General features: G+C 47.1%; 2 protein-coding genes and 1 long non-coding RNA gene across 4 annotated transcripts; 1 reads left to right on the forward strand and 2 right to left on the reverse strand.

Annotated features, from left to right (window-relative positions):
* Positions 1-2438: 2438 nt before the first annotated feature.
* LOC144722473 (S-modulin-like) lies at positions 2439-10028 on the forward strand. The gene is made up of 3 exons (XM_078600725.1): positions 2439-4153; positions 6125-6236; positions 8041-10028. The coding sequence occupies exons 1-3, from the start codon at positions 3773-3775 to the stop codon at positions 8133-8135; spliced, it is 588 nt and encodes a 195-aa protein (XP_078456851.1). The 5' UTR covers positions 2439-3772; the 3' UTR covers positions 8136-10028.
* LOC144722449 (glucagon-like peptide 1 receptor) lies at positions 8396-35055 on the reverse strand. Of its 2 annotated transcripts, none has more exons than XM_078600719.1 (14): positions 34799-35055; positions 31594-31657; positions 29772-29865; positions 29005-29112; positions 27637-27761; positions 27416-27522; positions 26707-26863; positions 26096-26255; positions 25621-25681; positions 15679-15748; positions 15030-15118; positions 13958-14096; positions 13157-13198; positions 8396-9096 (listed from the first exon to the last, which is right to left on the reverse strand). In XM_078600719.1, the coding sequence occupies exons 2-14, from the start codon at positions 31648-31650 to the stop codon at positions 8815-8817; spliced, it is 1491 nt and encodes a 496-aa protein (XP_078456845.1). In that variant the 5' UTR covers positions 31651-31657; positions 34799-35055; the 3' UTR covers positions 8396-8814. The 2 variants fall into 2 exon arrangements, with proteins under 2 accessions (XP_078456845.1, XP_078456849.1); XM_078600723.1 differs by having other exon boundaries at positions 8907-9096; positions 13162-13198.
* A 2872-nt stretch (positions 35056-37927) lies between these two features.
* Positions 37928-41810, reverse strand: LOC144719132 (uncharacterized). Its single transcript, XR_013585537.1, has 3 exons — positions 41716-41810; positions 41046-41192; positions 37928-38695 (listed from the first exon to the last, which is right to left on the reverse strand). It is a non-coding gene; the product is annotated as an uncharacterized LOC144719132 (long non-coding RNA).
* Positions 41811-72089: the final 30279 nt, after the last annotated feature.

Raw genomic sequence — 72089 nt, forward strand, 5'->3', positions numbered from 1 at the left:
TGCCAAGCACGTGCAAGCAACGGCACGTCGCCTCGGTAAAGAAAATATACGGAGGAGACTCGATTTAAAAAAAAAACCGCATCCCACTCACCATGGCATTTCCAGAAGCGCCTCTGGAAATGCCGCTTGGTGTGCATCGAAAACCCAAACATGGGACCCTGCTGCAGTAAATATAACACGGTGGCAACTTGGTCGTGATAATGCATTGGCCTCCGGGCGTACTGTTCCTTTGCAGCAATTCCTATTATCCTCGGCGAGATAGGGGTGCGCCATAATTCTTCCTCTTAGCCACATTTCGCACATAAAAAAACCCTTTAAATATTGACCATAATTGAAGCGTCCGTGCTTTCTGTGCATTCCACACACGCACGCAACGCAGCACTGCTTCCGCGGAGTTATTATTATTATTTTTAAGTCAACATCTTTGGCCCGTTAATAGTCAGCACGATGGTGAGGGAATGGCAATGCTACTACTACTAATAATGTAATTTCATATAGCATCCCACAACGCTGCACGTCAATTAGCCAGACCCCTGCACAGATGATGCAAAAACAAAACCCCACTACTTAGTAATAGCGTGGCAAATCAGTGCTCGGACACTTTCTTTTAAAATTACACTTTACAGAAAGGTTTGCATGTTGATTCTGAGTGCCACACCATTATTTTGCCTCGACAAGTTGAATGAAACAAACGTGGAAATGGTTCAGAAATGATATAATCATAGTAGTCCTTTGTGATTCCACTGTTAAGTGAAGGATTCCCCACACCACGTAGAGCCATTGGGTTTGACCATACTTCACCACTACTGACCAGTGCGGGTTAGTGAAGGGGAGAAGGGGGGCAAGACTGGCTCAGCTGTTACTCGTCACTGACATGAGCCACGGTTGCAATGCGAACTTATGTTGATGGCTGTACAGCAGGGTGCGCTATTCACTGCACCACCCACCACTCCACACACATTATCGTGTGTGGAGTCGTGGGTGGTTGAAAGTGGAGCCGGGGTTATACAAATAAGTGCTTTTCTACCACGTCTAAATGCCACCACATCTCGCGATGTAGAGAAACAGCGGGCTAATGTGTTGTGTATGTGCCTATTAAATCAAAACGCTGAGCTTACTTGCACCAGTACCAAACTTATTTTGGAATTGTTTTCTCTCCCGCTATGTTGCATTGGCAATTTTTTTCCAAATCGTTTATGTTTATGTCAGCCACCGTTTTGGAAAGGGCCCGGGGAATTAAGCACAAAAAAAACACCAAGTAAAATGTTTAGTTCATTAATCCACTTGACTGACTAAACAGCCTTGTTATAAATCAGAATGTTTAAACATGGGGATTGCTTTAATGCGTTTTATATGCATTAAGGTGTCGTTCAAATTATGTTTTGGTTGACCAGCATCATTTGATTTGCTTTTAATCTTGCTTTAATCAAAATATCATCCCGCTATTCACACCTCTTATCAGAGTACTGTGTCTGTGCTGCTTGATGTCTACATGTACGTGCATGCAGTCTACATTTGCACATGTAAGTCACGTCATTTGTTCATGGTAACAAAACATATACGGATGTGGCTAAAGCTGGAGAAGAATCTGACTACACAGCACACCTGGCACATGCATAGGTAAAAGTACAGCCCTGCAATTGCCTTAACAGATGACTGGTACGCAGAAAGTCACTATTAGGAGGGGACTGCAGTTTAAAAAAAGACCAGATCACACACACGTTCTTCGAGCTGTGTTACCATGGCGCTTGTTTGCCTGGGTTCATCACAACCAGGCTCAGACCTCGCCGTGCGATCTCAGTTTGCGCGACGGTGACCCAACCGCGCGAGACGTACGAGCCTTGCTCGTGTTTAAATGTTGGGCAGTGTTTTTGGCCTGAACTACCCAATGTGCCACCACAAAGCAATTCTCTATTGACACTCACACGTAGGGTTTTGTCGCATTCCGCATGCGGCTCTCTCCGATGCGTTCACGCTGACCAACACAGCCTGGAAAGATACCGGGCAGCTGACTCTCTTAAACCGTCGCAGAGTGAGCGAGCATTCCCCATCGCAAATCGTGGACAAGTAGAGACGCAATGCAAAGCTTGGAACTAAAACCACTGCCTCGATACCCTGCCTCGAACTTCTTGACCTACTTGCTCATTAATCATCGGCTCACACTCCCCCGGATTGACTCTTCTCCGTGCATTCCCGATAGCAAAAGAGCCGTCACGTTGACCAACGCTGGCGATATCCGTGGTTGACTGCAGGCGGTTGGTTGCCTGTGGGTTTGTTGAGATTATACTTGGGGCGCCATCCACGATTGCGATGGGGAAGAGTGGTGGCTGTGAAGGTGTGGGGCGGGGGGGGGGGGGTTTGGTGAATCGTAGAGTTTTAAGATGCCTGCGGTGGAATTGAAAATGTATTTTTAAAAGTTAAACATTGTCACTGAAAAACAATGCGTTAATGAGTCAATGCGTCAATGAGTCAATGCGTCAATGCATTTTCGGAAAATTGATAAATTATAAAAACAAATGTTCCCAGCAATTTTATAAACCGATAGAAAGTGTTCATGCATTGTACCATCTTTTTTTTATATAAGTGAGTGATGGTGCAGTGGCCAGCACATTGCACTCTGAACCACGTTCAATTGTGGATCATGGTTAACATCAGCGGTGAGTGCTATCGCAACCACGAACCCGCACTTACCAGCATGGCGAAGTATGGTTACATAACCTCCACGGCGGACATTGCATGGAGATGCCTTCATCCAGCAGTGGATTGACAAAAGGTTGACATTCATTAAATTACCTGTTGTACACCGTACAGGGCTTTGTGGACAGCGGAGGTCACTATAGCAGAGTGCTGCGTTCCTACCCTCCCGCATCTCTCCTCCCCTCCTCCTTCAGCCACACCAACCAGCACAGAGAACTCTGCTTCAATAACCACCGCAACCTGCACGGCATGGGGAGATGCCCCCTCAACCAGCGGTGGATTGACAAAGTGGCCGTACGTGTATGCACGAAACATCAGACGGGCCATGCGCACTTAACAGTCGCGACGGCAATTGCTTCTGTCGCACTTTGCGTTCGATCAAATCACCCAGGGTGCGCCAGATGCCGCCGCGCCTCGGAAGCTCATCGGGGTTGAGCCTGGACAGCGCCTCGACGGGCAATCACCGCGGTATTGAAGAGGCGAAGTGACCATTGTAGACAGTAGATGGGCAGCGCGAATAAAAAAACTAACTCCACAACGGTATCCTGTACACCCCCCCCCCACCGTCACCAAGCTGCACTGACCAGTGACCTCTGCTCGGGTGACCCTTAACCCGCATCCTCTAGCGGTGGATTAACAACCGCCCTGTGCGTGCTCCCATTATACGTATCGTACACAATGTGTCGCTGATGATGCTTACGCAGCACGGTCTCGTTGGCTGGCAAGCTGGGCCCTCTTTGCCGCTTGCCCGTGGTGGCCCAGCCGCGTGGTCACTTACCCAAATGAAAATCGCAATGCTATTATACTCCACACGGTTAATTACCTGAACGGAATAGAGCGACAAACCGCTGATTCATCTCCGGCAATCCTAATCGGATCGACCTGCGGTATAAAATCCACCAAATCCAGGCGCAGCACTGGAGACAGAGCGTGTGTCTGGCAGCAGCTGACCTCGAGTGGCCGCACACACTCAAGGGGGTAGCAGTCACCCGACAATCATAACACTGCAACATTTTCAAGGGGTGAAAAATTATATAGATTTGAACAACAACAACAATAAAAATCCCCTCTTAAAATGGGAAATAACAGGAGCTCGGCAATTTCGAAGGAGCTGCTCGACGACCTGAAGCTCAACACTGCCTACTCGGAGCAGGAGCTCGCCGACTGGTACAGCACCTTCCTCAAAGAGTCTCCGGACAGCCGGATCTCCAGGGAGCGCTTCGAGCAGATCTACTCCAAGTTCTTCCCAAACGCAGACGCGACCAAGTACGCCCAGCACGTCTTCCGCTCCTTCGACGCCAACGGTGACGGGACGCTCGACTTCCGCGAGTACGTGGTGGCCCTGCATCTCACCGCCTCGGGCGAGATCGACCTCAAGCTCGAGTGGGCATTCTCTCTGTACGACATCGACGGAAACGGAACCATCAACAAAGCCGAGGTGCTGGAGATAGTCACGGTAAGTTCCTTATTTCGCCTAGGGCACTTATAATTTTTTTTTTAAATAACGAACATTTAAAATTTCGATTTAAAGCTTTCGTGACTGCAGGGATTCATCTTCTTGGTTCTTTCGGTAAAGTCACGTAGAATGGAAATAATGAAATGATAAAAATAAAACATAATAAAATAATTCTCACGACGTTTCGGCCACAACGCAAGCAGCCGTCCTCAGGTGGAGAACAGGTCTGTCTTCTCGACAGGTCTGTCTTCTCGACAGACCTGTTCTCCACCTGAGGATGGCTGCTTGCGTTGTGGCCGAAACGTCGTGAGAATTATTTTATTATGTTTTATTTGTATTATTTTATTATTTCCATTCTACGTGACTTTACCGAAAGAACCAAAAAAACGAAAACATTTTTTATGCTCAATAAAATTCAAGGATAAGCTTATGCAACCAAATATGTTTTTGTTGTTTTACAAGTGAGGCTGCCTGTATTCTTGACGTGACTCGGGATGGAGTTCTGAGTTCCTGAGACAAGGAACAACCTAATGGCCCTTGCCCATCCTGATTTTTAAACGACTTCTCAGAGCCGCCGACACTTCAGCATTCGCCCATCTGAAAGTGCGACTGAGGAGCGCAATGCACCAATAGTTTCCTGTAAATAATAACGCCACAACATCGCAAAGGATTTCGATGTAAAGCTTTCGTGACTGCAGGGATTCATTTTCTTGGTTCTTTCGGTAAAGTCACGTAGAAGGGAAATAATAAAAATAAAACAATAACATTCTCACGACGTTTCGATTGCAACACAAGCAATCGTCATCAGGTGTGAAAACCACATCAAGAAAAAAGAAACCGCTTTTTTCAAATTGTCTTGCCATGGTTTTCACACCTGATGATGATTGCTTGTGTTGCAATCGAAACGTCGTGAGAATTTTAATGTTTTATTTTTATTATTTTATTATTTCCCTTTCGACGTGACTTAACCGAAAGAACCAAGAATATAATATCGCAAATGATATTTGAACAAAAACATCCGAAATTCTGTTCCCAGTGAATATTGTAACGATTAATTTGGCCACCGGGTCTCCAACCTCCTTAGCTTCCAATATTTGACACGATTTGGTACATGTTGGGTGATACAATCGTGGGTATGTTTAACGTATGTGTAACATATAGAGGCACATGTAGGCATAGTCAATTGACAAATGGCAGCACATTTTTACTATTTATTATGATATGGAACATACAGATACGTAACAGAGTGTAGCCGTCATATATATGTGTATTTTAAAAATTATACCAGTGATTTTAAGACAAAACTAGAATACAGCAAAATACTTTTAAAAAATCTATAATACAGGGTTATTTTTGGGTGAGATCGCAATATATAAGTGTGTCGTTAAACCCGCCACCACCCGACACAGCAAATTAGTAATGTTTGTCGCGTAAACAGAACATGCCAATTCGTCACTAGTACAGCACACCGGTGTGTTGGAGGGAAAATCCACAAAATTTACAATCCGAGTACAACGTTTAGCCAGTAATTGCAACTAGCTTCATCAGGCAGACAGACAGATTTGTGGAGTATTTGTGGAGTATTTTTTTTCATACTGCCCACAATAATAGCACGGTTGGATACATACGGTGCAAAAGCAGTTCAACATTCATAAACACAAAGAAGTTCAACATATTTTTCGATTTAAAGCTTTCGTGACTACAGGGATTCATCTTCTTGGTTATTTCGGTAAAATATAAAATAAATTATTTTATTATGTTTTATTATTTTATTATTTCCCTTCTACGTGACTTTACCGAAAGAACCAAGAAGAAGGTCAACATACATGAATACTAAAATACACAATGATACAATGTGCACCAAAATTCGCACATATTTTTCATCAATCTTACTGTGGCTGCTTTGGTCCAGCCACCTACTGTGGTAGAGTAAAGTATTTCTACTTTAAAATGTGTGTGTGTATTTTTCAGGCGATATTTAAGATGATTCCACTGCAAGAGCAAAAGACCTTGCCGGAAGACGAAAACTCTCCTGAAAAACGAACAGAGAAGCTGTGGAACTTTTTTGGCAAAAAGGAAAACGGTGAGCAACACTTAACGATACTCAGCGCTCAACTAAAATATAAAATGTTCTTTAAATCGCCATTACTATTCCCGTAAGAGTGATGTTTCACCGAAAATTACTTCAGGGTAACGGACATTTTTTCCCCAATTAGATTCCATACAATCACACCGCCGTAGATGACTGCACAACCACTATAGATGTTATAGAGTCACACTTTTCTAGATTACTTAGTCGCATTACTATACATTTTATATATGCACATCAGATTCACATCGCTGTAGATTCTATAGATTCACATCGCTGTAGATTCTGATATTTCTAAATCCATACACCTTGTCATCTAATACATATAGCTGGACATAAGTGAGTGCTGACTGATGTAAATTGTGTTCTAGAAGGGATGGGACGCTGAAACTCGACGAAATAGTCACATCTGTGCTTATCGTTAAAACCAATATTTTGTTTGGGAGAGGACATAACTTTTTGTTATCACGATTTTGCTCTTAAAACCTACACCTACAAAAGTTTGGTAGCTGGAGATTTTAATTGGGCTGAATCTAAATACGTACAATATTGTATTCGATTTTACAAACTACAATTGAGATTGAGGCCCTCGAATTTGGAGGGCAGTGATTTCTTCCTGCAATTTGGTTTTTGAGACTCTGGGGTGAATGCAAGTACACCAGCTCTTCCAATGCCATTCTCATTTCCAGGAACTGTAGGAAGACTGTGACAATAAAGATACTAGAAAGTGTGCAAAGCCTGCTCCCAGTTACTAACAAGTCAAATTTCAGGCGTTTTGGGCCCTGTATTGTCATGAGAAGCAAGTAAGTATCAAGAGGCTGGTCAGCGTGAAATTGTATCCATAAAGTAGTTTTTTTTAAGTAAAGTGGCATTATGTTTTTTTTTATGGAAACTATACATTTTGAGGTATGCTCGCCAGTCAGAGAGTCTAAGCATCGAATGAGAATACCGGATACAATCATTATTACACAAAACGCGTGTCAAGACAACAAGACAGGACACATACACGTTTTGCATGCTATGATGTTGACATGACCATTCATGCACGCAATCGGCACACAGCCTTAAAATAGCCACCAGCTCAAAAGGGCTGAAGCTTTGCCTTTTATTATTATTATATATATTTAGAATCATAAGGCAACTCAACAGTGCTAGGTTTTGTCCCCACTGTGTGGAAGCAGGATTTGGATAAAACCTACCCCACACACAAACGGTGGAGGTAGGAAATAATGGTGGATGTACTGCACTGGTGAATTCAAACAAGGATGAAACCCGTGTCCAATTGCCTCGTCATTTCTGTTGCCGATGTATAACAACAACAAGAAACACTGATACCACAATCTCACACCTTTTTGAGACTGGGAGCTGTCACAAAGCTGTGTGCAGAATATGTCGAACAAATGTGTTGTCATCCTGTCAGGCAAAGTATGCCAATATCCTTGCCATGCTCAGGCTGTTTGAGAGAAGGTTTCACACACATATTTTCAAGAAAACCCTTAAGGGCTAACATATGGCAAAACAAAAAAAATCACCAGAGCCACCAAAAAGCCAAATCTCGCTAAAAAGAAAATGTGAAATCCCCAACCCTGGCAATTCAACTTGTAATAAAGCTTTAAAATAATAATGCAGTGGCGCTGGCTGTTGTTACTGCTCGTGTATATTTCAGCAGGAGTGCGTCGTGTGTGTTGGTCCTGAGTTGACCCTGCACCACAGTTAACATCACGTGGTGGTGGGGGCTCAAGGAGATCGTCTCGAAACGCCTTTTACACACACACACACACACAAATCTCGTTTGCAGATAAAATCACCGAGGGAGAATTTGTGGAAGGGGTTAAAAACAACATCGAGATACTGCGGCTCATCCAATATGAAAAACTGCACAGCCACAAGTAGAGTGCGCGGTGGAGGAGCGGCGAGGCTGAGGGTAACGTTACCACCGGTCTTTGTTTCACCTCCACACACCTCACGGACGCGACGAACACGAGCAACGGACGCAATGGGAATTTGGACGTCTGTCTCATGCGGTTTGACTCCGACGGTGACGCACCATTGGCCCAATCCTGAGTCGCATCGGCGAGGACTGTCGCTTATATTTCACGGCAAATGGTACACTTTGGTATTTGATGACAAAATATAATGGGCATCTGCAGGGAACCCAACGTCAATGCAAATAAACCCAGCTCAGTAGCGAGTGTGACGATCACACATATTTAGATACACACAGCTTATTTTAACTGTAATTGAACAACATCATTAATGTGATTAAGTAATTAAAAGCAATTTACATTTGAGTTCAAACATTTACCGCTTAAGTGCAAAAGTAGAATTAAGACTTTAAATAAGCAATACATCACACGAAATTTAATAATTGGTCATCTGAGCAAAACTAAAAAAAACCCTTAAATTTTCATATGAATATTTACACACTCTTAAACATCCAATGCCACATTTCCGGGATATGTTTTTGTATATTCCAACAAATTGGAACCCCCCCCCCCCCCCCCATATCATCCAGCACGATGTAGCTTAACGGAACCCTTTTCATATGGGCTGAAGTGGTATGATCTACATCTCACACTGTGTCTTCGATGACTGCTTGACTGTCACTCAGGTTACTGTGGGTGGTGGTGCTACCCATGCCTTCACGACGCTTTGCTTCCTTGCTGTGCAAGAGCTCTGCCCTGGACGGGCGCTTCTTACCAACGTACAGCCCACTCCGATCAAACAACAATTGGCCACCTTCCATTGAGAAGTTCTTCATGGAGGTGAAGGAACTTTGGGAGCACTTCAGCTCATTTACCTTCCTTGACTTCACGTGCCAGAGATGCAACTTTTTCTTGAACTCGCTTTGGACCTGCCAAGATAGAGGTTGTTTTGGCTTTTGGGTGTCATTAACTGTTTGCTTTGATATATTCCCCATGCATCCTAGTGTTTCACCAGAGCACACTTCATTTGGATGTGACCTAAATGGTGATGGCCTACATACGCATGACATCAAATGCGATAAGCTTAAATGTGGATGTAATCATATCGGTGAGTTAAGGCATCATTAGGAGAGGCGACTTATCCTAGTTCAGCAAAATACACCATAAGTAGCTCACGGGGAATGTATTAGCCCTGAATTGGGATGGCTCTATCTGCATAATCTCTTTATCATTTTGTCAATCATATTATTAACACATCCACGGGCTAACCAAATGCATCGAATACTCAGCAAAAAGAATCCATATTGTGTAAGTGCTTACAATCCATACATTTTGAAATATTACTGATACATGGCAACATCAAGCTGGCATTAACACAATTAAAATGTAGGTTAACACAATTAAGCTGGTATTTTTGGCTATGTTTATCAGATTATCTGATCTCAAGGAGAAAATCACCTCAGGTTAATGCAAACATTACAGAGGTGGTTGGGGGGGGACGCTGACATTTTAGTGGAAAAACTGCAGAATCCAATTTCTGCAGAATATTTTGTTACATCACAGCAACGGTTGAGGCTGATAAAACTCACGTTTGTCCCTTAATTTACAGCCTACACAGACTTAAATGTTTAACAACAACAAAATACCGTCTCTGTTACAGTTAATCGGTTGTCTAGCCATAATGAAAATTGTAGTTTTATGATATATCTTAAACAATGGCATTGTGCATTTGTAGAACTTTTATCTAGTGTAATTGCTGTGAAATAGTATATTATTTTTTAACTTAATAGTACGTTTGTGCAATTGTAAGCGTACGGCAAAGTGCGTTGGCTGTGCGGTACAATAAAGCATTGACATTGTCTGATCGTTCGTGATTCTCTTTGCAGTAATACCAAGATTCTGCACACACTGCCTCCTACAGTTGCGTGCTGTGTTGAAATTATGCAGAATTAAAGATTTGTTGTACAATGAAGGTGATAATCACGGTAAATGACATTGCAGAAATTAATTTAATTTGATGTTATTTTAAATATAAAAAAGTTACATCTGTATGCGAATTGCATACAAGGAATACTCAAAATGATCAAATCAAATTTGGTTCTGCACTTAATTTGGCTGAATTCCAGATCTGCCAATATAAATATCGGTTCGACTGCCTTGCAATGAACCGATCACAGGCAGAGTGAATGGGAAGGCGCTGCCCTCTGTTGTATGGACCAGAAGTCATTTGAAGGGATTTCAGAGGTAGCTTTGTGATATTTGCTTCCGTGGGCCACTTTAATACAAAGGTTTTCACTGCTCTGCAGCAAATATAAAATATATACGTCATATCTGGACATGATGCTGATAACATAATCGGGATATTGTTGGGGAAATTTTAAGACAAAATTATTGACGTTCATTCACGGAAACATAATTACGACAAAGTGCCGAAGACCAAATCACTCCACACGTGCTCAATCTCATCAGATCTCGGAAGGTAAGCAGGATTAGAGCCTGGGCTGAAGATGACCACGACTTACCAGTGTTGTAAGCAGGGCCGTATTATCCAATAGGCACAGGAGGCGCTGTGCATAGGGCCTACGAAAACTAAAGGACTTCCGAAAAAAAATTGACCCGTGTTTTTGTATGTATGTATGTGTAGTGGTATAGCGCTGACTGCTGGCGGAAAATGGTAACTGCGGTGTACGGCAGTACTCGCGTTAGCAGACACGAGAGGGGGACTTCTAGGGGAAAGGTCACAGAAGGGGCCCATCGTGAAGCCGGGGAACCCGCTAGCAGGTTCCAGTGGCCGGGGCGGAGCGAGGCCACGCTGGGAGTGTAAGAAGGGGCCCTGAGCGGGAGCTCGGGGCTGTCGTGCTGCTCAAGATCGTCGTCGTCACCTTCTCGTCCTCGTCACCATCTCCTCGTCGCCGTCTCAGTCTTCACCATCCCGGGGCGCTGCTAGTCAGACAGCCTACCAACTGTTCTAAGTAGTGCCGCCCACAGTAGACGGTCTTCATAATGATAGTGTGCACCCACGTAGGGTGTGTGTGTGTTATCCCGATGGTGCTTGTTCAATAAAATCAGTGCCTCCAAGCATTACTGCCTCCGAGCTGCGTCACTACACATGTATGTATGATAAAAATGTAACCAAGATATCTTCTTGAATAAATGTATTTATATAGCAAGGATCGGCAGTGTATATACAAAGAGTCATGTCAACGTCAATCATCAGGTGAGAGAAATTCACGCCAGAGATGAACTTTTCCAGATTTTCTTTCATTCAAAAATTTGCAAGAATATCTTCAAATGGTCTTTTTCGCACCATCTTATGCTCAATAGAGAGCAGTGCAAGGGAAGAACAGGGCGGCGTTGTTGTCCGATGTTTGATCGGAGACAGTCTTTTGTTTGTTATCAAGCTTTAGCAAGTGACAGTGGCGGTAGTCGTAGTGACGTGACATAGAATTGGTCACTACATAGCATAGCGTTGGCTGCTGGCAGGGAAGGGGATCTGCAGAGTGAAGCAGCCTTGACTGACAGCAGGCCACGTGACAGACCCGAGAGGGGTCTAGGGTAAAGGTTATGGAGGGGACAAGTCGAGATCCCGCTCGGAGGTTCCAGAAGGGGGGCGTGGCCGAGGCGGAGTGAGGCCACGCTAAAAGGATAAAAGGGGACCCCGAGCGGGGGATCGGGGCTGTCGTTTGGAGTGGGATCCCCTCGTCGTCGTTGCTGCTGTTGCCTTCGTCGCTGTCATCGTCCACTGGATAATTGCGCTGCTAGCAGTAGTTGGCTGTCTTAGTTCAGCGCCGTCAGTGTCGGACGGCTAGAGTTGTGTTGTCGGCTAGCAATCAGTGTAGAGTTGCGTTTAAGCGAGAGACGGAGCGTTGTGTAACAGCAGTGAGTGTGTAACAGTGTGCTCGGTGTTTAATTAAAGAATTGCCTCTAAGAAGTTACGTCTCCAAGTCAGTCACTACAGTAGCGACGTGGGGCAGCAGCAGTATCAACTGTCGAGAGTAATCGCTGAAGGCTCAACGAAACTCAAGTGCATTGGGCCTACAAGAAACCTTAATCCGGGCCTGGTTGTTAAGCATCGGCTACGAGGTGGAAACGAGATGCCAATGGTGTCATCCCCTTGTCGAGTCTAACACGTAGGAGACTTTCTCGACCAATATCATCCAGAATAGAGTTTTTTTGGGTCAGATTGTATGTTTGATGGATGTTTCTCTGGGGTTGCCAGTTTCCCCATCACATGAAGCCAAACTCTCATTGAAGGAATTTGCCAAACCATTCCAATTGGAGGACCGCACTGAAAATGTCTCGAGGCTCACCAAGCCCTTTGGGTAAATAACTGGCATCATTACTCTGAGAGCAAGCATTAGATTACGTTAGTTTCCTATCACTTTTTAAAGTTGGAGAATATACACATGGTAATGACACCATTTAAACTCGGGAAAAGCACGTGGGCAGGAAAAGAATATGCCTCTTGATGGAATGATGGCCGATTGTCAACAACAATAACAAAAGAGGGAGTTTACCGAGGATACGAAGCAATGAAGTCATCTCGAGTGCAGGCGCTGGGTTTGGTGTATTATTACATCCCAGGATCGTGAGGCGGTAGCGGCTTGGGAAAGCCTTCATCTAGCAGCGGATTGACCCTGAGTGCTGCTGATGATGATCACTTGTAAATTAGTGTAACGACGTTTTTGGGTAATAATGTTTGACTTGTCAAGGTCTGTAGTTAACAACCCTGTATTTTAGAGTGTTGGGTTTTTTGTATGAGGCAATGTGTAAGTCGATGTGTTTGTGTGTGTGTGGGTCGATGTGTGTGTATCTTTTTCACTCGGGCAACGCCGGGTACTTCCCCCTGGTGAGTCAATATAACACTGAACCACAAGTGGCTTTTGTAACCACATTTGTTTAAAAATAGGTGTACACAGAACTCTCGACTATTGCAAGTATTTTATATTGCTTTTTGTACATTTAACAACACTGTATTTTATCACTTACCTCACCATTAGAGAAGCAATACAGGAGCGCTACAAAAAAGCCCTAAAAAAGACAAACACGTTCACAATATTATTAACTGTGTGTTTTTTAACCTCTTGTTCACAATGTGAAGTAGTTGGCAAGCTTTTTACGTTGGAGACAATTTATTTTTCCTGCATTTGATTTTAGGGATAGAAATGTCACAGTCCCCAAAAGGTGTCCTTATTTTAGCATGAAATGAGTATTTCACCAAGGTGAAAATCAGTCGCATGTATCCTTGCAGAGTAAACATTACACACTCTAACATTTATTCTTACTACTATCTATTAAATATATGTCTTGCACACCTCATCAAGCTATAATCTTCTGCCCCATCTGTAATTAAACAGAGCAGTTTCAGGTCCAGCATGCCAAGCCACTTCCGCACGACAAAATCAATATTTTGGGTAAAATTATAACCCGATGATAGGATTACAAAATAACATAAAATACATTCCAGCCATTCTCAATCCACCAATGGATGAAGGCCTCTTGCACGCCATTATCGTCACGGTCTTTTGTTGTTGCGCACTTCACCGCGCTGGTCAACGCCGGTGGGTCACTACGAGTGGAAGGGCAGAACCTATTCTGGTTTCACTGGCCACTGATGGTAGCCGTGATCGGGAGGGTGGAATGGCGCAGCGCGCTAACCACTGTGCCGCCACTCTGACCCTGAGAGGCACATGACGTTTGCGCGGTTTTTCGCGAATGTTATTTTTTTTTTCTCCAGAAATAATTTGGTGTCTATGTCTAGATCAGCGTCAGCACCTTGACAACACCCACCTGAATGGAGCTGAAGGAGAGCTGAATGAACAGACGGACGTAGCGCGTTCTCCCCGTGGCATGCTCATCCGCGAGGAAGATGAACACAACTTCGTGGATGCCCAGAAGCGGAATCAGGGTGAGCGTCGACCGGGCAAGTCTGCAACACGCGACGGTTTGAAATAAAGGCGCAGCACTGTAAGTTGCTTTCTCTCCGCCACTGCTGCTGGAAGGGTCTCCACTAAAAGGAGCTCTACAAAGCCCCCCAAACCGCCCCACTAGAGGGTGTTTTGGCCTACTCTTCCACGCTGCTGATACATCCTGGAAGAGGTGGGAGTGCTCACACTTGACCCCCCCCCGTACGTGACCTGACGACCGACGAGCTGCGGTGAATCCTTTTATACCCCTGGGTGGACAGAAGTTGGGGGCGAGGGGGCAGCAGAGGATTTGAGAAACTTGCCCTCCCCCCCCCCCCACATTATTTCAGCAGCTGCCACGCCGGGAGCTTGAACCGGCGCGGCCCCCCTGGATCGCAAGTCCAGTGAGCCGACGGTTGCAGCAAGACATCATGTTCTTCTTCAAACCCAATTTGTTCCCGGCAGAGAGGGTCTGTTTTGGATCATGACCCCACAGGAAGGCTGGATAGCCAAGACGGGCATCTCCTAACATGTTGTAAGCCGCGACGATGCCTGCCTTGTAATCGGGGTGAAACTCCTCGCATTCACGATTCCCATTATCCACGGCACCCAGTCAGTGCACACATTAATACTATTTTACGTGGACGTAATGAATCCTGGAAATGAGGCACCATGCTGCATTGTAATCAAGTGAAACCGTGAACAGAGAGAACATTTAAAAAAGCTCCAATTACACATTTAGCTAATCATAACATTGAAATTATAATCAAGTAGTTGGGTAAACAAAATGTGCACATTTGTGCTATGCTATAGAGCACACATCGTATATTTACACATACACAGCAGTCGTAGATTCACACATCTACAGCAGGTGTACCATTTACATATCTACAGAAGTAGATTCACACATCTACAGAAGTAGTACATACACACATACACAGCAGTCGTAGATTTACCTGCTCTTGTAATTTGAAAACTTTGACTGCTGTGCCTTCAACTTGGAGAGTAAGATTTTGATGATCTTTACAAAGAGGATAAAATTCACCTGCAAAGACACTAATGTATGTTTGATGTTTTTTTTTGTTACAATTGTATACACAGTGGCACATCTCTCCACCCCCCCCCCCCCCCGTTTAAACGTTTGTCATTTCAAATATTACCACAACAACAACAAAAGTAACTGCGGTACAATGTCGCATATCGGCCTCGCTGGGGACTGAGGTCCAGGCGGATATGTGAAAATAGTTGGGTATGTGAACGTTGACACGTGTCAACAAATAAAGCGCAAACTGCGTGAACAATTGGAACATGCTTCGCTCGAGAGGACTTTAGCAGTGAGCGAATGCACGCGAGATTAAGAGAACATCACTGAGTATGAAAAAGTCGGATCCGTGAATGTGTCCAGCAAATGGCAGTGGTTGGTGAGAGTGGGAATGTGGCAGTCGGGAACATGCGACCGACTGCACACGTTACAATTCAGTGTAGAACGCACGTTGATGAAATGGTAAAACATTTTTTTATCATATTTTGCTACTGGAAAAGGAGGTTCCAATGGTGCACGTTGTATAATTTGGTGAATGAATGCAAACAGCACGTGGTAGTTACCACAATGGAGAACAGGATCGGTCCTCGTATTATCCACCAAATGCCCATCCACGTGTTAATTCCCCAACACCTTTGAGATGAAAATGAGAAAAGCGTTGTAATGTGCGAATGCCGATTCAAAAGCAACAACCACCCTTTTATACGGCAATTGTCTGTATAAACACAATTACCATGCACCGCATGTTTGATGCATGGCGACCGTTATTCATTTCACGGATATTAATTGGCACAAATAAAACAAGACATCATTTACATTCTCTTTGGTTCTTTCGGTAAAGGCACGTAGATAGAAAATTAATAGATCACGACGTTTCGATCGCAACAAAAGCGACCGTCTTCAGGTGAGAGAGAGAAAGCTACTGATAATTCCAAGCACATCACCTTAAATCATAATCAGTCATCATATATGTGTTTCCATAACATGACAATTGCTTGAAGTAAAAATGCAGTTCTCATCCTGGATATAAGGTGATGACTTTGTATGTATGTACGTATGTTGAACTTCTTTCGCACCATACGTGGGCCAACCGTGTTAATCCCGATGGACATCCACTCCTTTGGCCGCCACTCCATTTTTGGTCTCGACCACGAGGCATTCAAATCTCCTACCCAATCCAACTTCTTTGTTTTGTTTACAGTCAATGGGATGTGTGTATGGGGGGACAGCGTGAGAAATGAAGACGCGAGTGGAAATCTAACGGTGGTAGAAATCACAGAGCAGGTGAGAGAGAGAGAGAGGGCTCTGGGTGTGGTTCGGTCATGCGGAGAGACAGCAGGAAAATGATGTGCGTCAGAAGGTGGCGAGTGATGCAAGTGGAAGGAAAGAGATGCAGTGGAAGTCAGAAGAGGAGGTGGGGGGGGCGATGCGGTGCGAGATGGCGCAGGACAGGGCAGCGTGGAGAAGTTTGGCAAGGACAGGAGAACACCCCAACGTGAGTGGGACAAACGCGTGGAAGGAGGAGGAGGATATGTGTGTCGCTTGCATATGCCGTTTAATCCACGTATTTGTTTTTTCTGTCTCTCAATATAATTCCAAGCACATATCTCGCCACGCTTATTCGCACACTTGTCTGCATTTGTTCCATTTTCTTTGTCCGTGTGCACGTGTTGGAGCCATGCGTCACAACATGTACCATGCACCAGTTAAACATTTACTGGGGTTGGAACATCAATGCCTTTCCAGGGAGGCCAACACACCATTATTACAAATTTTCACTATTATGGCAAAACACAACCATTATAGCCAACTGGAAAGAGCCATGCTCCCACGCAAATACTCGAGGAATGGGCCAATAAATTGTCAAAAATTGCCCCTCCGGAGCATCTAAGTGCCAAACTAAGGAGCAGGAAGGAAGCTTACCACCAACACGGAACCCCTTCACCCCTCTCCTCCAGCGGGCATTGATTCTTAAGAGCATTCACGAGGGCATTTTGGCATTTTCACTTCCCTTTTTTCCTTTCTCCTACAGGACTATCCGAGCTTAGGCAGACACCAGCGGTTTGTAGAGATTATTGAAACAGTTTATTGAAACGTGCGGTTTAAGACAGGTTTCCACTGCACTGTAAATCCGTAATGTGTTTGTGCTGGTGTCAACACCTTTTCATATCCTCTGTGTTGTGTACCTGATATCGTTTCGTTCATATTAAAATACTTTTGGGGAGGAAACGAAAACTGTTCGAATTCAGGCATCGTTGCTGCGTTGCCTTTCATTATTAAGTTCACTCGTCCGCCTTGTCAATTCATGCGAATTATCACGGTCCGTGTCCAACCAACAAACGTTTCGGAAATTTGCCGTGACTTGCTACACATATGTATCTTGAGCGGCACTCTGCAGCCTTCTTTGTAAAGTTCTTCTCGCGTTTGTTGTGGTTCATCCCCTCTTCCCCCCCCCTATTGAAATGTACAATGATTGTCATCAGCAAATCTGAGGTTAACATTTTTTTGCCATCTATATTTAGGAGCTCTTCAAGCCAATTTGTATCACCCTTTTTAAATCGAAAAATTATTGAGGCTTTATTCAATGATGTCTTTCATATATGCATAATTATGTAGTAAATGGTTCTCCTAATTGGTTTCAACAACTGGTTCTTTGATGGTGATGATGGTGATGCCTCTGTAGTGGTGGTATTGACGTGCGCCGACTGTGACAGTGATGGATCACGGGGCGGCGCGGGGTGCGGGGTTGGGCACGCGTTGTGGGCGTGGTGTGGACGCGCGCGCCGGGAGTGACAGATGACGGGGCGGCGCGGCGTGGGTGGTGAGGCACGATGAGATGTGGGAAAAGAGGATCGTAGCCAGCGCCCGGCGATTGGTCGAATAAGTGGGTGCTCGCAGCGACGTCCGCAGGTGGGGTATAAAGGGGGACGCGCGAGAGCACTCGGGGAGAGTTACCCAGTTGAAGACCCGAAGACGGAGCTGAAGACCTAGTGCCCCGAGACCCCTAGTCCCGCCGTCCTTGTGGGGACCGGGGCCCTGTGTGGCTCGGAGGCGAGGCTGTGGGACCCGGGGTCCGACGCCCCCGTGGGTCGGGCTGGGGACCCACAGTCGAGACGGATACCCCGGGCAGGGAGTGTCCCGAGTAGCTCAGTGGCGTTAGTCGCCGAGTAGCTAAGTGGATGTTGGTCATCCGAGTAGCTCAGTGGGCGTTAGTCGCCGAGTAGCTAAGTGGGTGTTTGTCACCCGAGATACTAAGTGGATGTTGGTCATCCGAGTAGCTCAGTGGGCGTTAGTCGCCAAGTAGCTAAGTGGGTGTTTGTCACCCGAGATACTAAGTGGGTGTTTGTCACCCGAGATACTAAGTGGGTGTTTGTCACCCGAGATACAAAGTAGGTGTTAGTCACCTGTAAACGAGTTTGATAAAATAAAGAGTGTGTTACCCGTGAAGTCGTCTCCCGCTGAGTTACTACATTACAACTGGCGTCAGAAGTAAACCTGTCTTCAAGGAGTATGGACACGAGGAAGACTACCCGTACCCACGAGCGAGGTCGGGACGACGACGGCGTACCGGGGACACCGACCTCGGGAGTAGAGGACGAGGAGTTGCCGCCGATGCAGCACTTCGCGGTGATGGCCGACGCTCCGCTTGCCTCCGACACCAGCCTCCAGGACGCGCACGCCCGGTTGGCGGAGTTGCTACTCGCCGCCGCCGCTGTCTTGGCCGACATCTCTGTTCCGGCGAGCGGAAAAACGGCTGCGGGGTCGTGGAGGAAGCGACGGTGGAGGATTCCCGCCAAAAGGCGCTTTGCGCCAAAAGTCTGGAAGTTGCCGCCGTTTTTGGGGGGCCGCCACTGATTGGCGGGAAAGACGGACGCCACGTGGCCGGACACCTCCGCGCAGCGCAGCCCACGTCATCAGCGCGCGCCGGAGCCCTCCATTTTGCGCCTGACAACCGAGCCGACATTTTACACAACTACAGCGGAGCGCGGGAAAATCTCTCCGACGTCGACGACGATCGGGTCCTCCAGCAAAGATTGCCCGCGCTGTCGGCGTTCAAGGCGGATGGGGGCGACTGGGGAGCCTTCCAACGAAGGTTCCTCGCTCATCAGGAGATGTCGGGGTGGTCCGACACCACTGCCCTGCGTGCGTTGCCAGCGATGCTTGACGACGACGCGCTTGCAGCCTTCACATCTGCTGCAAGGTCGTCCCGCTCTACGCTCCAGGCCGCACTACACCTGATGGCGAAGGTGTTCGGGCCGCCCTCCACGTGTCGCCACCAGTTCTACGATCGGCGGAAGGTGGCTGGAGAAACGACGCTCGCCTATCGCACGGCACTACTCGCCTTGGCGGACGCAGCTTTTCCCCGCATGGATAAGGAGGGGAAGGACGCCATGGTGACGGAGCAGCTGCTGGTGTTGGCCCACGAGTTGGGGGTCCCCATCAACGTGGCGGACGAGATGGATATATGCTCCCTGGCGATCGCCACGAGCATTCACGCGTAGGAGGTCCTCAAACGCAAGCCGGGGGTCGTCTGCAAATGGGCGGGGAACGCGGCACTGGCCGCCACGATCGCCGAACCTCAGCCAGCTGCGGTGCAGGAGCAGGCCTTCGCTGCATCACGTCCGGGGGAGTGGAGAACGGGAGGTCGTTCGCCCACACGTTCGCCCCGCAAGCTGGAGCAACCGAAACCTACGACGTCCGTCGTCTGCTACAACTGCGGCCTTCGGGGTCACGTCGCAGCCGGGTGCCGGGCCCCGCGTCAGCGCGCCACAGGACCACGTCGGGACGACGACCAGGGCCACAAGTCATCCCAACAAAACCCGGCAAGTCGCGGCACCTCACACGTTCGGTCCACAAACACGGCACATTCGGGTCGCCGCTTCGCGGTGGGGGGTTCGCGGCTGGGTGCCGGGGGTTCAATTCGGCGAGGGGGGTCCGTACGCGGCCCGCAAGCAGTCGAGTGGTCCGAATTGGCCCACAGGATCGTGGCTGCGTCGGCCGGGTCGTCCGTGGTAACGGGGTTCATTGACGGGGTTGAGGTCCGGGTGCTTGTTGACACGGGTGCGTCGGCCACCATCATCTCGGACCTTATTTATAACATTCTTCCCGTCCAAAGTAGACCCCTTCTGCCAGTAGACGTGCCATTTTATGCGGCGAATGGGGGATCCCTGGGGATCATCGGCCAGATTCGGGCGACTATTTGCATTGGTGACATCAAATTGGCGGGCCCTATTTTTGTATCATCATCGCTGGCCGTTCCCTGTTTGCTAGGTACGGACTTTTTGTCCAAAATGCCCATCAAAATTCTTATAGATCAGGCCTGCATAGAGCTTCCGTCAGGTCGGCGGGTTGCGTTCTTGTCGAGCCCTACCAAAGTGCGCACGGTTTGTGCGACGGTGCAGGCGCTGGCGACTCACACTGTACGGGTGCCCCCGGGATCGCAAATGTTAGTACCCCTTCGGTTCAGGAAGCCACTTGAGGTGGGTGCGGAGGCACAGGGGGTGCTGTTGGGGCCGTCTAACAGAGCCAGTAGGGGCCTCGACTTAGCGGTTGCTCAAACCATGGTGAGAGGGGACAGTGAGCCGTTCGTAATGGTCCTGAATACGGGGTCGCGGCCGGCCGTAATTGCGCAGGGAACGGTGCTGGCTCACGCCGCGCCGCTACCCGTTGAGGAACGGCTCGTGGCTCAAGCAGATTTCACTGTTAAGTCGCATCCTCCAAGTGATGAGGGGACTGAGTGGTTGGACTCGTTGTGTGCCGGTTCTGCTAACTTGTCCGGGGTGCAATTGGGAGCATTGAGGGGTTTGCTAATCGAGTTTGCTGACGTGTTCAGCAAACATAAGTACGATATCGGCTGCACTGACCTGTTGCGCCACCACATAGCTACAGGGGACGCGGCCCCTATTCGTCAGAATCCCTTCCGGCTCAGCCCAGCCGAGAAGGAACATGTGCAATCGGCGGTTAATGATATGTTGGCGGCCGATATCATTTCGCCCTCTTCTAGTCCGTGGGGTGCTCCTATTGTCCTAGTAAAGAAACAGGACGGGTCCTTGCGGTTTTGTGTCGATTTCCGCCGCTTAAACAAAATCTCGATGGCGGATGCGTATCCGCTCCCCAGGATGGATGAGTCGCTGGATGCCTTGGCGGGAGCGCAGTTTTTTTTCCACACTCGATCTGCTTTCTGGATTTTGGCAATTGCCACTCGATAACGAGTCTAAACCTAAAACTGCTTTCCGGACACCTGGGGGCCTATTTGAATTCAACCGTTTGCCCATGGGCTTACATTCCGCTCCCGCCACGTTCCAGAGACTCATGGAATTGGTTTTGTCGGGCCTCCAATGGGATACCTGTTTGATTTATCTCGACGATATCATCGTCTTTAGTCGGACTTTCGAGGAGCACCTCCAGCGACTGAGAGCGGTGTTCCTCAGGATGCGTTCCGCTAAGCTTAAATTTAAACCGGCTAAATGTTTTCTGCTTCGGGAATCGGTCAGGTATTTGGGCCATATCGTGAGTCGTTCAGGGATCTCGACGGACCCTGCTAAGACGCATTGCGTCAGCTCATGGCCAACGCCAACCTCGGTCACGGAGGTTCGTAGTTTCATTGGTTTCGCCTCCTATTACCGTCGTTTTGTCAAGCAATTTGCCACCATAGCCAAGCCCCTGCACGCTTTGACGGCTAAGGGTGTGAGGTTTCACTGGGGGGCGGAAGAGGAGGCTGCATTCTGCTCCCTCCGTGATGCCTTGGTGCAGGCTCCCCCCTTGTGTTACCCCGATTTCACACAACCGTTTTTGCTTGACACGGACGCCAGCAATACGGGTATCGGGGGGGTGCTCTCACAGGTGGTCGGGGGGGTTGAACGGGTGGTCGCCTACGGTAGTAGAGTTCTTTCCCCCGCCGAGCAACGCTATTGCGTAACTCGTCGTGAATTGTTAGCCATTGTGTTTTTTACACAGCAATTCAGGCCGTATCTTTACGGCCGTCATTTTACGGTCCGTACGGACCATGCGGCTCTACAATACGCTATGCGCGTGGCACAGCCATCGGGCCAATTGTCCCGATGGTTGGAGGTCCTTCAAGACTACCAATTCACGACGATTTACCGCAAGGGGTTGCGACACTCAAATGCGGACGCCTTGTCGCGGTTGCCTCCGTGCACGGACTGCACATGTTTGTTGGGATCGGCGCGGTGCAAACCCCCGGTCGCCGGCACCCCGGGAGTTGCGCTCGCCGCCACTGACACCCCGGGAGAGGACGCCCCCACGGGGAGGGATTCGCTGTTGTCGTTGCCCCTCATTGAGTGGGGCCGCCTCCAGATGTCCGACAGCTCCCTACTTACGCTACGTCGGAAAGTTGGTGCTCCCGAGGAAGGGGAGGCGCGGGTCGGTTCCTGGGTGTGCAGACAGGGCCTTTTGATGAAGTGGGACAACATGTCCCGGCGTCACGTGCTCGTTGTGCCTGTTGCTATGCGGGGTAGGGTTGTTCTGGCAGCTCATGAACGGCTCATGCATCTGGGTTTTCACAAAACGCTCGCCCTAATCCAGCGAGACTATTATTGGCCGGGGATGGGTAACGACGTGGCGAATATTCTTAAGGGATGCGTAGGGTGCGCCAAAAGGAAACCGCCACCATTGGCAGCTAATCCACCGCTGCAATCCATTCAGGTTTCGCGTATAAACGAATTGGTAGCGTTGGACATCTTGGGGCCCTTTCCGGCTACACCAAGGGGAAATAGGTTCCTGCTGGTTGGCGTGGAATACTTCACCCGATGACCTATGGCATGGCCGCTCGCCAACCAGTCGGCTGCGGCGGTGGCGGACGCCTTTGTCCAGGGTTATGTTTTGGACAAGGGCGCCCCCGAACGCTTGCTGACGGATCAAGGAAAGAATTTTTCGAGCGTTTTGTTGCGCGAGGTGTGCGACCTGTTGGGTACAAAGAAAGTGCGTACTTCCCCCTACCACCCGCAGACTGACGGGATGGTTGAGCGTCTGAACAGGACGATTACGTCTATGTTGTGCCAACAGGTCTGCGATGATCAGGTTGATTGGGACTTACAGGTGCCGGGGGTACTCGCGGCCTATCGAATGGCCCCTCATGCGGCGACGGGGTTTTCCCCATTTTTTCTTATGTATGGGTGGGAGGCCGATCCGGCCATGGACGTCCAACTGGGGATTTCCCAGCCACGTGCAAAATCTAAATTGGCAGACCACATCAAATTTAATATCGCCAAATTGACTGAAGCGCGGGAGGCGGCAAGGTTGAATTCGCGGTCGCGGCAAATTGCGAACGAGAAATTGCATGAGCGGAGGGTGCATACGCATGATTGGAAACCAGGCGATAAGGCCTGGCTGCATTGTCCACATGCACCGTTGGCTACGTCCCCCAAGTTGTTGAGACCTTGGAGGGGACCGGTGGAAATTGTGCGGGTTGCACGACCCCAGAGTATACAGATTAAATGGGGGAAACGCCGTTGGTACGTGCACCCCTCCCGACTGAAGCCCTATGCGGCACCGTGTGACCCCGTTCTGTGCCGTGACGACCGGGCGTGTGATGTGACCGTCGACTCGGGGAGGGAGGTGTCGCAGGCTGATCCTCACGTGTCTCCACCTGACCCACCCCCAGGTGCCTCGGGCTTGACGGCTGCTGACCGTCGAGAGCCTGAACCCCGGGGCACGCACGGGTCCTCGATGCCTGGCCGATGTCTTCCTGAACCGCCGGCACCACCGGACGTTCAACCGCGTCTGGTGCCGTACGACGGACCGGCAAGGCGGACTCGGGCTAGGTCTCAACAATTTTCATGAAGACGTTTTTTTCTCTACACCGAGCTCGCCCGGTGTTCCCCTCTGCCGGGGTAATGTCCCGTTGTAGGGACGCTCGGAAGAAGAAGGGGACACTGCACGAGTCGAAAGAAAAAAAAAAAAAAAAATTTCCATTTATTTTCCTTTTTGCATACACATTGCTATTGTCACTCGCCGGTTTGTATATATTGTTCTATTGTCGCGGTGGCATTGGTTGAGGGTTGCGGATGGTAGTGTTCGCGTCGTGTTGTGTTGTTAAGTTAGTTGTTGTTCTTGTTGTTGTGTTGTGTTACGGGGCACACAGGGCGGTTTGTATATTTTTATAGCAGCCGGGTCGGCTGCGAGCTATGTGGTAGGGGGTGATGTAGTGGTGGTATTGACGTGCGCCGACTGTGACAGTGATGGATCACGGGGCGGCGCGGGGTGCGGGGTTGGGCACGCGTTGTGGGCGTGGTGTGGACGCGCGCGCCGGGAGTGACAGATGACGGGGCGGCGCGGCGTGGGTGGTGAGGCACGATGAGATGTGGGAAAAGAGGATCGTAGCCAGCGCCCGGCGATTGGTCGAATAAGTGGGTGCTCGCAGCGACGTCCGCAGGTGGGGTATAAAGGGGGACGCGCGAGAGCACTCGGGGAGAGTTACCCAGTTGAAGACCCGAAGACGGAGCTGAAGACCTAGTGCCCCGAGACCCCTAGTCCCGCCGTCCTTGTGGGGACCGGGGCCCTGTGTGGCTCGGAGGCGAGGCTGTGGGACCCGGGGTCCGACGCCCCCGTGGGTCGGGCTGGGGACCCACAGTCGAGACGGATACCCCGGGCAGGGAGTGTCCCGAGTAGCTCAGTGGCGTTAGTCGCCGAGTAGCTAAGTGGATGTTGGTCATCCGAGTAGCTCAGTGGGCGTTAGTCGCCGAGTAGCTAAGTGGGTGTTTGTCACCCGAGATACTAAGTGGATGTTGGTCATCCGAGTAGCTCAGTGGGCGTTAGTCGCCAAGTAGCTAAGTGGGTGTTTGTCACCCGAGATACTAAGTGGGTGTTTGTCACCCGAGATACTAAGTGGGTGTTTGTCACCCGAGATACAAAGTAGGTGTTAGTCACCTGTAAACGAGTTTGATAAAATAAAGAGTGTGTTACCCGTGAAGTCGTCTCCCGCTGAGTTACTACATTACACCTCCACCATCTGGTTCAGGAGTTTTCCCTTGTTTCACGTGTGACATTTGGAGCTTCCACTTCATCTGAGGAGTGGACGTATCACTGCGATGAATGTTTTAATATTCATCTACAGAGATCTGCAGAACATTCTTCCACTAATTCTAATATTCTCATTCTCTATAATGTGTGACGGTGCATTCATTCTCCCTAAGGGCGACCATTTGTGAATGGCCAATCATCAACATTAGTTTTACAGCTTTTATTGCTCTCTGTCATCTTGAAACATCTTTGTATTATTCGCTTACCATTTTTCGCTCTATTCGTTTTACAGAGATCCATATATGCAAAATTATGTTCATCATCTCGGTCTCCTTTATACTCTCCACTACCTCAAAATTGCCTTTTGTAGTTTCAGATAATGTATTCTCTTGTTTGCTTTTCAACATTCTGCCACTTACATCAATGCTGAATCGTACCTTCCGTAGTTATGTGCATGCTCGCACCGAGAGACGTTTGAAAAGGTTTGTGTTCGTGTATAAAAAGACAGCATGCACAAATCTTACCCTTGGTTTTCATAAATCAATTTTGAAACCATCCAAGGTATGATGAACATAATCGGTGTACCTGCAAATGAAAATAAAACGACGTTCAACCGTCGATCAGTGCATGTATACAAAAAAGTGCAGTGTAACGGGAACTAGTCTCAGATGTAATTCCTACAGCAAGTGCCAGATTTTAAAAACAGCTGAGCAGGATCGAGCCTGAATAGAACTTGAAAGGGCAACCACCTTGGCTCAGGCTGGTGGGTCACGTGGTGGGCCCAGCAACAAGCTACCATGTCTGTGTTCCCCAGCTTCATCAAACCTGCGGTGTTGTCAGATGACTCCCCCCGTGAGCCCTTCGCGCGGGGAGGCCCTGATCCAGCTCGTGGAATTTACAAATGGACCGATGTGTGTGTGCGGACGCATTTTAAAACCGTCGAAGTCGGCTTGGCACCAGTGCGATTATTGTTTACCTCTGTTATAGGCATTCACTCACCCCATCCCAGCAGAACGTAAAATGCAATCAGTTTCTTTTCGGTGAGCACACACATGGTGAGCAGGGTGTGTAAGTAGCTGCCTTCAACCAAAAGCCAAAAGTAGTTGGCGGCAATGCAATATTGCATGAAAACGTGAGTAGCTCTGCATCCTGTGTACCCCTGTGGCAAAAAAAAACCCATCAAACATGCAACAAACCATTGGCGACAGAAGACTTTGCTCACACGCATGCTATCAATTGCCAGTGAAAAGTTACAAGTGAAAACAAGGCACGGCTCACTAGTCATGGACATGTGCTCCACATTCATGGGTTTCTTCTCAATAGGCATAGCAATTCTTTGTTAGTAATCCACCAATGATTGTGTGTCGAAATATAAGTGGTATTTGTGGATCAAATCCAGAATTCATACTCCCCATTTAGCTATGAATTAACATCAGCATTTGTTGACATTTACCCCTACTTTAATGTTTTTTTTTACCAGCTGTGCAAATGTCACGCGAGACACAAACACCCCACACGATAAATGTGCCCCTCCACACACACAAAAAAAAGAAAGCCTTATCGTGTACGTCATGAACACGTGTATCTACTTTGTGTCCGGCACCACTCACTTCATATCCAAAATAGCCCAGCCAATCGGAGGCGTTCTGGGGTCGTTTGGTGTAATTGTGTGTAAGAGCAGCGTCCTTGAGCAGAACGGAAATGGCTCTGAGGATGAATGAAGCGAACAAGTTCATGTGGATGTAGTTTCTTGTGCAGTGTAGCCGCCTGGAAAACAGCGTTTGAAAACAGGTGAATCATCTGGGACAAACAGTATTGCACTTGCCACGAGCGTGAATGCACAATTGCGTGTTTAATCCTGAACATTGTTGATTACCGCATACGTCCAATAAGCCAATGGGAAATTGCTGGGTGGACAGAGGCGGGGACGGGGGGGTTTCAGACTCTTGCTGCAGAGTATCAAGGTGTACGTGTGTATGTTGAACTTCTTTCGCACCGTACGTAGATGGAATTGAGCCTGGCGACATCCAGATTGCAGCTGTGGTGTAAGACGGCAGCATCCCGATACTCAGTACTTCAGTACCGCGTTGGCATTACAACTGCATGCATGTGTGTAACTTTACTTACTTATTTACTTAACATAACACGGTAATTTAACGGGTCAGAGCTGCAGGTTATTCAACACGGGGTATGTAACGTAACAATGTATTTGTTTCCCCTATTGCTGGAAAGCGTTTTTCTTGGGAAATGTAGTGTCATAGCAGGGCACACACATTCATACGTACACATATATGTTGTTGTTGTTATTATTATTATTACCTGAACATGATCAAAATTCCCATAGCCACCACGAGGGAGGCGAGGGAGACCGAGTATCCGGTGGTATAAACCAGACGTAAGCTATGGAGAAGATACGTCTCCTTTCCCTAGAAGGAAACAGCAGGCGTGAATCATTGACATTTCAAATAGGCAATGCCTTTGAGACGCAACGGAGGGTATTGTGAAGGAAATCCAATTCTGTACATGTGTGTATGCATGACCTCAGTGGAGATATTGTTCTCATCATCCAAACATTCGCTGTGGTCTCTCCATGCCGCGGTAACGTTGTCTTGAGTTAACCAGGTGCCATCACGAGTGCAATATCTGTAAACGTATCCTCCTTCCACTAAAACAGAACACAATTACAATTCTTTTTTTCATACGATTAGTACGTTCTCATTGAGTCTTAAAGAATTTGTTACAGAAGGGTCCTGCCAAGTTTTTTGTGGCAGGACTCCAGAGAATCCGGAGGAACCCCACGTTAGAACAGAGGGGGGACTAACATACAAAACTAACAGTAGCATTTCACAAAAACAAACTAATTATTTGTTTTGATGGGGAAGTATGGGTTATGTATTCATTAAATATACCTGGCTTCATGATTGATCGTCAGTTAGGCCATGTAATGATCTGGCCAAATTTCTGTCCTGAGACCCTCCACCACCCAACCTACGCTTTTGTTTGTACAGGCAAATAGTTACGTGGCATAACCCAAATATTTATTATGAATCACAATAATGGTTGTTGAAACCTATGTTTTTCGTAAAATAGACCTTATTTCGCCTCTCCACACAAACATGAAATATTTATTAATGTTCATTAGCTTATTGGCTTTCTAGAACAATCTTATTTGCGGCATTTTTTTTTAAACATGCAAACTAAACTGTGGATCAGTTTTGACCTTCAGTGGGGTCTCTTCAGCATTCGGGCTTCTTAGGACAAATTCTGCTGAGCTGCCAGATGCTACTTGCAAGAGCACTGTTCACGAGACGGGGCCGACTCAACGAAAAAAAGCAATATTGATGCATTACTCGTATGGTATGCATTGTTGTGAAACATATTTTGCGCGATAAAATTTGTTTGGAAAGTTTGTAGCCCAATGGGACAAACAAAAACATTGCATTATTATGTACAGGCGAGAACGTTTCTCTATTTCATTAATGAAAAAGCACAGACATCTAATGTTTAACGAGTGAACATTTATGCAGCCTATTGCCCAAATACGTTGGCAATTATAAAACTTCGTTTTGGGTGAGACATGTGTTTCTGGTGAATGCGAAACGTATGTTATATTTATTTTAAAACCATACAAACAAATTAAAAACACGCACTGTAGCTCAAGGACATATTTATTTTTAAGATTAAGCGCATTTACCTCTGCAGCCCACCGATGCCAATTTTTGGTTGTACTGTGTGCGTTGTTCGGCAGGATGCGCGATTTTTGCTACAAGTGATGGACAATTCTTCAGGAACCCGGCACACGGAGCGAAACGTCGGACACCAAGCCGAACAACACGTGGTACAAGCCGACAACACAGCGGAGAGCTACACTGCGCGGCGCGAATACCCACACGGCGCCATGCGTTCACCTTTGTCTATCCAAGGCAGGTAGGATGGGCACGGTATCGCCACTTTTGTATCTGGCAAGCTGTCTGGCCAGCAAGCATAATGGTCAAATGTCCTGTTGCAATAAACGCCTGGAAAATATGAATCACAGTTATCGTAAGAAACGTGCTCAAGCAATAATCATTGAATTTCAAATTATTCATTAACTGACATCGATGCGTATGCGGTGGTTGTGCTCGTCATTAGGTTTCTCCCGATCCTCTTTAAATCCTCAACCGAGAAGTTGCCCGTGAAGGTATCATCTTGTTCAATAATTTCGAACGAAACAGTACTTTGAGCTTGGTAGATAAAACTACGCAAACACACACTCAGCTATATGAAGATTTGATGAGTGTTTATCTCTCTTCAACTTCCACATCACTGCTGTGGCAGTTGGTGCAATGGCGCCAAGCATCTGTGTCTGGCTTTAACAAATAATTTGGCAGTGCTGCTGCTGCTGTGTTGGCAATGGTGCACAAATAGCAACAACAACTCAACACTTTTGTCAAAAGCACTGTGGCCTATAAATAGGAAAAATACGCAAACAGCCAAGTTTTCTGGGAATGGACAAAAGTTTGCCCGAAACGTTGCCTATTATATATTTATAATTGCAACGCCACACATGTTTTGTATATATATTGAATTTCTTTCGCACCGTACGTAACCAACCGTGCTAATGTCACGCATATTACAGCCAACTTCTCATTACTTTTGAGGGATCGTTGCATGTGGATGTCGTTTACTCACTCACCTGAGAGGAACGGTTCGCTGTCATGCGACTGCTGACATTCCTTGGCATAGCTTGACCATCTTTGCAAGGTGTCTTGCAGCAGAGAGGCAGACGCCTGCCAATAGGAAACACTCGGAGTTAATTCAACTCTTGCCATAAACCCACCGCCGATTGAGCTCCCCGATGATGCGATTTCGGCGTGTGCCGCGTGTTGTTGTTTGCCGTTGCTGTTAGGCACGATGTGCTGGGATCTTTGTTCAGCAAATGAAGAATTTAATGAAGTCATCCGCTGAAGAACAGATTCATTCATTGGACAGCGTGCCGGGCAAACACACTGATCACAGCCACGAGAACCTGCGCAGTGGTGTCGCCACTGGTGGATTAAACACATCCTGTAAAATGAGAGCGCGTTTTCCCACACCTGATACTCTATGATTATTATCGAGAATCCAACGATTGAATCTCCTTGCTATGCAACATCTGCACCAAATGTTAAGGGCTGTCTTGGAAGAACACCACAGAGGTATGAGCCAATAGGTTTATTTAATGTCTCATTTTGGAAAGAGCTTTAACCAACTCTTTGCAACCATTGTATATGTTTATTGTTTGAATATATGTTCAGTAGGAATGATGTACATTTTTTGTATTAGTAGAGGGTATATTAATACATTTTACACAGTAGATAAATTCAACTTAAAGATGCATTGCACTTGTATTTTGGAATAAAGTACAGTGTTGAAAATCAATGTGTTTCCAGTTAGGAGGGAGTGTGCGTGACTAATGCCGAACTTTGATGGATTCATCTACACATCCCGTTCTTTCGTCAAATCACACCATTGGCATATTTGGTATTTGCACCCTTCACATGCTGAAAGGCGCTATAGTGTGCAGAGTGTCGTGGTAGGAGGGCTGCGTTGCCACAATGACTTGAATCCAATTAGGTAATACGAGAGGCAAATGTGGACGGTGGTGCTGGAACACACGGCTTACTCGCTTTCGATTAATGCCACGGGATTGGAGGGTTCACCACGACTCTGTTGTTCAACACGCTCGCAGTATTAAACCGGAGCGGCCACCCGCCTTGAGCCGCGCGCCTCCGCAACAAGCAACAAGCGGTGGACTACACTTTGGGGCGTACAAAGAGGACGAAGAAAAAGTCCTCGCCCATTGGCGCTTTGGGCAGCCGTACAACACAGCATCAGTGAAAACAACACCCGGGTTAAACAGCCCCGATGTTATTTCTCCAAATACCAGCGTGTGTTCTGCTTCAAGAAAATTGGCACGGAACGCAGGTTAAATAAAACGTGTCCTCGCAAAAATGTGCGAGCATCCACGCCGCCGTAATAATGGTCATTTTTCTCCATTACATCCCTATCAGATGTTATTTGCAATTAAAATGCAAAACGTACAGGATTCCACGTGGTGTGCAACTGCGGTTTGAGCTCCTTCAACAGAAGAGGAATAGCAAACACTGCACGAACTCTACATAATGGAGGGTTTTTTTTGGGTTAGATCGCGTATACATATATAAATGTGTCGTTAAACCCGCCACCACCCGACCACAGCCAAATCAGTAAGGTTCGCCACGTAAACGAAACGTGCCAATTCGCTACAAGTACAGCACACCGATGTGTTGGAGAGTAAACCCGTTTCACGGGCAATTGCAACTAGCCACATCATGCGACAGCCAGGGTTGTGGAGTACTCCTCCGACTTTCGATCTCATTTATTCTCGCTCTCATGAAGCCCAATCGTCGTGGCTTGCAGACCTCGGCATTTCCATTGAGCTCCTGGACCCATCGTGACGCACAGCAGCGCACCGTGACGGAAGCACAGCCTCTCACCTTCAAGGAATAGCAGCAAATCACGCAAGCGACGGTCACCAACGCGGCCACGACCATTATCTTCCTGTGAACACGAATTGCAAACGTGAATGTATTTTCTCAATGGGCAAGTAAAGAAGCAGCAGTTTGTTGAACCAAAGCACAAAGAAAGGTGCGGGAAAACGTCTTCGTGTAGTGGTGCATAAATAACAATCGATGAACAATCCCTAGCAGAGCAATAAAAACGTAGTTGTATATGTTATATTAATAACATGTAAGCAATACAAAATAAGTGACGTTTTGAGCAATTACACCTTCTTCATTGTAAAGAAACGTTGCATATTGGATATTCCCTCCTCCCAGGGCAGTGTTATTGAGGAATGTGTCAACACAATCTGGAGTATGTAACGTTGGGACAAGTCGAGTGGGTGAACTTGGAAGTCCAAACAGAAAGTGTGATCGCTCTACAGTAGTTCACCAGCCATTGACGTTCCCTCTCTATCCCTGACTGATAATACAGCGACAATGTATGCATGTTGGATGCATGTTGAATTCTTTCGCACCGTATGTAGCCAACAGTGCTAAATCGGAGGTGCGGGGGAAGGATAACAAAAAAACCAGTTCTAAAGAAACGAGTTTTCAGTCGAGATTTAAAAGTCATTAGCTCCCAGCGGTTCACATAATATCAGAAGGAAGAGCGTTCCAGACGGCTGCCGCATTCGGGGCGCCGCCTGAAAGCACGCGACGACTCGGACACACACCGAGAGAGACAGATGGACAGAGAGACAGACGGAGAGAGAGACAGAGAGACAGACGGAGAGGGAGACAGACGGAGAGAGAGACAGAGAGACAGACGGACAGAGAGACAGGCGGACAGAGAGACAGCCGGACAGGGAGGCAGACGGACAGAGAAACAGACAAACAGAGAGACAGACGGACAGAGAGACAGACGGACAGAGAGGCAGACGGACAGAGAGACAGACGGACAGAGAGGCAGACGGACAGAGAGACAGATGGACAGAGAGGCAGACGGACAGAGAGACAGACGGACAGAGAGGCAGACGGACAGAGAGACAGACGGACAGGGAGGCAGACGGACAGAGAGACAGACGGACAGAGAGACAGACGGACAGAGAGGCAGACGGACAGAGAGACAGACGGACAGAGAGGCAGACGGACAGAGAGACAGCCGGACAGGGAGGCAGACGGACAGAGAAACAGACAGACAGAGAGGCAGACGGACAGAGAGACAGACGGACAGAGAGGCAGACGGACAGAGAGGCAGACGGACAGAGAGACAGACAGACAGAGAGGCAGACGGACAGAGAGACAGACGGACAGAGAGGCAGACGGACAGAGAAACAGACGGACAGAGAGGCAGACGGACAGAGAGACAGACGGACAGAGAGGCAGACGGACAGAGAAACAGACGGACAGAGAGGCAGACGGACAGAGAGACAGACGGACAGGGAGGCAGACGGACAGAGAGACAGACGGACAGAGAGACAGACGGACAGAGAGGCAGACGGACAGAGAGACAGACGGAAAGAGAGACAGACGGACAGAGAGGCAGACGGACAGAGAGACAGACGGACAGAGAGGCAGACGGACAGAGAGACAGCCGGACAGGGAGGCAGACGGACAGAGAAACAGACAGACAGAGAGACAGACGGACAGAGAGACAGACGGACAGAGAGGCAGACGGACAGAGAGACAGACGGACAGAGAGGCAGAAGGACAGAGAGGCAAACGGACAGAGAGGCAGACGGACAGAGAGACAGACGGACAGAGAGGCAGACGGACAGAGAGGCAGACGGACAGAGAGACAGACGGACAGAGAGACAGACGGACAGAGAGGCAGACGGAGAGGGAGACAGACGGACAGAGAGACAGACGGACAGAGAGACAGACGGACAGGGAGACAGACGGACAGAGAGACAGACGGACAGAGAGGCAGACGGGCAGAGAGGCAGACGGGCAGACGGACAGGGAGACAGGCGGAGAGGGAGACAGACGGACAGGGAGACAGACGGACAGAGAGACAGACGGACAGGGAGGCAGACGGACAGAGAGACAGACGGACAGAGAGGCAGACGGGCAGAGAGGCAGACGGACAGGGAGACAGACGGACAGAGAGACAGACGGACAGAGAGGCAGACGGGCAGAGAGGCAGACGGGCAGACGGACAGGGAGACAGGCGGAGAGGGAGACAGACGGACAGGGAGACAGACGGACAGAGAGACAGACGGACAGGGAGGCAGACGGACAGAGAGACAGACGGACAGAGAGGCAGACGGGCAGAGAGGCAGACGGGCAGACGGACAGGGAGACAGGCGGAGAGGGAGACAGACGGACAGGTAGACAGACGGACAGAGAGACAGACGGACAGGGAGGCAGACGCCAGGTGTCGCCGCTCCGTTTACCAGCACCAGCAGCACCAGCAGCAGCAGCTCCTCTGGCGAGGAGCTTGACGACCGACTGAGCGCTTGCGAGCGAAGGTGACCGCGGGTTTTTGTTTGTTTGTTTGGAGGAGACGAGAAGTGCACGAGGGGGGCGAGAGGGGCTGGTGGAGACTTGCGGCAGCGAGAGGGGTTCGTGTGGAAGGTTTTACGACCGGACGGATGCGAGTGGACAGATGTGAGAGACAGGTGATTCGCGGGACAACGTGAATGTGAATTCGGTTCGGTGACGGGTTCCCCTATTGCAATGTCACCGCTATTGCGACACCGCGTGTCTTCAACTCAAACGGTACCCACCCGACCGACACGTGGAGGCTTGCGAACCTGGATTACGGGCACCCTTTTGGTAACCTTCACCCCGATGGAGGCATCTTCATACTCAATATGAATTAGCACGGATGGCTACGTACGATGCGAAACAAGTTCAAAATACATACAATGCTTAGCGTAAATAATTGGACGTCACATGACGTAATTGAATCGCAATTTAGAACCTTTTTTTGTGTCAGTCCACTGCTGGACGAGGGCCCACCCCTTATCGATCGATGGTTCGCTCGACCATACTTCACCACGGGTGGGTGGTGGTAGTGGGGGGGGGTGGTGGTGGTGGTGGGGGGGTGGTGGTGGTGGTGGGGGGGTGGTGGTGGTTCACTACGGTAGCTCCTGGACACCCAACGCCCTCGCACGACCGGCGAACGAAGCAGCAGCAGCAGCGACAACAAAAAAATCCCCAAGTGGTGACAGCGTGGAGTTACAAATGTCCTTACCCGGTGTCTTGCGATGTAGACGAAATAAACAGCGTCCGAAACTCGTTAGACAACGTTGAAACGTTGACGTCTTCAAATAAATACAAATTGCACGACTTAACTGCTCCCCCGCTCCTCACTCCCTCGTGACATTCTGCGCTCTTGTGCGCGTGTTGTGGCAGCAGCAGCAGCAGCAGCTTCCTGCACTGCACCACCCTGCACTCTCAACTCTGCACCACTCTGCACTCTCAACTCTGCACCACTCTGCACTCTCAACTCTGCACCACTCTGCACTCTCAACTCTGCACCACTCTGCACTCTCAACTCTGCACCACTCTGCACTCTCAACTCTGCACCACTCTGCACTCTCAACTCTGCACCACTCTGCACTCTCAACTCTGCACCACTCTGCACTCTCAACTCTGCACCACTCTGCACTCTCAACTCTGCACCACTCTGCACTCTCAACTCTGCACCACTCTGCACTCTCAACTCTGCACCACTCTGCACTCTCAACTCTGCACCACTCTGCACTCTCAACTCTGCACCACTCTGCACTCTCAACTCTGCACCACTCTGCACTCTCAACTCTGCACCACTCTGCACTCTCAACTCTGCACCACTCTTCACTCTCAACTCTGCACCACTCTGCACTCTCAACTCTGCACCACTCTTCACTCTCAACTCTGCACCACTCTGCACTCTCGACTCTGCGCCACTCTGCACTCTCAACTCTGCACCACTCTGCACTCTCGACTCTGCACCACTCTGCACTCTCAACTCTGCACCACTCTGCACTCTCAACTCTGCACCACTCTGCACTCTCGACTCTGCACCACTCTGCACTCTCAACTCTGCACCACTCTGCACTCTCAACTCTGCACCACTGTGCACTCTCAACTCTGCACCACTCTTCACTCTCAACTCTGCACCACTCTGCACTCTCGACTCTGCACCACTCTGCACTCTCAACTCTGCACCACTCTGCACTCTCGACTCTGCACCACTCTGCACTCTCAACTCTGCACCACTCTGCACTCTCGACTCTGCACCACTCTGCACTCTCAACTCTGCACCACTCTGCACTCTCAACTCTGCACCACTTTGCACTCTCAACTCTGCACCACTCTGCACTCTCAACTCTGCACCACTCTGCACTCTCAACTCTGCACCACTCTGCACTCTCAAATCGCCCTCTTCCTGCGGTGCCTTTGCGCAAATTATAATCGGAGGTACTTATCAGCACGAGTGCAGCAGCCGGCGACGATGATGGTGGTGGTGGTGGTGATGGTTGGAAGGATGGAATGTTTGTTCACTCCTCTCGACTCCTCGTGTAAAGTGCTGGCTGAGTCGTGATACGGCTATAAGGGTAGCCAGCGTTTCAATTCACCAGCCACCATCACCACCCAACCATCCATCCCAACACACACACACACAAACACACACGACCTCACTCACCCATCCCACCCACCCACCCACACAGCGGCGTGCAGGGGCATGCATTTACGCACGCGGTGGAGAAATCCGCATCTAGATTTAAAAAAATCGCGTCGTAAAACAGTAACCGTAAAAAAACCTAATAAATTAAGACAAATCCACGAACTGATCTACCGATTAACGAGATTGAGGACTCCGCATAGCAGCGCCCTTCCGTGGGACACGCACGGCAAATGGCTCCAGCGGTGGCCACGTGAACCTTGTCGGTTCACCACCGCTCCGTGCGTCTCTACCAAATGCGACCCGATCAGGGCAATGGCCTGATGAGAAGAGGGTGGCGTGCGTGGGATAATGGATCATATCCGAAGGGGGCGCGGGGCGGGGCGGGGGGGGTCACAGTGGAGATGTGACGAAGGCGCTTCCGCAAGGGAAAATGGAATTGGAAAACAAATAAACGGAGCAGTTCGGTGCGACAGTTTGTGAGCAGCTGGATGGGACACTCCACGAGAGACGGCGAAGATAGTGAAAGATTAAAAAACACATGTCATGGACATTGACCATATATATATAACAGAGGTGGAATAGCAAAGCTACCAGAACTCTCTCTCATTTCTCAAGCCCTCTCTCGGCTAGCACACCTCAACAATTGCATTTCGCCCGTGAACGCATCGCCACTCATTGAACAAGGATCAAAATCAACCTTCCATTGTGAGAATGGCACGGGATAGAGGACAACAACAACAACAACAGCAGCAGCAGTGGAAACTCTGGCACCGAAGCTTGTCGGGTCGCAGACGAATGGAGACGGGCTTTCGAACGGCGGCGAGAATCTAATTAAAAGGGTGCGTGCGTGTTAGGAAAATCTGCAAGAACATTTTAGTTTTGCCTGGGATCCAGTGACGCACGGCCAGGTTCACGGGCGCGAGTTGATCGCGCTACTTGGTTGGTGGTGGTGGTGGTTGGTGGTGGGTAGTGGTGGTGGGTGGTGGGTAGTTGTGGTTGTGGGTGGTGGTGGTAGTGGTGGTGGTGGGTGGTAGTGGTGGTGGTGGGTGGTAGTGGGTGGTTGTCGGTGGTGGTGGTGGTGGGTGGTGGTGGGTGGTGGTGGGTGGTAGTGGTGGGTGGTGGTGGGTGGTGGTGGTGGTTGGTGGTGGGTGGTTGTGGGTGGTGGTGGTTGTGGTGCTGAGCCAGTCGGCGGTGGAGTGGGGTGTGGGTACCAAGGGACAAACGATTTTTTTTTAAAGTGGTCGTACGGAATTATACTGGGGCTAAACATTAACCTGGATTAAATAGAGGAAATCGTAATCTGCTAGCATTGAAGGAGACTTGGATGCGCACGGAATAGGTCTGGGAGTAATAACATTGGAAAATTGTACGTAACTCTCGGAATATGGAATTAAAACACAGGAGGTTGCGCATGCCACTGTGCTCCTGTCCGCGCTCCCCCCTCACCAACGTGGCCGCAATGTTCTCCGAGCGATAACGATATTGAACGTAATTGTTTTCAATTGTGGTAATTGAACATGCCACGTTCCGATAATTGCAAAGCACGGCGCTCCCTCGTGTACGTGGTTAATGGCATTGTAAACAGAATGCGTGGGAACGACGACTTTAAATAAAGAAGCCTACACACAGCTGCTGGGACAACCGAGAAACACACTGAAGCTAACACGTGTTTCTCATATACATATATATATTTTTTTTATTTTACACAGCTATTGGACACAGACCCAAAGGCCCAAAATGCAAAGTGGTTAGTAGCAAACAGCACTGTCAAAGTTGTAAGGGATAAGAGTTGACATGTTTATATACCAAATGTAGTACGTTGCTTTTCATGATCAAATTCAGTTTTCCAAAAGCACTCCAATCTCGAATCTGCCTCTACTTTATAATTTATATTCCAGTCCACCTTTAACAGCTGTCGCAGGTATACATATATTATACAATTTTCCTGTTGCGTAACTCCAAACAAAATCTCCGCTATGGCATGCCAGTATGCCTGAAAAACGAAGATGTATTCAGTGCCTACTACCAGCTCCGACATATCGGTTCAGAAACACATCCTTTAACAAAAAAAAAGTGCGCAAAGAAGCATAGAGAGATGCACGCTTGGAATAACGCATGGGATTAGAAAACATAATCGGATTAAATACATCACTCAAACTGTTATGAAACCTAAGTGGACTCGGGCAGGACACGTGGCTATGAGGGCAGGTGGCTGATAATCAAAGACTAACAACAGAGTGGCAGCCAAGGGGATGGAACGCTTCTAAGAGGGTCCTCACAGAAGGAGATGGAGTCGAAGAATGCAGCTTGTGTGCCCGTGTGAGGCAGTTCGTCACTGGAGATGATGGCCCAATGGGCGCAGTCCCTCCTGGGACGAAAATGGATGAAGAGAAGAAGCGGGTGGCGGTCGTCCCGTCCACCCCGATCCGCCTGCGGGTGGCACCGCCGGTGGTTCCACGAGCGTCAGGCCCTGGGATCCTGCAGATGGAGGAACAGAGCCTCGATGAGGGACATCATCCGTAACCATACGTCCGGCTCCGTCAGACACATCAAACATCAGATGGTGGAGATGACAAGCCCTCATAAGGTGGAAAATAAGGCTTCAGTCGTGACGGGTGCACATACCAACGCCTGCGACCAACCTGAATCCGCGCACACATTGCGGCTTCCTCACCTCAGTTACCTCCACCGGGCCCTGCCATGGCCTATGTGATTTAGGAGACGTGCCTAGAGGCACCTGAGGGCAATGCAGCCATGCCCTCTCCCCAGGCTTCCACGGGTTTCCGGACTTCTTAAGCCCAGCGAGTTTTTAATTTGCAGCCTGCCGCTTGGCCGAATTGCCACAGGATGCCACCCATGCTTCCGTTAACCGCTTAAGGGTGAGGCTCATATGTCCTGGCACAGTGGCTCTCTTCTTGATCGGCTCAATATTTAACTGGGCTTCCATGGGGGGGGGGGGGGGTCACATTCTCTCCTGTACATTAAAAAACCGGGGAGAACCCGGTAGAGGCATGAGGGGCCATTCTATAGGCTGCAAGAAACCCCGGAACGTGTAGGTCTCAATTGGACTGTGCCTCATTGACTTGTTGGCACAACATGGACGTAAGAGTTCTGTGTAAATGCTCTACCATTCCGTCAGTCTGGGGATGGTAGGGTGAAGTTCGAATTTTCTTTGTACCCAACAAATCACAAACCTCTTGCAACAATTTCAAAGAAAAAATTCGACCTTGGTCCGTAAGGAGACATTCTGGGGCCCCTTTATCCAATACATGACTATGCAGGAACGCGTCCGTAATGGACGCCTCCGACTGATCTGGTAGGGGCCATACCACCGGCCATCGTGACAGGTACTCGACCTCTAGCAGCAAGAATTTATTTCCCCTCGCAGTGGTGGGAAATGGCCCGCGGATGTCGAGGGCAACGAGCTCATTACACGGGACGTCTTTCGACATCCCGGGCCAAAAGAAGTCACGCTTCAACGTCGATAATGTTTTCTGTACCCCTAGATGCATCAGCCGCACATGGGCAGCTCTCATTACCCTACCCCACAGAGCAGTTGGCACAACGATACAGTACCGCTGTACCTCTGTATCCCAGCGCATTAGTAGCCCATCTCGGAGCACCATGGGCACATACCCCCTGGACCCTTCCTATTGCTTGGCGGTCCAACGCGGCGCCATATTTTCAGTAAGGAGGCGTCCTCCGCCTGGAGGCACCTCCATTCTTCGTGTACAAGACCAATGGTGTTATCGCGTACCACCTCCGCTACGGGCGGCGGAGCATCCAACGATGCTACAACGGTGCCCGGCTCCTCCGCCTCCACCTGTTTACAACGGCAGGCGCCCATAAAATTACGCACACTGGCTCTTCGGTGATAACGGTGACAGAGCGTCCGCATTGCAGTGGTGCAACCCTTTCCTATAAGGTGACTTTGAATTAATAATCTTGCAAAATTTCCAACCACCGCGAGAGTTGCGCGGATGGCTGGGCAACGCGTAGCGCATACACACAATAACGCTGCTCTGTGGGGGCCAGCACTCGGCTACCGTAAGCGACCATGCTCTCCACCCCGTTCTCCACCTGCGACAATACGGCGCCGATCCCGGTATCGCTGGCGTCCGTATCCAACACAAACGGCAAGGTGAAATCAGGGGACCGGAGGGGGGTGCGTTCACGAGGCCATCGTGCAGCGTAACAGATGTGGCCTCCTCCTCCTTCCCTCACCGAAACCTCTGGCCTTTTGTTGTGAGAGCGTGGAGCGGCTTTGCAATCGTTGCAAACTCGGGCACGAAGCAGCGGTAATACAACACGAACCCCACAAAAACTGCAGACCTCATCCACCAACGTGGGGGTCGGCCACTCATGCATGCACACAGTCTTTTCAGGGTACGTGGCGATCCCGGACCGCCTTTCCGGGACCCCCTCTGGGGTCCCGGCTGTCCGGGAACCCTCCTCGCCATCGCCCTCTTCGCTCAAGGACGTGCCAATGAGAGCAAACCTCCTCGCGGTTGTCGACATAGCCTATCTCCCCCCAACGGGCTTCGAAGGAAAGGGAAAAAAAAATTCCTAACAACCCTACAATAATAAAAAGAAATTCGTTAACACTTCTGACACCAAATGTAGTGTACTAATTCAGAGACACTAGTAGGAGGCGTTATCCCTATTCTTTTTTCCGGTTCTCACAGCCATAGGTGATAACTCCATACCGGGTCGGGACAGCCAACATGCTTCCAGACAAACAGCTTGAAGAGGTGAGCACCACGACGACAGCACCGTTACGAGTTACATTACCGATGGCATCAGGCCCCGAATGGAAGTCGGAGCTCACCTTTTATTCTCCCCAGCGTGGCCAAGGGCAGAGCCAGAAGGGTCCGTCTTGGCCCACGGGTCCAACTGGTAGAGCGGGCTGACACCCCTAATTCCATTGTCTACCAATCTCCCAGCGCCACGCGCTACAGTGACTCATGCAATGTCCCTATAAAGATATGACAATTATTTATTAAAGTTATAAATATAGCTGTATATATAGACACGGTGCAGTGACATGCATGCAGGTCGACACAACATACAGTGTCATATTATTACACAACAAAAATATGCAGCCCGTTTCCAATCCACTGCTGGATGAAGGCCTCGCCATGCCCACCCATCTCGCCTGGTATACAGGAGGTCGTGGGTTTGATCCAGACCCTGACGCCTGCTGTATATTTGGAGTGTGCATGTTTCTCTCTCCCTGTGGCCGCGTGGATTTTTCTTACGGGTCCCCGGGTTTTCCGGTCCACATTCATAAACATCTACTTAGAGTCATTTGATTGCTATGAATGTACACGCGATAAGCCACCTCGTTGAGCCCTCATTTGTGATAGTCAGGTCACTTCTGAAAAAGAGCTACATAGCTTAGTGGGCCTTACCTAGTAAAATGAAAAAATACATATTTTATAGTTTGTATTTGTCCACACTCCACCACGCTGCTCAGTGCGGGGTCGGGTATCACTCACCACTGATGTGAAGTCGTGGTCGGGAATCGAGCTCATTAGGCCGGGCTCATAGCACAGTGAGCTAATCGCTGCGCCACCACTCTGCCATATAGTCTACAAGGCAGCACATACATGTTGAGCACATTGTGGTTCCTGATGTAAAATGTTATATTTTGCACACGTGGTTTATGTAATATACCTGATACACTCAGTAAAGATGGGTTAGTGTGATTAAACTAAATTAATCATGCAAAAGTACTCTGATAATGTTTCCTTAGAGTCTCCTAACTTTCTATATGCGAAAATTTAATTAAAACTGTTTCATTATTCCTTATTAAGTTATGTTGTTCCTAATATACCAATATTCTTTATCACATTAAATGATACGCTAGCCGAGATATGCACATGTAATGTAGGAACTTGGCGGGAGACGACCTTACGGGAAGCACACTCTTTTATTAACACCAACGTATATTACACGGGTGGCTAACTCCAGCCTTAACCCACGGGGTTCCCCCGGCTACACCCACACGGGCTCTTACGCCCCGTAGCCTCTCGGAACACACCCAGCCGGGGTGTCCGTCTCGACTCTGGGTCCCACAGTCTCGGTCCACAGGGACGTCAGACCACGGGTCCCACAGTCTCGCCTCCGAGCCACACAGGGCCCCGGCCCTCACAAGGACAGCGGGACTAGGGGTCTCAGGGCCTACCTCTGAACTTAGTCTTCGGTCTTCGACTGGTAAACAACTTCCCGAGTGCTCCCACGCGTCCCCCTTTATAGTCCTTCATGCGGACGTCGCTGAGAGCACCCACCCCAGTTGACCAATCACTGCGCGCTGCCCACGATCCTCTTTCCCACCTTGTGTCAGCGCGCACAACCACGCACCCCGCGCCGCCCCGTAATCTCTCACTCCCGGCGCGCGCGTCAACACCACGCCTACATCGCGTGCCCAACCACGCACCCCGCGCCGCCCCGTGATCTCTCACTGCGGGCGCGCGTCCGCACCACCACTACACACACAAGGAGCGGAGGAGTGGCACAGTGGTGAGCTCACCGCACTATGTACTCAGTCACCCGAGTTTGATTCCTAACCATGGTTGTGAATAACCACAAGGGATACCTGGGCTGAGTGAGATGGAACCGAAGCATCACAGGACAACGAGAAGCGACGAGGGCATGGGGAGGTCTTCATCCAGTTGTGGAGAGATCATGACTAATGATGCTGATGAATACCGATGTACACAAATGTCTTTTTTCATAGAGATTACGTTATAACATCGCACCAGCACATCCGCACAAGCCCTCTGGTTTGTTTAAAGCTGTTCAAGTTTTTGCCCAGCAGTAACCTTTCTTATTTAAAAGCTCTGCTACAATGCGCTGGCAGATGGTTTATTTCAGCTCTCCCTAACGTTCATATAACTTCATTAAAGTGCAGCCATTAAGGGCTTTAATTCTAAAAATACCGTTCAGCTACATTCCATACTTGAACGCCGCGGAACCTTAACACTGCAAAAAAATTATTAAAAAAGGAATATCTAAAGGGGAATATCTGCAGGGCTGGTAAAGTTGCATTTGGAAAAGCATTTTTTTATGTCTTTTGTCGGATTAAACCTGAATAACCGGATTCAAAATCATTCCTTAAACGTAGCTGCTCATGGTTCGAAAACTTGCACTCCGGTGCAGATTTCAAATGTGTACACGTGTCATTGCGTGTTTGCTATGTATGTGTCAACTGACCTTGGGCACTTGCAAACAGGTTTCACCTCCACGGCTTTTCCAGATGAAATGTGGGAGTTAAAACATAATAATAGTAAGCTCCCTGTCAATCCACTGCTGGATGAAGGCCTCCCCACACCCGGTCTGCCAAGGTTTTTTTTTTTAATCCTTTATATTAATATTCTCAGGTTTTTTTCGGTAAAGTCACGTAGGTAAAAACATTAAAATTAATGAAAGTAAAATAAAACAAAACAAAATAAAATTCACGACGTTTCGGAGGCAACACAAGTCTCCGTCATCAGGTGGTTCGCTTGCTTGCTTAGGACCGTGCAAATCTTTCGGTCGTTTTTTAACCCACTTCCCGTGATCTAATCGAGCTGACATTTTCCACACAGACTCGTTGTGCGTGACAATTAATGTTCGTGAAAATTTTTTTCCAAAATTTTCCACTTTTTAGGAAATTGTTTTTTTCACATTTATTTTAAAATACCATTGTGATAAAAATGAAACTCTTACTCAAGAAAAAACAGAAATGAATAATAAAATAAAACCGATGCCACGCATATAAAGGATTTATAGTGAAAAACTTTGTTTTTACGGGTTAATTTTTTCATTCCAGCTGAATTCACCATGGTGGTCGGTGTGGAAGGGCACTCACCTTCAATGGTACCCCCGGCTGGGATCCAAGCTCATGATATTGGGCTCACAAGCACAAGTGCCCTAACCACTGCTGCCGGGAGGCCTTTATCCAGCGGTGACTGGATGAAGGATTGTAAATTAATAGACACGTGCGTGTTCCACGGACGTATTGCATATGAGAGGAAATTAAACCATGTCGAGGATAAGGTGCTGAGCATGTGTCATCAGCCACGCGTATTAACCACGGAATAATTGTAGTAGACGGCTCATCTCGTTTAGAAGGGAGACGTGGGAAACCAGTTATGATGGTGCAGTTTAAAAAATTAAAATTTTAGAAATCAGTTGTGTATGTAGTTTGTTCACTACTTTTTAAAGTGATTGCATATTTATATATGCACACGTATAACACCTTCATGTTTTGCGTTCTTGGCAAATGTTCTTGCTAAATATCTTCTGGTTGTGCCAAATTCCAGGTCATTACAATGAGGGTTTGTTTACTTTGGTCCAAGTTCGAATGCCGCGAACGGCAGTTGAAACAAATCGACACGTTTTTTTAAAATTCCCAACCACCCGAACCCCCTGTCAACCCGGCCAACGGCATGAAAGGGTACAAGAAATACGTTCGTGGTGGGGTAAAGTGTGGCCAGCGTAGGAAAGTAGACAAAGTGACTCTGTAGAAGCGCTCCCTTATTGAGCTCCCTCGAGCCGAGGCACTTTTCTAAATGCAGCGGCGTGAGCGAGCTACTTCGCTGGTGACACTCCCAACCCTGACCATCATCTCCGCAGTTCCGTTCATCACTGTAACAACAACAGCAGCAGCAGCGTTCCAGCGAGCTAGCAAACGTATTCGGTTGCCTGTGCAAATCACGGAGTTGAGCAATGTTGCACGAAAAGTCACCCTTTTCTCTAAACTAACGAGGACGTATTTATTTTTGGTTGGATACAAAGGTGTGAATCGCTTTTGGGCACGTGTGTTTTTTAATTGTCATTGCATCCTTTCGACAACACTTCAAGCCTCGTTTTCCAACGTCCTATCTCCATCAGCACACACACACAGACACACTAAAAATAAGGTTGCAATATGTTCGCCGGCTCTTGCGGTGAACATTTTACAGCGTTAAGGTTTTAAAGGTGACATTTACACTGCAATTAGACGCGAGCAATTTGAGCTCAAAGGAAAAAAAAACCGTACACAGCTCCTCAAATACAGCCTTATAAAATGTTTCACCCACGAGTATGGACAATGTGGTGCAGTACCTATTGCCGAAGCATCCCCTGCGAGATGAGAAGACGACACGTGACAGCGTTGGTAGGAACAACACAAGTTATTGCTCATGAGGAAATGCATTATTTTCCAGGGAGGAAGAAAATAAGCTCCGGATATGAATTACGTCACGGACCAGTGAGGAATTGTAATTTAGTAATGAAAATGTAATGGTATCAGTGTTGCTGTCTGACTATATATATCAAGTGTAGTTAAATATAGCTGTGGATAGGTTCATGCAAGAGGCAGTGAAACGTTTTAGGGACAATAAATAAACAAATTCACAGGTTCATACATCGTTTTTTTACAGCAAGGTCCACCAACATCAATGCATACATTATGAATGTAAATATAAAACGGTAATAATTTTTAGCCCTTAGTTAATCCACTTTTGGATGAAAGCCTCCCTATGCTGTTCCAACCATCGGGGTTGTTTGACCATATTTACATCAATCGTCATGGATCTTGGGCGGCAATTCATAAAGTACATATTGTAATCTTTGAAATCATACCACTTTCTTTGGAATTGGAGGAGCCGTCAGATGAGCAAACAATTCTCCAGACAAACTTAAAAAAAAAGACAAAGAAAAAGATCCCCCGAATAGCCTCAACAAACTGTTGGGGCAAGTGCTGTTAGCGGGAATCTTTGAAGGTCGGAACGGTACACGAGGGGGGTAGGTGGCCAGCACCACGCCCGACCGCCTTTCTCTCCCTAGTGCCAATGTTTTTTTTTACACATCGCACTAGGTACTCATTTGAGGTTGAGTCGACCTAGGGGAGGCCCAGGACCGTGAGCGGGAATCGAACTCGGATCGCCGGGTTCATAGCGCAGTGCGCTAACCGCTACACTTCCGCTCCCCACCAAACCTAAACACATACACACGCACATACATACACATTAGCTGTGCATTCAGCAAACTCTTAAATATCTATCACCGGTACTAATTAAATTAATAAGATGTTTTAAGAACTCTATAAATCCTCCTGAATGGATAAAGGCATCCTCATGCTGTGTTAGTCATTGTGGGGGGGTTGGACCATACTTCACCATGCTCGTCAGTACGGGTTGGTGATGGGTGGGACGCAGAGTGGTATCGGCGCTATGCACAAACAACCGCACCACCACTCCACGCCTATAAGGGACATTATTTTGGCAGTATACAGCCGTACTTGACATCATAGTGACGGATGCATGTTGAACTTCTTTCGCACCGTACACAGGCAACAGTGCTCATCGGAGGTGCGGGAGACGATAAGTTGAACTCCATAGAAGTCGCTTGCTCACATCACCGCTGTAAATGCCTAAAACGAGTTATTACAATAAAGTGTCGCTCGACGTTTTGCATTCTCAGTAACCTCGTGCGAATGAGAATTGACTTGGAGGGCACTCGATGTGGTAAGGGTCAGGTTGGGCCTGGTGAAGGCCCACACCTGGGTCACGGGTGTTCTTTGTTTTGCCGTTGGGCGACAGCCTCTCTGGGTCCCCTGTTTTTCCCAGAGATTTTTTTTTCTACTCTGCAGTAAATTTTACTTTGCCTGTGTTGACTATTTCTGGAAAAGGGAATATGCAATTACAATAACTCGCTTTGCTCCCACTCGCTAAGGAAACCAGCCAGTTGTGTTATTTTCTCCATTTCAAACAAAGTAATAAAACCGAGTTCCCATGTATATTTTATTCTTTTTTTTCCCTGATAAACATTCAGACCTTGCTGTAAAGAGTAGCTTGATATACTGCATTTAAAATACACAAGTCTGGTTTGAGTCAAGGTCACAAACTTTGACTTTGCGCCTGCACAATGTGAAAGCTTATGAAGCTGGCTACTGTCAACAGAAATAAAACAAGGGTAACATCCATCTCAATGAAGACGTCGCTCAGCTACGTAAAAAATATATAAGTTTAGCAGCAAAAAATAAAACTCTCTCGTGCTCGGATACATTTGGTGCAATTTTTGAACATCAACCGCCTATTACTATCTTAAATGAACCTGTAATGAGGTAATTATATTTCTAACTGATGTAAAGTGCACAATTGGTGTAATGACATAAAAATAGACTAAGAAGTCTGTTCTGCATGCGCGATCTGAAATTGAACCAGAGATCACAGTGCAATGCAATTAATCATTAAGTCAACATAAGGCTTACCCTAATTGTTGAATTATCACGACAAACAATGCAAAATAAACAAGCAGGTTCTGTAGTTTAAATATTTTTGTTTGTTGCATGCATGGGAATAGACTCTCGTGCCAGTGTTTGATCAAAGCCCAAGGCACTACTTGTAATCACTTGTAATCAGCATAGGGCTTACGAGTGGTCGATTGGAGGCTGATTCTAGTCACATGGGGAGTAATTAAACTGACGACCAGGGCGCACTGCGGTGTGAGATGAGCGCTGGGTTTCAGTTTTCAGTTTCATTTATTAGGATTTACCCTGTGAGCCATTCGGCTCTTGATTTGGGTTCAACAGCGACAAACAATAACATTACAAGATACACCTAAAATTCATTGTACACAAATTTAAACATCGCATACGTAAACAATAAAATCCTAGAGAAAAAGCACAACCCGTCCATGCTGCGTACAAAACCTGTCCTTCACCTCCTCACCGTTCCCTGTCAATTTCCTTCTCTGAAGCGTCTATCGCCTGGTGCTCTCAGGTGGTCCCTGGTAGATGCGGCTATCGAAAAAGGGGGGCTTCCATGTCGTCTCAAATTCCCGTTCCGTCCTCTTCAGCTCGTAGCCGAGGTGTCCCATTGTGGCCAGGTTGTGTGATGATTGGCTCCGATGTCTCCAACGACCCTAAAATAGTTTTCTTCGCCGCCGGAATGTTAAAGGCTTGGAGTCGCGTATCCAGAGGCTTGGATACTCTCACTAGTTTCAGGCCCCACAGGCGGAAATTCACCAAGGGCCTCTAACGTTTGTGGCACAGGGCGCATGACAGTATTTTGCAATATCCTCGTAGAATTCGGCAATGTCCAGGCACAGCCGAGAGGTGTGCAGGTACGTCTGAGTTGTCCCCCGTGGATGCCCGGGCCAGTCTGGGGAAGAATTCAAAAATGCTGCCGTCCTGTCGTGAGTGAGATAAGTTCAGAGCTCGAATTAAATTTGGATTACGGTACTTTTCAAGGAAGCGATCACCGTGGTGGAGAGATTGGCAGATCTGTGGCTATTTTTTGTGGCGGTAATTCTCTCAGCCGCGCCTCCCATAGTTTTTAAAATTATCATTCCGGGTCCGTTCTTCCCCCCAGGATGGAGGGGTGGTATAACCTCTACTATTTCCTATTTCTCCTTTTCTACCCACGACCAGTTAACTATGGCGTAGAGGCGAGTGGAGAAATCTTTGTTTGAGGTTTTCGTGATGGCGCCCCTGATTAGTAGGAATCTGTAGAAGTGCGACTGTGCGATGTCGTGTCGGGATTCCACGTTTCCATCATGAGCTAGTAAATCCCCAACCTTGTAAACGTTTGCTCTTTTCCATATTGGCCATTGAATCCCTTTTCCCTCTATTTTAAGGGATGGGTTGCCCCATAGAGGGGACAATCTGTGGATGGAGGAGCGGATCAAGACCTCCTTATCTCCGCAAATTCTCAAGGTGGCAGAAACAGTCCATAATGGTTTAAAGCCCCATGGTCTCCCTTTGGTAGACACTGAAGTAATCCCCGCGAGAGTCGAGCGGCTGAAGGAGCTTCCTTCCCATTCCTTCCATATCCCCCTCCTCTGAGGATTCATCCAGTGTTTAATGTTTAGAATGGAAATTGATCGGTGATATTAAAGGAAATCGGCAAGGGCTAAGACCCCCCCCCTCTGCTGCCCCCCTCCTTTCAGGCTAGTGTAAGCGAGAGGTAATCGATTCTCGGCTCCAAATAAATGATGCATTACTCAGAATGGGGAGTTTTCAAGAAGGCTTTGGGAATGAGGGTAGCGGCAGTCCGTGGATGATGGATCCCCATTCCTACGAGGTGAGCCCGGTTGGACAGGGAGAGAGAGACGTCCTTCCGGGCGGAGAGGGACGTCCCGATTTGCTGGAGCAAGGTTTGAGACATTTCCCCGAAAGAAGAGCGAATTGTAACCCCGAGGTATGTGATCTGAGTCTAACACCACCTGAATCATCATCTTTGACCTTTCTGAGTTTAGCTAAAAACTATTTATAATTTTTATTTGACCAGGTAAGGCCCACTGAGCTGTATAGCTTTTTTTCAGAAGCGACCTGGCCACAAATGAACGCTCAACGAAGTGGACTATCATGTCGAAAATTTTAGCAGCAGCCAAATACACTTAACGCAAGTTGATTCTAGACGCGGCCACGGGCAGAACATGCAAACTCCAAACATACAGGAGGCATCGGGTTCACGGTCGAACCCACGACCTCCTGCATACCAGGCGAGGGAGTGAACGTCTCACCACCGCGGCACCCCGAGGCTTTTCCCTACTCCGCGATGAAGGATAAGAGAGTGAGGATAGTGGTCATAGGCTCCGCTAAAATTGTCTGCGTGCAAATCGATCTCGGTCTCGCTCGCCCCGTTGCTGACTCCAGCCACAGTCCGGTGACTCCTAATGCTTTCTGCACGCGGTTCTATTGCCAATGTGAGCCACCTTGCCCAGTGCTTCTGTCCAGTGGCAAGCTTGGGGAGATCAGTCCGTTGGTTATCGCTGTGGTGGAGACATTGGCATGAAGGAGCTTGCATTTGTCCATGAACGTGGAAGGGATGCCATATTTTTCCATGGCGCGAAATATAAGGGCCCACTAAAACCCTGTCGAATGCCATCTCTCCGTCAAATGTCAGGGCGGAGGCAGTGACCTTGTCCCTGGCGGCAACATCTATCTCGTGTACTTGTGTTCTGATGTTGTCCGCCGAGTCCCTGTTTTTAACGAAGCCTGTTTCCTGTGATTTAAACATATTTTCATATTTTACGGGGAGAGACGGACAAACAAAGGAGAAGCATCGTCTGCGTATCTGATTTGTTACTTATATTCTCCACTAAGATGCGAATTCTTGTTTTGTGTTCTATATACATGCGTGTACTGTAGCTTATTCCAGTCGTTTCTGCACCACAATTTTTGTTTTATTTTGTACCACGAACTTGTTGGACTCGACTTTTGTTTCGCTCATTTATCTTTGGCCCAACTTTCAGCCCTCTTTGCTTCATTTGTCAATAATTTCACGCAGCGAAGTTCATTTTCACATTTCGTCATTGTCACTGTCGTTGATAAAGTTGATATGATTATGACGATGGATATGTTTATGCCTTTATACCCCTCCCCCCCATACATTTTCGGAAATAATATATTCTAATTTCACTGTAAAAAGCCGGCGAGAACATTCCCGACTCTTCTTCTGATGTCAATTGCATTAGTTCTGTGCGCGCTGTTTCACTGTAGATTTTCCATCTTAAACAGTTATTTCGGTAATTTGGAAACATTTTGCCTTGGATGGCTACCATATACATCATATACATCTATGACAATCTCGTGTTTGTGTCTACCCAGTGTGCTTTAGATTCGCTTAACACGTAACCCTGAATAGTCAAGCATTCAACAGTTAAACAAAACTCAACACACATGCAACACTATATCTGCTTAATATGCGTCGATAATACATCATAGGCATTATTGTTGCAGACGCAACGTATAGATTATGTCTGGTAAATCTCAGCTTGATGTATGCAGAGTGGTCAAAGGACTTGCATCCCGTTGACTGCAGTTCAATCATGTTTCCTGCACAGCTTCCCTCGTTTATTCATGGGGTGTTAAGTCACCAAAGTTCATGGCGTCGCAAGTGATAACCCGCACATTTCTTCCAGCATTTCCTTTCTTGTCATCACCCCCAACATTTTTTGGCCAACAGAGATTTGTTTCTACCTTTGGGTTCTATCTTCGGGTTTTATTGTAATCTCATTGGGTCTTTATTTGGTGCGTTTTTTTAAATATCTTTTTTTTCAACTTCTGATGTACAAGCTTTTTGAGATTATACATTTGAAAGACGCTTTCTAAGACTGAGTTTATATATTTTTTATTAGATTTTATTTTAGCATACTGAGCATACTGAGCACACTTCGGGCAAATTCAACATGGAATGGAGACGAATACAATCCACAAAGACACCTTAGCTATTATGTTACAGAAGTCTTTGCTGTGCTGCAGTTAACAGCTATAGTGTGATGTGCCTGCTGAAGCCGCATTAGTTCCTTTGTCTTAAGTGAGACCAATCCAAATGTAATATTCGGGGCTAAAGGCCTTTTAAGGTCCTTAATTGGATAGAAAATGATGTTTTAAAAGCCCTCTAGATATAATTAACACGTGAAAATTTGCTAATTATGAATCTATCATATTGAACTGAAAGTGCAAAAATGGTATGTGCTGTATTTTAGAAACACTTATGTTTGAAATATTGATATTAATTACCATTAAATTATTAATATGTAAATTGCTTCGCAATAACTATAAGCTGACATGTTTAATTTAAATGTTCTTCTCAAATCAAGATTTTTTATAGCCATGATTAACATTGTTCAAGTGTGTGCATTGCACGTGACGTCTTTTTGTGTTTGGTTATGTCCTTCCCCCGTACCTCCGATTAGCTCGGTTGGCTACGCACGGCGTGAAAGAAGTTCAACATACGTACGTACATTGTTGAAACGTTGCCTTGTGAATTATTTGAAGCCCTTAAACCATGCTATTTGAGTCTTGAAGACGGCATGACCCCGCGTTGTCTCTCATGATCTCGGTGTGCATTCTAAAAGTTACAAGAACATTTATACGATGTTTTTTTTTAAATTATCAATCCTTCTTAAACAAAACAAAAAAAGCTCCCTCCCCAGGCTTTTAAGTGACGCTCCTTTGTTGCCTGCAATTTAATGTGGGGGCTCTGGAAATGTTGGGGGGGGGGGGTTGTGGATACAGCTCGCGCAGCCCTATGGCAGGGCAAGCTGCAGCTTAGGCTCGGTTTGGCCGTGTCACTTGAGGACACTGCCGCTTTATTTCCCCCCCCCCACTCTACTGCCCGCTCAGTGTCAACATCTCCTGTCGTCGTCGCAAACTTGTGCGAAACAAATAGACACACGCGCATATTTCTTTTTTTTTTTAAACAAATACATTTCAAATTCTTTTTACAGCTTGGGGCAATTAAGGAGACTTCAGTAAACTTGAAGGCGTTAATTGGTCGCTCGCAATCGGAAAATGTGTGTGCGCGCGGAAAATTTGTTGACTTGCTTTCGTTCAAACGGGACGGTATGTTGACAGTCAGCGAGGTTAATTTCGGTGAAATGATAAGAATGCATCAGCACGTTGCAATTTAATTTCTGAGACTACGTATTAATATGTGTGTATCGATATATAAATTCAGTTAAACGTTTCACCTCTAACGATCCTGTGATAAAATAACCTACAGAGCATCTGATGATTAGCCGATTCCATCGCTTGGATGCCACACTGCTCGTATTCATGACCATGGGACATCGGTCCCTTCGAGCCAGAGGTGTGGACTCGAGTCATGTGACTTGGACTCGAGTCAGACTCGAGTCATGAATTTGATGACTTGCGACTCGACTTGGACTTGCATAACAATGACTTTGTCCCACCTCTGCTTCGAGCCCACTTACAGTTATTAGCAGGTAAGAATGATGCCATCTCACCTGCATATTTTCTCTGATCCACGCGTTCCCCTTTCCACCTCTCAGTCTAATTCCATAACATGGCGTGACTGAACAATAACCCAGAGTTGCCACACAGTTTACACGGAGGATATACATTTGTTTATTTTGTACCATGCTTTTGGCTGGTTCTGAGTGGAAATGTTTCCAAATCCTGGCATATTTAAATCCCATTTTGTCAACATGTCGTCACCCCCTTCGAAGTGGTTGGTTTCTGTAGAAGAAGAGGCAATGGCATCTCTATCCAGTTGACAATGTATACAGTAAAACGCCTCCGACCCGATTTTATGTCATGGGGTCCTGGCTGTGGTGCCTATTATCCATATCCATTCGTGTAGATTACGCCTTGCATACGAAACTAAATTATAAACTATTTTTTGTTTAACCAGGTAAGGCCCACTGAGCTCTTTTTCAGAAGCTCAACAAAGTGGATTATCACGTGGACATTTATAGCCGCCAAATACTCTGAACGCAAATTGATTCTGAATGTGGAGGGGTGGGTTCCCGTCGATGTTGGCAGAAAGGGAGGCTGACCGTATGTCGACTTCACTCGAAACGAGTTAGGGTCTGTGTGGGCCGTTACCGTGGTCCACATGTGAACGTTATGACGGGACCCCGGGGTTCCGAATAAACGGAAGTCAAAATTAATTTATTTTTGGCGACTCCGTCCCACCGCGCACACAAACGCCGCGACCCGCCTGGCGCGGATCGTTCTGTTGTCGTGTCGTATCCAAGCGCAGCAGCGAGGACGAATGCGCAGAACAAACAACACTTTGAAACTTTGATTAGCGCATCGCGTAGAGCTCGTCGAGATGAATAGATCTCCGTGTCGTTCGCCTTCGACAGACATAAAATGACGTCGCAACGCAGTTTGTGCGAGAGCCGGGGGCTTATGGGACCGCCGGGTCTCGCCAAAAGGTTCATATGGCAAGTTGGAACAAAAGATTACTCGTTTGGGATTTCGCATTACGACAACGGTTCGTGAAATTACACTTGGAGAGGTGGGGGGGGGAGACCTGGACATGAGAATACATGATAATTGGTTTTTTACCCTTTAATCTGGCAACAAAACTGACACCTTTTTTACAAGGAGTTATGTTTGCATAGACCACAATACCTGCAGTCATAATGCAAACCAAAAACATAACTCTGATAATGTATGCACTGTCCTTGTAGTTGATTGGTCCACACCCGAGATGCCTTTTGGCGTCATCTGGTCCAACCCATGTGAGACTAGGCTCTAAGCAAAGCTGTCTCGGGTGTGGACCAATCAACTTCAAGGACAGTGCATACATTATCAGAGTTATGTTTTTTGTTTACATTATGACTGCAGGTATTGTGGTCTATGCAAACATGACTCCTTGTAAAAAAATTGTGTCAGTTTTGTTGCCAGATGAAAGGGTAAAAACCAATTATCATATTTTTTACTGGCAAATGAGGTTCCAATTATGAGAATACATGCTAGTTGCATGTACTGTATGTTGAACTTCGTTCGCACCGTACGTAGCCAACTGCGCTAATCGGTGGTGCGAAGTTCGAGACGTGGGTAGATGGACAGTCGAGAAAAGTAAAGGCACCTGGGCAACACACGTCCCGGGAAGAGACATGGCTGTGGTCAAGGCTGATGACGGAGTGGAAACCAGAGGCTTGGGACAAGCTTGAGACAACGTCCTACATGGACACGTGGAGCAGTGGAATCGGCTCGTGAAGATGGATTGCTTCAACGCGGGACTGTGACGGATTGGGGAGGCCTTCGTCCAGCAGTGGATAGATCACGGCTGGCAACGATGGGCATTGTCAACTCAGCGTGTAAATTGTCTTCTCGACAGACCTGTTCTCCACCTGAGGACGGCTGCTTGCGTTGTGGCCGAAACGTCGTGAGAATTATTTTATTATGTTTTATTTTTATTATTTTATTATTTCCCTTCTACGTGACTTTACCGAAGGAACCAAGAAGATGAACTCGGCGTGTGTTTGCCGGGCATTTTCATCGTGCATCCACAATTCAGTGTACCAACAACAACAACAATGACGAGCTGGGGAAATTCGTTTGATGACACGAATGTATATATTTTATGTAACGAGTTCGCAAATGTTTTTTAATAAACATCTGTAACCCTAAGAACCACCATATATGGTATTCAGCCGTATGCAGAGAAGTAGTTCTTGCTTTCGTCAAATTGGCTTCAAAGTCGTAGCCACTGCACGCAAAGTTTCTGTTCTAACGAACTGTCAACCAGAGTCCATGTAGCACTGGAAATGCTCAGTCAGCTCTGACCTATTGCACAATCAGTTATTGTAATCGTATAATCAAAACCGATGCACGCAATTCCAATGTTAAAGTAATGTAAAACAAAGTGGTTTACATTATTGTATGATTTAACTGATATTCGATCGCACTTATACGTTCATGTCAGTTCATATTTGCAGCATCTATTGCATGTTTTGGAGTATAATACATTATTTAAAGAGCGCAAAAATTATTGGGATTGCTGGTGATCATGTTAATATACAAAGAAAGGAGAAAGCGGTTCCTGATCGCAAATGACTTGAACTTTATGTTCAAAATCATTCAAGTTTGGTCTAAATTATCGTTACTACAGCTTTCAAAAAGTGGTCTTTACTGATTTAAATTCACAAGTTAACACTGTATCGACCACATCCCAAGGGTTGCAATGAACTATCTGATCTTGAGATAAAATTATTTATTTCCAAATAAACTTGGAATCAATCTTACATCAAACATATTTGAATAAATAAATAAATGCACTGCTTTTTCTTTTTTGAGGAACATTTTCCATGGACCTCATTAGTTTTAATACCTTGTAAGTTAATAAAAAAAACATTACAGTGCAACAAAACGATAATATTAACCCAAGCAGTCATGCACGTATCCCACTTATTAGCTGGATACATCAATCTGCCTCAGATGCAATCCAGATCACTGAACATTACGTATAAAAAGGTGACGTAGACTTAAGTACATTATTTATTTTGTTCCGACATTATAAGGAACCTTATGATTTATACTTTTTTGTTAAGGAACGGTTAACACTTTCCTCAATGGGTCACAACGCTCCTACACATCACATCTCAGCCCCATTCATCACATACACACACACTGCCTGATCCGGTGATTGATGATTCAAGGAGGTAGCGTATTGGTGTCAAACTTCCACTTAGCAGAAGCCATAACTGTCATCGCTAAATTCACCAAAATCAGAGTCTAACGCGGACCCAGTGCTACGAGCGCGTTCGCTTTAAGCAGCACGTCTTACATAACGTCGACTCATTCTGCCGCTCTGTTGGTTATTTAATAACCACCGTGTTCGATGTTTCCTATTCATGTATCATGGTCAGTTGGGAGAGAGGAGGATGAGGAAAGTAACCAAGCTCGTGGTGGGGGAGGGGGGTATTAAGGAGGCGTGGAGGAGGTACGAGGGAGGGCAGGCAAACGTGGAAAACGACCACAATGTGGGGGTCGAAGCAAAGAACTGGGGGGTTGGTGGGAAACGTAAAGAATAGAACCATGGGAGAAGGGAATGGAGGGTGCGGAGGTGAAGGGGAGGGCATCGAGTGCGCGGATGTAGCTGTACTGTTTCCAAGGGGGCATTCTTTATACCTCGCTCCATAAACTGGTGGCACAAAGTCACGACCTTCACTTGTGGAGACGTCACCCGTAGCCAGGTGCGTTTCGTTCCTGTGCGCTTAGGGCCCCTATGCCATCGCTGGGCAAACTCACTCGTGATTTAACCCAGATTTAACTGCACAAGCGGCGGTGTTTAAGGTCCCAGTTGAGGCTTTGAAGGTGCCGAGTGCCCAATTCTCGGTGATGTTAACATATCGGAGTCTGTTCTAACATTGTTAAGAATGTCATCGTTATTTTGTAACGCAAAGTCATTGACTATGGGTGTCCTTAGGACAGTGGCTCAAAAACGAGAGGCGTGGAAGAACAGCACAGCCGTTTCGTAACGGCACTTGCTGATGTTATAATTAGTTACTAAATTTATACAACTGGCATCTGCTCAGTTTATTATATTTTTACATTTAGATAGGAACATGGATAAAGTTTGGCCCAAAAACAACAGCAACAGCAACAACAACAACAACAAGCAAAAACAATCAATCACATTGTTTGCTATCTGATGAATCACTGGCAGGCAGGGTGGAAAGCAGTGATGGGATATGTAGAATAAATCCAGGATGAATCATCATGCTGTAGCAAATACTTCGAGGCTATGTATACAGTAATCACACACGACTTCCTAGCACCACCAAACATCGGAATGCGCATCGGTTATTCAGTGGAGCTTTCAGAGTGAATATTCGAGGTATATCGTCACAAGTTTTTGCCTATCCACCGCTGGATGAAGGCCTCACGACAAAGTCGCCATCCCTCACTCCATCTGCACGTGGGAGGTGGCCCTCTCGGCCACGTTTTCTGCTTTGCCTGAAGTCTATCGCCAGTCTCATCCCTCACCACTCTCAGAGATGCGTCCTTCCAAACCTCCTCACCTTCCTGAACAGTGAGAATCAACACCATGGGAACCTCATTTGCCAATAAAAATATGATAATTGGTTTTTTACCCTTATATCTGGCAACATAACTGACACCTTTTTACAAGGAGTCATGTTTGCATAGACCACAATACCTGCAGTCATAATCCAAACAAAAAATATAACTCTGATAATGATATGCACTGTCCTTGAAGTTGATTGGTGCACACCCGAGACAGCTTTCCTTAGAGCCTAGTCTCACATGGTGTTGGATCAGATAACGCCAAAAGGCGCACAACTCAGTGAGAATCAAGGTTTTGTTTTTTTCTATTTCGGCTGCAGGAGCAATCCCATGAACTAAGAAGCTCTTTCTTTAATCAAAGGTGCCCAGTGTACGGGGCGGCTCATAAAGTTATAGCAGCAAACAATACAAAAACACGATAGGAGTGCAGAATTGAGAAAATCGTAAGCAAGCCACTAAATGTAAAGAAATATAAACTTAATGAATGATATATAATGCACGTGCTTTATATTTGTCGTACGATCCACACGTTCCTCTTCGCGTCTCTCAGTTTGATTCCAAGGACGCATTTCACGTCGCTTCTTATGTTTGCACCCTCGCCGATTTGTTGCAATTCTCCTTTCCAGTGTCCATGCTTTCTATCCACGTGTCAGAGGTGCATGCGAGGACACACATTCAAACGATTGCTCAGCCATGTGCGTCCGGGTTGGGCGTGGAGTGTCCGATGTTTTGCTCCACATGCCGGAAGCTTCAGTCCCTGAAGAAGCTGCTTCAACACAATGGCGAAAACCGTCGTTCAGTCGTTATATTGAAATCGTGAAAGACCATCATCAAGTTCACCCACTCAGTTGATTCCCATCCCAATGCACATCTTTGCTCTGGGTAAACATTCTGCCCTTTTGGAAGCTATGTTGGGCTTAGTTAATTTTCGTGCAAAGATACCATCCAATACACCTTCTCGCATTACATTATAAAAATAGTTGTATACACAGTACAATTCATTACATATCTGGTTAATATAATCCATATTTATATAAGTTCATTAAAAAACCCTGGAATATTTGAAATGATTGCGCGCATGTAATTAAATGTACACGTGGGCACATGAAAGCCACTGCACGATGGACGTGTCTAGAGAAGGCGCGTGGTTGTCACCCTGCCGTGATTTTTTGCGACTTCTCCAACACAGTGGACGCCAGCTCCTGGTGAACCCAGCCGCTGCTGCTGATCACTACCGCACCAAACCCGGCATCTAGCACCGTGGCATTACATTCACAATATATTAACATAAATTAACACAACAGTAACATTACATTCACCATACAATAGCATAAGATTACATTTACATTACATTCACATTCTATTAAATTTACATGATATTCACATTACATTCACATTACATTTACATTAGATTTACATTGCATTCCCTTTACATTTACATTGCATTCACATTATACTCAATTTACATGATATTCACATTACATTCACATTACATTTACATTAGATTTACATTACATGCAAATTGCATTCATATTACATTCACAATACATTCACATTACATTGAAATTATATTCACATTTATTTACATTACATTCGCATTACATTTACATTAAATTCAACGGCCTTGCAACTCAATTCGCTGCTGTCAGACAAACTCAATGTGAACGACGAAGGACATTCCTCTCTTTGCAAAGTACCAGAGGGCAGAACCCTCTCTCAACAGATTCATTTTTCAGTTTCATTTATTAGGTATAGCCCTGTGAGCCATTCGGCTCTTGAATCGGGTGCAACCGCCAACAAACAAAAAAATAAAACATAAACAAGAAGACATCTTAAAGTGTGCAAACAGAAAAATCCAGGAAAAAACTGCAAAGTCTTCCAGAAAAAAATAGCACCGTACACCAACGCTGTGCAAAAATCCCAGTGGGATGCCACCTCTCTCAACAGATAGATACTGGAGGGCAGCAGCCTCTCTCAAACTGTTTATGGTTTTTTGCATGATGCACAAAGGCTGAGTGCTTTTTTTTAGTAAACAAACGTTACGTCGGAAAGGGTTTATTTTGTTGATTTTCTGCCCCATTGATGAGCTTAATTATTTGTCACGGAGTTTATCTTTCGTCGCGTCGCTTAGTTCACATGTGGGCATGTGCACATGCGTTCGTTTGGATCTAATATACACACATGTGTATGTACGTATGTTGACTTTATTTTTCTAAAATTGCTTCATGTGTTTTAGTTCGCTGTCCTTCCTCCGCACATCCGATGAGCACGGTTCGCTACGTACGGTGCGAAAAAAACGTACAACAGCAACGCACATTAGGTGTAACGTTAATTGACTAATGTCCTCTGACGTGGCGAGATGCTTCGAGTAAGAATTCTGTGACCCACAGCCACAATTACAAAAGTTACATATTCACTCGGGCACCAGCATGCAAAATGACCTACACTTGCAAACGATGATATACGGCAACAACTTGCAAGAACAAAAAGAAACCCCTATACGCAGTAACATTACTGGGCGGTTGAACACATTCAGCTACCGACTGTGCAGATCGCAGCAAAGAGTGGCTCATTCGGCTGCTGAAATGTCGACAGGCGTTATTATTGCGCCAGACGGACCATTTCAAAATGTTCTACATTGCAAAGCGGAATATCAACGGTGGAGACGGCCAGGGTGTATGAACACCGAGGAAGAGCGCAACTGGAGAAAATCACGTTTTAGAGGATTACGCCGTCAAGCTCGCGCTTACATTCACGGAATATATTCCACACATTTTTTCGGAGGGGGGTTGGGGGTGGAGGAAATTTCCATTCAATTGTTCGGCATTGGGGGGCATTTCTCCGTCGGGCGCCCGGCGTTTGACCCACGCGACTGCTTGCGAACTGGCAGATCTGTCGGGGCCAAGACCCTTCTTCTTCTGTCTTCTCTTCGCGCGACATCGCGCGTCAACTTTGCAACGGCAGAGGTTCGCGTGCGCCCCCTCTTGTCGCGGCAGACGTAGCAAGGGCCATTGATATGCAAATTGGGACAATGAAAAGGGTCGCCCCCGGCTCGCAAAGTCGTTCGCAATGATGTTTTTGCATATTTTGCACAATCATCTCTGTTCATTAAAAGAGAACGCGGACATTGTTGCTGTCGCTGTTGTTGTTGTTTGAGGTCGTTTTCCAGGAACAATTCCATCAGGAGGGGTTCATGCTGAGTTTAGCTGAAACGTGCATCAATACACGGCTGTGTAGTACTACACGGCTGTTGTCGTACTACACGACTGTGTAGTACTACACGGCTGTGTGTGTAGTACTACACGCGCGAGAAAAGTGTTGCAGGTAATGGACTACAATCGTCGTGGCTAAAGAAGGCCACTCATCCCTCGTGCACGGGAACCCACGAAGGGGCCGTCCATAAATGACGTCACGCACCTGGGGGGTGGGGGGGGGTCAGACATTTGTGACGATGTGTGACGAGAGGGGGGGGGGGAGAAATGTGACGATACATCAAAATGCGCAACTTTAAATAACTATAGACAACACGTTCTACTTAATTAAATAGACTTTTTAATAAATGTTTTCTCTTTTTTAGATTTAAAGCTTTCGTGACTGCGGGGATTCATCTTCTTGGTTCTTTCGGTAAAATCACGTAGAAGGGAAATAATAAAATAATAAAAATAAAACATAATAAAATAATTCTCACGACGTTTCGGCCACAACGCAAGCAGCCGTCCTCAGGTGAAGAACAGGTCTGTCGGGAAGACAACATCAGAGTGCAGCGGCACATTAAACACGCACTACAATGACAATAGTTTAAAGCGATTTGAAGCATCTTTTATTTTTTTTGGGGGGGGGGAGGAGCAGAGCTTTGTGACGTCATATTTGAGGGGGGGGGGGTCTGACTTTTTGTGACGCCGTGTGACACGAGGGGGGGGGGGGGGTCAAAAATCGTTCAAAATCGCGTGACGTCATTTATGGACGGCCCCGAGGACAATGACGCATGCATCGTGTGCGCACTTCCACGAGGGCTGTGGATGTGTTTGAAGTGCTCATGGCCACGGCCGCACATTCAATACAGCGGATTTAGAAGAGAATCAAACTCGCAGCGAACGCACGATACCCACACAGCTGACACACCGCAGCAGATGTGCTCGTTAACTTGTACTCACTGGGCTGCACACGTTGACGGCATTGGGATTTAATTGTGTAAGTCTTTTATTTAGAGTCGTCAGACTTTAGTCACGAATCAGCTTTCAGCTGGGGGGAGGAGGGGTGGTTGCTATTCACAACATTGATCGTGAGATTCCTGCTAAGGTGTAATTAATTCTTAGTTGTCTTTCACGCCTCGTTCTAATGGCAAAAAGTGCACATGGTTTGCTATATTTCGCAAAGCCGTGGGGTTTCTATATTTTTAGAATTTCATAAAGCCCATGCATGCAGCATGCAATGCATGTGCATACCTGGCACGTATACTCAACATTTAATGCATAAACCTGGCTTAACTTCTTTTATTTAAGCATGTCATAAATAATAAAATAACAACATATATATATGTAAGCGCAGCAACTGCGAGATGTACAGCATTGCCTTCAGGGTGGAAAAGAACCACACACTGATACCTACAACTCGTGTCTAGTTCAGTTTCAGTTTCATTTATTAATTCATTTGCTAGCTCTCAAGGCTTTGGCTTTGGCCCAGCTGTGTTGTTCAATTTGATGCCAACCCAGGATTCTGGCTCCGGAGCCGGGACTCAAGGGTTACCATCTGTCCTGGGTTTTCACAGGATCGGTGTCCTGAGAGATGTTTGCGTCTTCTTGAGACGTTAAATTCCTGGGCTTTTCGTTGTTGTTTTCAGTTGCGTAATGTAACAATACACCATTCATACAATACATTGTTACGTTCATAATGAAGGTGTTGTTTTGGGTTAGATCGCGTAAGTATGTGTCGTCAAACTGCCGCCACCCGACACAGCCAATTAGTAAGGTTTGCCACGTACTGGGACGTTTCGCTGGTAATTAAATCCAACATCATTGGACAATTTTGCCAGAATTGTGGCAACAATTGTAAAGGTTGTGGATTGGCACGTTTTGTTTATGTGATAATACTTACTGCTTTGCTATAAATAATATTGGTCGCGAAAGCCTACGGTGTCAAACTGACATTTTTATGGAATAAAAGAAGTATTACTCACACATCTTTATCGCAACGCAACATTTGAAGTGTTTTAACGCATCATATTAGCCTTCTCGGAATTGCAGAATTGCAGCAATATTGGGTCAACACGGGCGAACTTTGGATTGATTTAAAATGCAGTGCCTCATCAGCAGAGGCTGGCTTCCGCCAATGTTGGTGGACTGCAAGGTAAATATAATATTTTCTCCCCTCTTCCGGTATCGTGAGAAATTATTTTCACGACATGCCCTGGCTTGTTGTACCCCAGAGGTGTCGATTCTATTCGGACTCCATGTGCACGACGCGTGTCGTGTTTTTCATGCTTTTTAAACCCTTTATATTAAGTTCACTTGCTTGCTTGCTTAGGACCGTGCAAATTTTTCGGTCGTTTTTTAGCCCACTTCCCGTGATCCAATCGAGCTGACATTTTCCACACAGACTCGTTGTGCGTGACAATTAATGTTCGTGAAAAACTTTTCCCAAAATTTTACACTTTTTAGGACAAAAATATTATATTTAATTACCAATTGCTTAATGCTGCCATGCAATCATCTGACCCATAGGTGGCAGCCATCTCAAGCCAGAGGACGAGAGGACTCTAGCCGCCACGCATATAAAGGATTTATAGTTGAAAACTTTGTTGTTACGGGTTATACTTGTTCCGAACTCCAATGTTGGCCAGAAATACCGTAGAAAGCTATCGCGCCAAATTTATAGGCCAGTGTTTTTTTTTATTTTGCCCCGATACTTCGAGTGGGATTGGTGTTGCTCCAAAATCTTGCAGTCAATCATTTTATTCGAGGCTGTGTGTGCTGACATCAGCTTCGCCAGCCCCGTTGGTTGGACCGAGCCGACCAATCAGTCCACAACTACTTCACACAAACACGCTCTAATGCAGCGTCCTTCATTAATTTTCAGTGGGGGAGGGGGGGGGGCCCATAAGACATCATCAGTGTGAGGGGCCACCACACATTTGACACCATTATGGGGGTTTGACAGCAGCATGATGATGATGATGGGTGTGGGGTGTTGTCACTCTGTGTGTATTGTCAGGGTCCGCGCTGAAGGCCACCGGGGCCGTCAGTGGCCCGCGGGCCTTGCAATGAAGCACGCCGCCTGGATGCGTGCGAGCGTGACTCCTCGCTGTGCCACGGCACCGAATTGCGATGCTCAGCCAAAGGTGGCGCCGAGCGCTGCTTTGGATCAACGACGATGGCTTTTGTGATGTCTACGATGATCACTGCGATGGCACGGCTTATGACGATGAGTATGTTGGTCATGCAAACGATGATGGTGATACATTCGAGTTGAAGACGACGACGACGACAGATGAAGACGCTGATGATGCCGATTAACGAAGATGATAAATGAATGAAGATGCTTATGAATGACGACGTCGTCGATGATGATGATAATGAAAATGACAATGACGCCGCTGCTGCTGCTGTTGATGATTTGCTTTGCATGCTACTGACAAATGCGCTAAGTCCGCGTGCCTCCGTGCGCTGCTGAGCAGGCGCCCGACACAAAGCCCACGAGGGTGGCATGCAACCGACCATGCGCGTACATCTCCTTATTTAGCCAAGCGGCCACATCAGGCGCACAATGAGCAGTGCGGAAGCTTCCGCAGGGAGAGTGAATGTGACAAACCAATTTGTCCCATATGTATTGCAGCACAGCATGAGTAACAAGTGTGTCTCACTAAGGCCACAGCGCCGTTGCCTCTCAGCAGAAGCATCACACTCTTTGTGAAAGGCAGTCCTGGGCGACCTATCCATCTGCCCTCACACCCCCGTCCCCACCCTGCCTGTTCACGACTCGCTACCACGCACCCTGAGCGATTCATCCACTCACCAGAATAATTCATTTCAACCCCGTTATCTCAGAAGCGCAGGGGTGCATGGCCTCCTGTTAATGAATAAAAATGTAGAGTGCATTTGCTATCGAAATCAAATAACAACTGCACGAGACATTTCGCGATAGATTCAGCAATGCATTTTTGTTCATGTGAACTGTAGCAATGGAGCTCTCCGATTCGTAAACTGTTTATTTTGGGTTAGATATCAGGTTTTAACTTTGAACCTCCATCACCCGACAACATGTTGACATGTATAACTTGTCGAATGTTGTTTGCTTTTCAATATTCCAGTTTTGCTGATAATACCAAATCAATTGTCACATTTGCCCACGTGACAACTAGCTTTGATTGGCTCTGCCTGGTGAAGGTCTCCTGTTAACGATCCAACCCAAAAGCAATTAATTACGAATCATGACATTGGCCGTGAAACCCTTACGTTTAAAATAAATGCGTCTTTTATTTTTTGCACTCCATCATCTCTGCCATGAAGAAGTATGCCAGCGCCCTATGAACGTCACCTTCTCGCTCGGTCGATGGTTGTGCACGCGCCTGTGACACCAGCGTCGGGGCGAGGCTTTGGCGGATCACACAAATGCTAGGAAAGTCTTCAAGGTGCCATACGTGGCTCGCACAGCAAATTTGGACTCCATCTGTTCCATCTGAATAAGCGCCGAGGAGAGTTTATTCAGTGGGCACCATATTAAGATGCAGTAACATTTTACTGCATCTTGATCGTGTTACTCAATTTGCCTACGTTCTATTCAGAATTGGGAGCTGTTCCGAATGACCACGTGCTCCAGGATGTACTCTCACTGCCATGGAGATTTGTAAAGGGTGCACAATGCAACCCTTACAAGCGTGTACCACTAATGTCCTTTTTTTTGCAATGCAACAAATTCACAGGAGAGAAAAACGTCGTGCAGTTAAGACACGGCTCGGAGGCATATCTTCTAATTATGAAGTCTGTGCTCCGAGGTATACAGTTAAACAGCATTGAGAAAAAAAAGCATCATCATCATCATATTCAGATTACGAGAGCATATTTGTAGGGATACGTTTACATTGGTCACACTTCATGAATTCGTTTCTTCCCTTGACTCTCTCCCGCACGTGGAGCTCAGCCCATGCCGTCCTCTTTGCTACTCTTCATTCCCTCTTCCCAAGCCCCCCTATTCTGCTTCCTCCCCCTTTCTCCCTGCTCTCTGCTCCTATTTCCGTGGATCACTGGCAAGGGTTCGAACCTCACCAGGGCCAATCGTCATTTGTAAATGTATACGCCGGTCCTGTTCGCCGTTGTGTTATTGTTGCTGTTGAACATATGCATACATTGTTTATATATACACAACAACAACACCAACACAATCCGGTACTTTTAAAAGTGCTCTTGGGTAACAATTTAAATGTATGTGTAAGGCGCCTTCGACTATCACATGTAAAGGTATGCGTTTACATGATGCTAGCGAGGCAGCAAGGAATTGGTGTAACGGAAAGAGACAGCTATTGCATTGTTCCTGCTGCTCTTGCTTACCAGGTCGAAGTTTATCAGTGTAATGGAATCCGAGCAATTGATCTTCGCAAACCTGTTAAGCATCACTAAGTGGTTTGCATGGAATGCACTCCAAAGTTCAAGGCTTGTTGAACAAGCCAATAACCGGCCACCTGGGCTAGGTGCCAGCACCGGATTGCCTTCCATTGGTAACCGTCAACATCTGTGGCAGACTCCCTCCCCACGAGTCACGGCCCAGTAGAAATATGTGGACATTATCCATAATACAGGTTATTTTTTTGCGTTACGACGCTTACATATAAATGCGTCGTTAAACCCGCCGCCAATGAGTAAGGTTTGTCACGTGAACAGAACGTGCCAATTCGTTACTAGTGTAGTGTCACAGCGCCGGCTGGTGGACAGCGGCAGCAGTTGCGGTGGACAGACAGCGCACACGTCGGTGAGGGCGAGCACGGTGCGTGTGGGCAGGGCGGAGGAACTGGGGCAAGGGTCACGGAGGACCCCGTCTGGAGGCCCCTGGAACCTGCCGGCGGGTTCGAGAAGGGAGGCGTGGTCATGGCAGAGCCAGGCCGTGCTGGGAGCGGGGGGGGGCTCGAGGCTGCCGGTTTTGGGAGTGAACTCGTCTCGTCGTCGTCGTCGTCGCCATCGTCGCTGAACGTCTCCGCTAGATGTCGCGCTACGAAGGAGAGTAGTTGGCCATCTCAGTCGGCGTCGTCAGTGTTAGACTGCCGGTGTTGTGTACAGGCTGAGCTGCTGTGGAGAGTGTGTGGACGAGACCGTGAGAGTTGTTAATAAACAAAGTGCCTCCTAGAAACTCTGAATCGTTGACACTACACTCATACAGCACACCGGTGTGTTGGAGAGCAAATCCACAACATTTACAATCTGAGTACGACTTTTCGCCAGTAATTACAACCGGCATCATCAGGCGGCAGCCAGATTTGTGGAGAAATCCTCCCGTTTCGTTCCTTAAATAGAGGGATAGATGTGATTACGTCACTTGTGAGTCCTTCACGTGCGAAGTTTGTACATTAATTGCACTTATTTCATGCTGTAAAATGTAAGCATTGCCTTTGGCGTCATTCACGCAAATTGCATCACAAAGAGCTGCAGAAGAGAAAACGCGCACGGAATTTGCACAGGGGTGTGGAAAATCACAGCCAAGCGGGAAGGTAGCCAAAAAGAAAATCAGCACCAGCAATGTTCACAAGCTCTGTGGTTCTACATTGGGATGCTTGATCAGCTCTGGCTATGGGCGTTTATACGTGTGAGAGGAAAATAGAGTACCTGGAGAAAGCTCGCACATATTAGCGGCGGTTTGCGGGGGGGGGGGGGGATAACACCCGATCCCTTTACAGATGGAAAAACCAATCCACTTGCCGTGCTGCCCATCGTACGCTGGCAAGACAGGGAATGGTGCCCTCATAGCCCATGGGTTGGGAGGGAGTTTCAGGAATGTGTGCCACCAGCGACCAGCTAGGTAGGCATCCCTTCTGATTACTGCACAAAGACAGAGATCCCCCCCACCCCCATAGCCTTAGTATAGCCTTAACAGACTGTTGGGGCAAGTGCTGTTAGCGAGCATCTATGAAGGCCGGCATGGCACACGAGGGGGTGGGTGGCCAGCATCACGACCGACCGCCTTTGTCTCCCTGGTGGCGATGTTTATACATAGCACCAGGTACTCGTTTGAAGCTGACTCGACCTAGGGGAGGAGGCCCTTCACCTTTTCAGATAATCGTCACTCGTGTTGTGGTGGCCGTGAGCGGGAATCGAACTCGGGCCGGCGGGTTCGTATCGCAGCGCGCTAACTGCTACACTACCGCTCCCCACTGTGCACACATGCACACTTGTACGAGAATCACAAACTCATCCAGTACGCTAAGAGAGTTGCAGTATTATTGTTTATGCTTTGAAAGCATATTATCTGTAGCCTGCACAAACTCAAGCTTAATTTTTCATCTCTCTCCACAGGAAGCCTCTTTATTCTAAATGACACTTTCTCTGTTAAAATAACACGGGGTTACGCCCCTAAGAGTGTGTGAATAAACGCAATTTATCACTGAAAAACGTGAAAATGGTAAGCAAAAAACGGAAGATTAACAGATTAGGCCTTTAAGACTTTAGCAAGATGTACGTGAAGATCAATTACTGAAAACATCGCCTATTAAATATATTTTTCCCTTTTATTAGGCAGTGTATTTGGCCAAATGTGTTGAGTTTTCATCATTGGGTTCAGAGTACATATTTTTTCCCTTTTATTAGGCAGTGTATTTGGCCAAATGTGTTGAGTTTTCATCATTGGGTTCAGAGTACACTTCTTGAGTGCATGCAAAAAAAGCTGAATCATTAAAATTCATCTTGCAGCCATCTATGGGCGAACGGTGGTCATCGTAGAGAGAGAGATACACGCGCAGCGCCTGATCCGGGCAGGGTGATGTCGTACGCCACTCAAATGTCTCGCTTCACGTCTTTTACGGCGTTTGAGGTCCAACTGGGAAATCGGCGATTGAGACGTTGACGTCAACACTCCCCCAGGGACGCGGGCAGCCTCCATCACGGACAATGGAACCGACTGTTTGGTGACGCTGCTGCTGCGTTGGCCGTGGTGCTCACGAGAACAAACAGCAACAACAACACTCGTCAACAACACTGTGGCCTTAAGAGAAACAAATATATAATCGGCGACGTTTCGGGTAATGGCCCATTTTCATAGCGCATGGTGAGGACCATTTTCTTATATATATATTCTTTTAAAGCTGCGTTGTTGACGAGTTTGAGCATTGCCCTCCGCTCAATTTCATGGGAGACCATTGACATTTAAAAAAAGTAAATAGTAAAGGGTGCCTTGGGTTAAACCAGCAGGGGGCATACTACAAGGCCAGTTGCTGAATCGTGAATGCAGCGCAATTCAATCGTTAACCCTTTCACGCACCATTTAACAGTGTGCTGTGATTGATATGACTGCTCTGAAATTACATGAAAACATTTCAACACATTCGGAGGGCTGCAAAAATACCATTAAATCCCCCTCCCCCAAGAAACGTTTTGTTTTGCTTGTAAAACTTCACGCAGGATGGGGTTAAATACAGCACAGTATAGCCTTAAAATGTGAGCAATTGGAAGACCACGTTGCCCTGCCTTGCAGCGAGCGTCCTTGTATTATAATGGCTTGCCATGTTACGGCGCTGCGGAAAGTGATCATTGTTACCGATTGCGATGAGCAATTAAACACCGCGCCATTATTTTATTCTTACCCTGAGACGACACGAAACTTCATTCGCGCAAGACACGAGGCGTCCGCGTGGATACCCGTGCGTGGCACGGCCCTTTTGCATTCTGTGAACGTGCGCCAAGCAACGATCGTGGCCCTCATTTGACTCTTGTCCATTTTGCGCGGTGAAATGTTGGCAAATTCTAGATTTGAAGCTTTCGTGACTGCAAGGATTCATACTCTTATTTTTTTTCGGTAAAGTCACGTTGGTAAAAAAATGAAATTAAAGTTAATAAAAATAAAATAAGAAAAATCACGACGTTTCGGAGGCAACACAAGTCTCCGTCATCAGGTGGGACCGTCACAGCCTGTATCAAGTGAGGCAGCGAATCCCAGGGAATCCCTGCCTCACTTGATACAGCAAATCTGGCTGTGACGGTCCCACCTGATGACGGAGACTTGTGTTGCCTCCGAAACGTCGTGATTTTTATTATTTTATTTTTATTAATTTTAATTGAATTTTTTCACCTACGTGACTTTACCAAAAATGTGGCAAACTCCGCCACTGCCCATTCGTGCCACTGCTGCTGGCCTGAGAGGGCCCTCTGCTCGACGGGGCTCACGCGGTGACAAACTCCATCCGGTGCATTTTTGGGTCCGACTCCTCTTTCACACCGATTGGGTGACAGGGTGAGGTTGTTTCGGAAGCGGTGCGAGTAACCGGCACTCTTCACCCTGCCTGCACTCAAGCCGACGCTTGTCTCACCGGCTGTGGTACAGTCATTGTGCGGAAACCACGCTGGGTGGGACAGAGGCGGAGGGGTTTTAGAAGCTTCGCGATTATTTTCGCTGCCGTGCCGGGAGGTCGACCTCTGGATTGCGAGGTCCAATGCGCTCACCGTGCATGCGGTCATGGTCTATTAATTAATATGTGTAATACAGTGCTGTGTAATCTGTAAAACAGAGTTTACATTAATTGCTCATTTAAGCACTCACAACTAGATGTCACTAATCATAAACAAACCTCCCCCATGATTTATTTCATGAAATTGTGTCACGTATTTCATTTGAAATTTACATTCTACGTGATTTCAGTTCCACGGAGGGATACGGTAACATTACAATATTATTAACACCAAAATATTATTTTATAATGGAGACAAAATACATCTTGTGTTTCTTTGGGAAATGGTTGGATTCCAAATAATAAGGCACGTACTGTATTTGTGAAGTCTTCTGGTCAGAGCACATGAGCCATTCCTGAGTGAAATCAGTCATTGGATGATGTCGCTAACAAAATTGCCCATCCTTGGTTCAGATTGGGTAATTCCTCATGTGTTCTTCTCGTATGCCAAAAGTCCTATTATTGCATGGGGTCGGCTGCCTAATCTCTTGACAAATCCAAGATTCATGATTTTCATTGGCCGTTCCCTTCAGCCCATTAGGCCAGCTTTGATGGCAGGAGGTGGCTCTTTTGCCAAATCTGCAGTTGAACTCCACGAGGACCCTCCTCTGTCCCATCCACCCCACTGACTTCTTCCTCATCCCATTGTTTCTGCTCGAGGTTGGGTCGTCTATAGCTGCCATTATGTGTGCCAGGCAGGTTCACCTTGAGCAGGGGTATTGGACGGTCTTTGTGAGCTCAATAGGCTTCAGGATGAATGTCCGTGATGTGTGCCTGTTCCGTCAATAGGTTGAGGGAACTAGTGCCAAGGGAAGAAGCTACATGATATGTATCCACTGTGAAAATGTGCCATCCCTTATGGTAACAAATCTATAATAAGGTAGAGCCCTTTGTCAAACCGCTGCTGGTTGAAAGGTTCCCCAAGCGTTTTCCTTCTGGGGATTGTTTGAGCATTGTGGGGGTGCTGGTAGGTTCAGGACTGGTTCAGGTGACCAGATATTTAGTTCAGTAACTACTGCTCCACTACTCCCCACAATGCATCAATAGGCATAGGACAACGAATAACAACAACAACAACAACAATCACGACTGCCTCTTAACCTCACCCAGGACAACAACATTCGCATTTTCAGAACTCTTTGGCTGTCAAAGCATTTGCCCTGATTCGTGGAGAATCTCTCACCCAACCCTCGTGTGTAACAATGCCCCCACAATTCTGGGTATAATAACTCCTATTATACAGGGTTCTTAAAATGTTTTTTTTAACACTTGTGAGAATTTGCAACAATACCACAATACATCTGGTCCCTCCGGGCTCTGGGGACCACCTGGAGAAGATTCCAGGCAACGTGTTGACAATGATGGCGAACACGTGGAGACTCGTTGACTTTGTGAAGCTATTAACATTCCAGTTGTTATCTCGTTACAGTGTATTATCCGTTCTTTTTCTATTAAAAACGATAGCCCCATATAAGTGTTGACATTTTTTAAGCACCCTGTTTATAACATCGTTGAAATCCCAACACACACGTGGACAGCATGGCAACATATCCACTCGGTGTTAAACGTGTGCACAAGACCTCTTTTTGGCTGTCATTTGATCCTTTACATTCGTGCGCAATCAATGAGAAGCAGTTTTTTTTGGCTCTACAACGAATCTCTTTATCATCCAGACTGCTCCGTTCATAATTTTGCAATTACACAATAACGCTCTACTTTCTTGTTCACTCAAGTAGAATGTTTTGTTGCCAGTGTTTGCCACAGGGAAATGAAATAGTGAATGTGTGTGTTGTCATGGTCACTTTAGAATCCGAGCCATGAAACTATAGACTTATCGCTTTATATCAATGTCCTCTGGTGACGACCTATGAATGTTTTTTTCTTCCATTTTTGTGTGCAATTGTCTTGCATGGGAAAAAAATGTGTGGTGCACAATTCATCTGGGGGTTATTGCACCTCAATATAAAATA

Source organism: Lampetra planeri, chromosome 1 (assembly GCF_965212315.1).
Source record: "Lampetra planeri chromosome 1, kcLamPlan1.2.h2, whole genome shotgun sequence".
Classification (NCBI taxonomy): Eukaryota; Metazoa; Chordata; class Hyperoartia; order Petromyzontiformes; family Petromyzontidae; genus Lampetra; species Lampetra planeri.

What these genes read in the sequence shown, in the direction of transcription:
- LOC144722473 (XM_078600725.1), top strand. Translation starts at nt 3,773, where the DNA reads ATGGGAAATAACAGGAGCTCGGCAATTTCGAAGGAGCTGCTCGACGAC. An exon ending in AGGTGCTGGAGATAGTCACG is followed by an intron (nt 4,154 to 6,124) that starts GTAAGTTCCTTA and finishes TGTATTTTTCAG; the next exon opens with GCGATATTTAAGATGATTCC. An exon ending in TTTTGGCAAAAAGGAAAACG is followed by an intron (nt 6,237 to 8,040) that starts GTGAGCAACACT and finishes TCTCGTTTGCAG; the next exon opens with ATAAAATCACCGAGGGAGAA.
- LOC144722449 (XM_078600719.1), bottom strand. Translation starts at nt 31,650, where the DNA reads ATGGTCGTGGCCGCGTTGGTGACCGTCGCTTGCGTGATTTGCTGCTAT. An exon ending in TTTGCTGCTATTCCTTGAAG is followed by an intron (nt 29,866 to 31,593) that starts GTGAGAGGCTGT and finishes TCCTATTGGCAG; the next exon opens with GCGTCTGCCTCTCTGCTGCA. An exon ending in TCTCCTTCAGCTCCATTCAG is followed by an intron (nt 13,199 to 13,957) that starts GTGGGTGTTGTC and finishes TGTCTTTTTTAG; the next exon opens with GGCTTTTTTGTAGCGCTCCT.